This window comes from Vanellus vanellus (genome assembly GCF_965231255.1).
Source record: "Vanellus vanellus genome assembly, chromosome: 18".
NCBI classification, from domain to species: Eukaryota; Metazoa; Chordata; class Aves; order Charadriiformes; family Charadriidae; genus Vanellus; species Vanellus vanellus.
Window position 1 is genome coordinate 12,363,969 of NC_138923.1, and position 71,335 is coordinate 12,435,303.

General features: G+C 45.6%; 2 protein-coding genes across 3 annotated transcripts in view; one reads left to right on the forward strand and one right to left on the reverse strand.

Moving 5' to 3' along the window:
* The first annotated feature begins 504 nt into the window (after nucleotides 1–504).
* Nucleotides 505–30,480, forward strand: GAPVD1 (GTPase activating protein and VPS9 domains 1). The gene is made up of 26 exons (XM_082492741.1): nucleotides 505–515; nucleotides 7,322–7,537; nucleotides 7,948–8,791; nucleotides 10,056–10,142; nucleotides 11,139–11,273; nucleotides 11,387–11,576; nucleotides 13,439–13,599; nucleotides 14,502–14,568; nucleotides 15,506–15,631; nucleotides 16,490–16,663; nucleotides 16,971–17,111; nucleotides 17,715–17,849; nucleotides 18,452–18,571; nucleotides 19,042–19,119; nucleotides 19,245–19,618; nucleotides 20,154–20,241; nucleotides 21,345–21,425; nucleotides 22,075–22,197; nucleotides 22,702–22,831; nucleotides 23,210–23,319; nucleotides 23,975–24,134; nucleotides 24,614–24,801; nucleotides 26,180–26,393; nucleotides 26,984–27,056; nucleotides 27,910–28,107; nucleotides 28,831–30,480. Exons 2-26 carry the CDS (start codon nucleotides 7,353–7,355, stop codon nucleotides 28,969–28,971), a joined length of 4,323 nt encoding a protein of 1,440 aa, XP_082348867.1. The 5' UTR covers nucleotides 505–515; nucleotides 7,322–7,352; the 3' UTR covers nucleotides 28,972–30,480.
* Nucleotides 30,481–51,811: 21,331 nt separating this feature from the next.
* Nucleotides 51,812–71,335, reverse strand: part of MAPKAP1 (MAPK associated protein 1) — a 107,607-nt gene continuing 88,083 nt past the window's right edge. For both annotated transcript variants that reach the window (XM_082492784.1, XM_082492783.1), the window contains 3 exons: nucleotides 66,703–66,840; nucleotides 54,918–55,015; nucleotides 51,812–52,784 (listed from right to left, as the gene is read on the reverse strand). In XM_082492784.1, the coding sequence (XP_082348910.1) occupies nucleotides 52,659–52,784; nucleotides 54,918–55,015; nucleotides 66,703–66,840 (362 nt within the window). In that variant the 3' untranslated portion in view covers nucleotides 51,812–52,658. The remainder of the gene's footprint in view (nucleotides 52,785–54,917; nucleotides 55,016–66,702; nucleotides 66,841–71,335) is intronic.

Genomic DNA, 71,335 nt, shown 5'->3' on the forward strand with positions numbered 1-71,335 from the left:
TGAAGCAATTGCCGTTTTCTAGGCTAGATTGCTTCACACGGAGCCGTGCTTTCGCACTTGCCATACCTGCTTTCACCATGCTTTTTGGCCTGCTGTAATGGCCGACACTCATAGATCCTACGTGTCCGTCTGCAGGTGAAACGCACCGTATAGAGGTGTCCTATAGATAAGTGCCGGCTATCTAAACTGCCACACGACCAAGAGCTTGCCCAATGCCCAATTATCCCCCTCACAAAACACTAAACCAACATCAAAACCCCCTCAGTATGGCTCTTCCCTCAGGGCGGGAATGGGGGGTGCTCTTGAGGGGAGGTCCCGGCCCCGGCCAAAGGACTCCCTATCCCCGGTTAAGGGACTCCCATGTCCCCGACCGAGGGACTCCATGTCGCCGGTCGAGGGACTACATGTCCCAGGAGCGCGGCCGCCGTCGCCGCCCGCCCGCCTGCGCAGTGCCGCGCCGCGCCTGGCTCGGGGCCGCAGCGGGAGCCGGGCGGTGGAGCCGGGGCTCTGGGCGGGTAAGGCGGGCGTTCGTTCACCCCCTCAGCTCCGCGGTAACGTTTGGCTTCCTCTCCCCTTCTCCCCGCCTTGCTCTGAGGAGGAGGAGGAGGAGGAGGAGGAGGAGGAGGAGGAGGAGGAGGAGGAGGGTGAGCGGGCGGCGGGGAGGGGGAGGAAGGCGAGGCCGCAGCCATCCCGCCGGCCCCGGGGCCTGACAAAACCCTTCGGTTTTTCAGAGAAGCGAGGGGGAAAGCGGGCGGCGTCTTCTCGGGGGGACCCAGCCGCGGGTAGGTAGGCTGTATTTATGTATATTTAACTGTGGGGAGGGGGGTTTGTCCATAGCCATGTGCGGGGGGGGGGGGGGAGGGGAAGGAAGGCTGGTGCCCTGGGAGCAGTGGGGGGGACGGAGCGAAGTTGGCAGTAAGATTTCCTCGAGCGTGTTTATCTGTGCCTTTTTTCTCTGTCAGCCGCCTCCGGCCGGAGCCAGCCCTACCTGCCATGTTAGTATCCGAGAACTGGTAGTTCTTGAGGTTTGTGGAGGTATTCAAAAAATTGAAGCACTTGGCGGTTGGGGCCCTCTCAGGTCTCGCCACTGTGGGATTGGGCAACGAGTTGCTATGGCGTGAACGTCGCTGCCGTCTCTCCTTTATGGCTTTCCTGTTATGCAGGTTTAAAACTTGTAACTTGACAAGTATGGTGACTTCCCTTTTTTTGTTGCTGATAGACCCTTAGTGCTGAAGAGCTTGATCAAGTGAGTGGCTGTCTTTTTTCTTGCAAAGTCATGATACTGTGCTCTGAAGGAAGAGAGCTGTTACGATTAAGCTCTCAAACCAAGCATGTGACACTACACTTACTGATAGATAGAGTGCTATTTTTTGTGGACAATGCACTTGCTTTGCAAGTAGAAGCTGCAATTTGAAGATGATGGAGAGGAGAATAGCATGGATAGCACGTGAAATCTGAAATACTGCGCTTCTGTAAAAGCAGCAGGATGGTGGTTTTGGGAAATGGACTTCTAAACTGCTGCTGCTCTGGAGAGTTCCAAAATATGTAAGATACTGCATGTGAGGGTTTTGATGTGAGGTTTGTCAGGTCCTGGAGAATATATTCTGTCCTTAATAGCAGTTACCCTTCATGGTGGACTGCGAATAGGATGTTTCACAATGAGGAAGGGAGCTAGTCTCGAGAGAAGGGGCCAAGAACGGGATGTTTTTGTCAGTTTGAGCAGCTTCAGGTTCTGCACTTCTTCTGACTTAAAGTTTATTAGTCAACTCCTTATATAAAGGGAACTCCTCTTTCTAGCATCATGAGCAACTGGAGTAGATTTTAGCATGGTTGTATGCTTTTGTTGATTTTACGCAACACAGTAATACCCTAATAGATAATTTAGTAGCTAACTGATCCTGTGCATTACTGATAAGTTTTGTTAAGGGGCATGAGATGCGAGGTGCTCCTTGCACATAAACCTTACTGAATAGGCAGTATGTTCAATGCTAGCTACAGAGCAGCCACTAGGCAGAAAGAAACTTGAGGTAAGCATTTCTTATTAATGTTGATTAGAGAGTTGAATTGTAGCAAATTGAGATACATTTTGGGCGTTGTACACGTTTTGAGATTGTGGGTATTGTAACATAGAGAGTTCATCAGAGAACTCCTCAGTCACAGTGAACTATCCTACCGGAAAATGGATTTTTTAACTCAACTTTGGGAGATAGGCTGTTAGCTTATATAAAGAAATAAGGGTTGTTAGTTATTACTATAAATATTAATGAAGAAAGAGGTACTTCATCTAGGGTGGATTAGTATGGAAGCTATTCAAGCTTGCTCAGGAATTATTTTTCAGTAAGACAGAGTGATTTCAGTTTTGCCTTGCCCTGCCCTGCCTACGTTAGATCTGCCCAAACTTGCTTTGGAAGTTGTCTTGTGTAGTGAGACTCAGGAGGAGCAAATAACCCTGAGCAGGAAATACTGGAGCAGAAGGAGGAAGAAGAATCTGGTGCACTAGCAGTATTTACTACTTTGCTTAATTTCTTTTCTGTCAACTCAACTGCAGAAATATTCAATAGAGGTGTTGCTTGTTCCTGTACACCACAGTACAAAGCCATGTAATTTGTAAATAGGAGTTCAGTACCTAAAGATTAAATGGAGTGTTTTCCAGGACTTTTAAATGTAGGAAGTAGTCCATGCGCTGCGTTCATCAAAGGCATAGATATTCATGGGTTCTGAACAAACATGTCATGCTGATAGCAGAGCAAAACATCTTAGATGCTGTCGGATCATGCAATCTTTGTTGTTGATATGGTGGAGCATTATGAAGTGAAATTGTTTGAATTGTGCTGAGCTTCTCTTACCCTGTCAGAGTGTTTGGTAGGTTACTAAGCAGTCTTGAAATAACTGACAAAAAATTGAAATGTTTTCCTATCAAACTGAAATTGCCAGGATTGAAAAATAATTTGCACATAGCAGGAGCTTTTTAGTATCTATTGTTTCTTCAGCCACAGCGGACTGTTGGATACCTAAATTTCCTAAACTGTCTCCTCTATACAATTATGTACAGACATCTATTATTTCAAGTATGGGGCATGGTAGTCATAAACCAGGTAATTGGATAATTATGGGTACCTTTTTGTTTGTGAGAAACTGATAAGGTAATCTGACAAACAACTTTCTGGAATTAGTACCAGCTGAAGCTGCCGCCACTCGCTCTGCTCTAATATCTGCCTTCTGCAGTGTGTTACCAAATATGTAACTGTGGCTAATTGCTTCTACGGCTCTTGTCCCGAATGCTGGCATGGAGTGAATGTTGTGTAGCCTGGGAAGGTCAGAGATTGCAACTGTTGTCTTTTCATACTGATCATAAAGGAAAGAGGTTTTTGGAGGGGAGCAGTATGTGTCATGTAGGTGTTAGTGGTACAATAGTTTCTTCTTTCAAGACAGGCTGTGTTAATAGTATCAATATCTGAACAGACTAATAGCATGTGCATCTTGCTCAACTAGGTTTTTTGGGTTTTCTTTACTATGCTGCAAGCTTTCTTTAGTGCATCTGAAGCCTGCTGAAGTACTGTGTGTATTAAACTAACTGCTTTATATCTCTAGTGTTCTCAAATGTCTGCCAGAAACTTAAGGTGAAGACAAAGTTGTTTGCATTGTTGCTTGCTGTACTTGTGTGACTTCAGAATAATTTGTTTTTAAAAACTGCTAAATGGGAGAGAATGAAGCATTCCTCTTCCTAGAGGCGTATTTCAGTAGCAGTCACTAAGCAGTCAAATTAGTTTAATTTTTATGGAGGATTATAAAGACAGGAGGCTGCCGATTCCTTTTTCTTGTACATAAGGTAAAAACTGCTGTGATGCAGTTGACTTCCTGTGGATTCACAGGAAAATCCTCTGGATTTTCATAGTTCTTGATAAAGCAGTGGTACTTACTAACGTGCTGCGGTTCAGTTCCAAATCAGTTCCCCTCTTGCTTTTGTTATTTCTGGTGTTCTACAGTAGAGACAGATAAGATAGATGTACGGGTAGTGGCCAATTGATAGGATATTATCAAGTAGTCATGGGATGAGTATATTTAGAAGTGCAGATGCAGGTAATGGTAGTCTTCAGAGCCTTGTTTTGTTTTGGGCCTGAAGTTCATGGTGGCAATTAGTTTATGAAAAATTAAAATGCACAGCAGTGTGCAACTTCTCACAGTAACACAGTGCTTTGGTGTCTCTGTTGTATTGCTGTGATGCTCTGTTGTGAGGAGATGCCCAAATCATTTGTATGTTAGGTGATAACTTCACTTTCTGAGTACGTGCAAGGCCCATACTGCCCTTTTTTTTTTTTTTATTTTGTGTGGCATCACAAATGGTACATTATTGTTTTCCAGTAGTCTAACCTTTTCTTCTATTTTGTTGCTCTTTTTGGTTGCTGGACAGGTGGATTATATGTATGCGTATTAGGACTGTGGACTGTGGGAGTCTTACTTGCTTTCTGCGTATTAACTGAGTTGTTAGGTGTGGGGTTTTTTATTGTCTATAGCTCCAGAAAAGGTTACCAGCAATTTAACTGCTATTTTAATAAGCATAACTTACCAGAAAAAGTACATTGTTTCTAGGCCAACTTTGTCTCTTCTGCTGACTGGGCTTTTGGAGTTTGCTCCCACCTGTGGGCCAGGAGAGACAAGAACAGTCTCTCCTCAGAGGCTGAAAGCTGTCAGAGCGCTTAGCCCATCCCTGATCCTGAAAATGTCTTCTCTAGTGAAAAAAATAAGATGCTGAGTGAAAGTGAGAGAAATAACTTTACTTGTAAGTACATGAGACACCTCAGAAGAATAGGCTTGTCTACAGTTAAATGTGTTTATAATGAGTGACACAAAAATAGAAACATGTTTTGAAATTTGGCAAGGCAAAGGCATAGGAACACAGGTGAAGCCAACAGGCTGTTCATAGGGGGTACCACATATGGGTCCCCTGTTCCTTCCCAAAACTTGCTCACAAGCAGGAGAACCACTTGGGCTAACTTTCTGTCCAGAAAAGTTGAGCCTGTGGGTGGACACCTGAAAGTGGAAAGTGTCAACCAAAACTGTTAAAGTTTGATAAACTATGAGCAACTCTTAAATACAGCCTTACAGTAGAAAGCATCTGAAAAGATAGAAGGTAGTTCTGCAGATCTTGTGTATGTATATTTTTATGGATGCAACTTCTTTTTCCTGGCTGATATCAATAGCTCATAGCCTAATAACTAGTTATTACTGTGTTTGCAGGCAGAATCAAATTTAATGCTAATTTTTTTGCAAGCCCTAAAATTCTGTGACTAAAAATAAATTTGTTGCAAGAAGTTATTATTTTTTTCTCAAAGAACTTTGGCATTAATGTCAGCATTTCTTTTTCTAATAATTTCTTTGAGACTGTCCCAGTTAAAAACATCTAAATTATTGCGTCCTTCAAGTTACTTGCTTAATCTCATCTTTGGAGGCATGAGCTGTAACCACTGATTAGGGTTGCTGGTTTTTTTGTTTGGGTTTTTGAGGCGTTTTTGAGTGTGGGTTTTTTGTTGTTTTTTGGTGGGTTTTTTTGAAAGCTTTATATACATTGTTGCCTGTATTTCCTAGGAATGACTTTTAAACCATCAGGTGTAGTAAGATTGCAAATTTTTATGCATAAAGGCTTGTGACAGCATCTCTTTTTGTCTCTGCTAGGGTTTTGGTTGTGAGGTTATAACTATAGACGGAAGAACTTAATTACACATGCAAGGAGCAGTGATGGTTGTCAGCGCGCCTGGTTATCAGGCTTTCTCCACACACTGAAAAAAAGCCCAACAAATGTAAAACCTGTGCCTAATTAGGGAACTAATCTGTATTCTTCAGAGAGGATCATCTCCTGCTATGCTGGGCATCGAACCACAGATCTTTAAAACACTGAAAGGAGAGAGCATTAGGCCAGTGCATGGAACGTTATTTGTAGTTTTTTGACCATGGACTAAATGGGCTTGTGAAGCAAGGCTCCTCTAGGGTCACTATGGGTTGTGAGAAGTTAGTTTTGCATTTAACTGTGGCATGGCTTTGAAGGGTTCATCATCAGATCCCTTGAAAGCTCTAACATACATCCATTTCAATATATCTGACAGATAGCTGTTACAGATTATATCTGGATCAAACCCATTTTCTTCCCAAATTAGCTAGTATGGCTGTTAGTTCTGGTGGGGAAGAAGACATAAAGCAGTTAATCATTAATTCCATGGAAACATAATCTGATCTGCGTGATTCTACCCCTTCTCTTGTCAGCATTAATGCAATTGACTTTTTTTTTTTCTTCCACAGGGTTAATTTTTAAATGGTTTAGTTCCTTGAACTTGCTTTGGATGGTGTGGTACTCTTTGTCTAACTGCTAGCTGGTAACTAGGATGTTTTCTAATTAGAAAGTTAGAACTGATGTTACATTGAGACATAACAGTAGTTTGTGTAGATTTTTGTCCTTGGTGTGCTATGAAAGCCTACAGTTGTTTCAGTTTTTCTCTCTTTAAAACAGCATTTTTGGGTTGTGGCCCAAAGAAATAGTCTTCTGAATTTAAATATTTGAGGATTTTTTTCTGAATGAATTCTACTGTTGAGCAGAGTCTGCAGACTTATTTCCAACTTCTGCCTTATCTGGGTATTAAGCCTCCTTGATTTTTATTTATTTTTGGTTTTATTAGTAATATTACTTTTATTTACAAATTTTTAGCAGAGAAGACTAATATTGGGAGCTTGGTGCTTCTTATGCATAGGTGAGAGAGAGCATTTGTTTTAAGGGGCCAGAGATAACCACTCAGGTACTTGGATAGTGCTGCGTTATGTGGGCATGCTTTAGGACAAAGTAGTAAACGCAGAAATCTTTTTGCCTATTCACCAGTGAGTCGGAATGGGACTCCTGTTCCTCTCCCTGGGCTTGTGTCACCTAAACTGTAGTGAGATCAACATCTCCCCAAGTAATGGCCAGTTTCTTGTCTTCTGTATTGGAGGTGTGGTGCGGGAGTTTTGTAGTGCTGCACTGTATTACTATTTCAGTTCATGAGTGTGAGTTGAAAGTATCATTTGCTACTATGCAGGTGTCCCTGATGTGCTGACATAACAAGGGGTTAATGAAATTGGCAATTAGGAAACCTTGCATTAAGAAAGAGTGACTCAGTCAGTAAGTGGTGGGCTGTGGATTTGAGAGAACATTATTAATGTGCTAACATGGAAGGGGCACAGCAGTATTTACTGCTAAGTGTAAGTTTATGACCTGCCTATCACTTGATTGGGGCTGACAGAACTTGTTCCCTAACTGGTTGGAATTCACCTGCTTCATTTTCTCCCTTTCTTTCAGTGAGTACTTTGTAGCCCGCTCTCTGCCCAAGATGGTGAAGCTGGATATACACACGCTGGCTCATCACCTCAAGCAGGAACGGCTGTATGTAAACTCAGAAAAGCAACTTATTCAGAGGCTCAATGCAGATGTATTGAAGACAGCTGAAAAGCTGTATCGCACAGCATGGATTTCCAAGCAGCAAAGGATTAACTTGGACAGACTGATCATAACAAGGTGACTTGGAGGGGTGGGAATCATCCTGGGGACAACAAGCTCCTAAACTTCTGTGAATCGCACCAAATCCATCCAATTTTTCACACTTAGTATCTGAAGTTCTTTTCTGTTCTAATCATAAAAATAATAAATTTTTAAAGCAAATCTCAGCTAGGGAATCTGACTCACCTGAAACTTACTTGTTGGTTGTTTAAGCTACCTTTTTTAACGTATGTGTTTGTTTTGCTTCTGTTCATAGTTTATGGGAACAAAGTCTCCTTATTCCTGAATTTGCAAATCGATTGTATTAACTATATAGAAAGACTTTTTTCGTTGGTGGTAGTGTTGTTAATAGATTGACCACGTGGAATCTTTTATGAAGTTTGTTTGCTTAAGAGTTACTTAACCTGTTTCAATGTTTTTCTTTAAAGTGCTGAAGCTTCTCCTGCTGAATGTTGCCAGCATGCTAAAATCTTGGAGGACACGCAGTTTGTGGATGGTTATAAGCAATTGGGATTTCAGGAGACTGCATACGGAGAATTCCTACACAGGTTGAGAGAGAACCCTAGGCTTATTGCATCCTGTCTGGTTGCCGGAGAGAAGCTCAACCAGGACAACACTCAGAGTGTCATTCACACAGTCTTTACCTCCATTTATGGCAATTGCATCATGCAGGAGGATGAGAGCTACCTCCTCCAGGTCCTCCGTTACTTGATAGAATTTGAACTTAAGGAAAGCGACAACCCTAGGCGGCTGTTGAGACGAGGCACCTGTGCATTCAGCATCTTATTCAAACTTTTCTCTGAAGGACTCTTTTCTGCAAAACTTTTTCTTACTGCAACTTTACATGAGCCAATCATGCAGCTTCTGGTTGAAGATGAAGACCACCTGGAAACTGATCCAAACAAGTTAACTGAGAGATTCTCTCCAGTACAACAGGAAAAGTTATTCGGAGAGAAAGGCACAGAAAAGTTCAAGCAAAGAGTCCAAGAGATGGTTGACTCCAATGAGGCCAAGCTGGTGACCTTGGTGAACAAATTCATTGGCTATCTCAAACAAAACACTTACTGTTTTCCTCACAGCTTGAGATGGATTGTGTCACAAATGTACAAAACACTGTCGTGTGTAGACAGGCTGGAGGTTGGGGAGGTCAGAGCAATGTGCACAGATCTTCTTCTAGCATGTTTCATCTGTCCTGCAATTGTTAACCCAGAACAGTATGGGATAATTTCTGATGCTCCTATAAATGAGGTGGCAAGATTTAATCTGATGCAGGTATGATTGTCTTCAAAGTAGTCTTTAAACAAACAAAAAAAAAAAAGTATGAGAAATGTTCTTGGCCCTTTTTTTCCACTAGAACTGATGTTACTACAGTAAAGGTAAAGGTACTGTCCCTCCTACCTCTAAGACAAATGCTAACAAAATAATTGTGTTGACTGTTGCTGAAAAGGCATGCTCTAAAGTTTATCTGTTTGCTTAAAATATTGACTTAAAAAAATTGATTCCTTTATCTCTTAGAAGAGTTTCAAATGTACTTTAGAAAAACTATTATAAGGGATGGAAGCTAAAGTGTAAAAGTGACTATAAGATGAATTCTGGAATATTCGTAAATGAATGTTGTGCCATTCTTGCTAATGTTAAATATTATGCCAGGTATTGCAGAAAATGGGATATTTTGCTGAAAGAAACTTCTTGTCTGGCAGTAATGACCAGTGTTTCTGGTGGGTAGCTATCCACTGTATCTTTAGACCTTAGAATATTCCCCAGCCCTTGTGACAAATTTTTGTCTTTGTGCAAATACTTGGGCAATTTACTGACAGTATGTAGAGGTGTAGTCTGAAGGTATTAAGCAACAATCTCTGAGGATGTTCCCTACACAAGTAACAAAACCTACTTTTTTAAAGTTGTCTATAAACTGGACAGAGAGTGATTCTCACAGTGTAACTGCTCTGGGTAGTTTTACCTAGACTGTTACTGACAGGGCCTTGCCAGTGTTTTTCTAAAATACATTAGCAATCCTCTCTTGTGTCACTGCTTGTGTTATAGCAGAGCTTGCAGTTGGCAGCTCTTTAACATTGAGAGCTGTTTTGCAGTTGGAGATTAATAAGGAATATGTGCTCTGAAACAAGAGTTAGCCCTCTTGCCTTTTTTTTTCCCTCCAACGTATTCTTAGTAAGATATATACAGCTGTTTAAAATCTCTAGGTTTAAGATGACCTAGATTCAACTCTCAATTCTGACGTGTTGTGAAAACAAAATGTGCTTTGTTCTTGGGAAGGGGGGAAGTATGGGTGCTTATAGCATACTGTGTGTGCAGATTTTCTTGTTGAATGCAGTGACTGCTTTTTTCTAAAGCTTCTTGCGTTTTTTCTGCCCTGAAAGCAAGCACAAGAGACTATCCACTCAATCAGAAGTATTTCTGAGAGTATTAAATGAAAAAAAGTTATAATGGAGGAGTTGTCTTAACTAATTTTTTATAATTGGATCCATCATGATGTTGTTTTGAAATGCTTATTCTTGATACTTGTCTTTCATTTCAGGTTGGGAGACTTCTGCAGCAATTAGCAATGACAGGTTCTGAAGAGGGGGATCCACGTATGAAGAGCAACCTTGCTAAATTTGACAAAGTAAGAATCCAGACTAAAAAAAGCTGGGACTTGTGTGCATGCTTCATCCTTCTGCAGTCTCTTTTTTTCAGACATTGCGAAGGACTTACTAAGCATTTAATTTCCAAGTTACATGTACTGTAAATCAGATTAAATCCTGCACAAAGCTGGAAACAAAATCTTGAGTACTCTATTTAAAGGTAGGGGATTCGTGCTTCTACTCTGACACAATACTTAAAAGAAAATACAAAAAAGAAATAAAAGCGAGTTACCTTTTAAACTGAAATGCTGATTTACCATCCGTGTTTTTTCTGCTGAATCTAAAGAAAACATTTTGATCTGAAGACAACTTTTGTATGAAGTCTGGTTTAAAACCAAGTAATTTGTTAGTGCAAGGAACTTCTGTTCCTTTTTTTCGTAGTTTTGCTTTTTTTGTTCAGCTTTTCCTTCGTTAGTATGAATCATCCATAGCAATACTGAAATTAGTTTCATGAGAGGAACAGCGAAACTAATGATCTTCGATGTATTGTCATATGTTTAAAAAATCCTGTTGATTTGTTTGTGTAACTTCCATGTTTGTGCTAATTATAATTGTTAGACAGTCATCATACAAAGTTACACATTTATTATACAAGTAACATTCAGTCAGATTAGAAAGTGATATTGTGTGTTGCTTCCTTGTTTCACTTTTAGTCTGTGCTCAGCAGATTCTTCAGGAAGGGGCAGTTTAATTGCCATAAAACAATTTAATTTTTTTTAAATTGTAAGAAGACACTTAAGTAACACTTTTGAATGCAGAAAGGGAATAAAGACATGATAAAACTAATAGCATGCTTTCCTTGCTTGCTCTTCAATGATTTTAATGATACATGGTATTTTATCTTAAGATTTTCAAAGTAGGAAGCAAAACTTACATCATTATGTAAACTACTTAACTCTTGTTGTAACTTATGTTTTTTAAGAGTTTATTCTCTAGTAAATGGTCTCTCATTTAAAAACTATTTCTTCTCTTTGCAGAGCTGTGTGGCTGCTTTCTTGGATGTAGTTATTGATGGGCGTGCAGTTGAAACTCCTCCAATGTCTTCTGTTAACCTTCTGGAGGGGTTGAGTAGAACGGTGGTTTACATGACATACAGCCAGCTAACTACTCTGGTAATACCTTAAGTTCTTAAAAAGAAGTAGTATAAACTTGTCATGGTGTGTTTACAGACAGTATAAACAAGGCTGATAATTATGTCTTACCAACACTAATTCTAAATTTTTAGGTTAGTTTTATGCGGAATGTAATGTCAAGTGATCAACTTAAGGAAGATCGGATGGCTTTGGAAAACTTGCTGGCAAACTTACCCCAGAACAAACCAGGGAAAAGCAGCAGCCTTGAAATGACTCCATATAATACCCCACAACTTTCACCTGCAACTACTCCGGCTAACAAAAAAAATCGATTACCAATAGGTAAGGAGAGCGAGCAGACTTCTTCCATGATTTCTGATACTCTGTTCCATTTTCTGTGCCATTTTTTCAGTTGTCTCTTGGGGTTACTCTTCGACTACACCTTCAATTCCTACTTTTTCTGTGTAGATGGTGAAGAATTTTCTTTTGCATAGAAAGCCAGGTAACTTCCTTACTTTCTGATGCAAGTATAGTGAGCTTCATCACTCTGGATTGAACTTGAGAAAAATGCTGCAGTGGTTGGTAGTCACACTAGTGCAATGATAATAAAGGGAAAGTTTGAAGATGGGAAGCAGATCTAGAGGGAAGATTGCTTAGGGAAGTGGTAAGATGGAAGCGATGGCATTTAATTAGTCGGACAGGGTACGTTTAAAATTTTTATGTCTCAGAACGCAAATGTGGAGGAGCAAGAGCAGAACTTTTAGAGAAAGCTTTCTTCTTTCTCCATTATTTGCCTGGTCTAATTCCATTTGTTAGTATGTTGCAATGCAATTTTATGTTTGTTGGGTTTTTTGTGTTCTTTTTCAATAGGATTTCTGAATCTTGAACTTTTCCATTTCAATAATATTTTCTCTTAAAATAGGAAGTGTGTTACTCTTTTTCAGTGTATATTTACGTGAATATGAACACATGGGATATTTCTTTTTGTTTGAGAGATTTGGTTTTACTGTGTAACAGGATGAAGATATGTAGAGTCCGATAAGGGGCAAAGAAACCCACAAAACCAACCCCAAACCAAACCTATCCCATGTTGTTTTAACTCTGCTTTTGAATGGTTCTGGTCTTAGGTCTATAAAGTAGTGGCACAACAGCATTTATTTCATCGTATAAAATAGTTTTTGCTCAAAGTTTTTATTTCTTTTGTTTCATTTTAATGCTTTCGAAATCCAGGACAGCAATTGGCAGCCATTACTGCCTGGGATACTTCTGCTACCAATCTTTCAGCTCATATAACTCTAGTAACCCCTTTTGGTGGGTAACCCCCTCTTTGCATTCTTTGTGAATCTTTTACTTATAAAACATGACTTAAGCATGCCTTTGGTTTACTTTGGCAATCAGTTGCTCTGTCAGATTTCTTCATTGATTTCTGTATGACACTCATTTTGTATGTACATGTAGTTTTTAAAAACACTTTACGTGCTTTTGTGTGATAATCAAAATTTGGCTGTGACTTCTGCACACTTGCTTTGTTTTGCCTGGATCAAATAAAGAAATAACTGGTGTCATGCTGCCATACTTAGAAATCCTAATCCCATGTGGGCGTTTTTCCTTCCATGGTGCCAAATGTGAGAATATGAGGGTACTTGAAAAGACTAATAGAGAGTCATGAAATAATCAAAGTAAAGCACCCAGTGTTGAATCGTTTGTCTGGGTTTGAGGCACCTGTTAGAATACGATTTCCCTGCTTTTTAGGAGAAAAAACTTCTAACTATAATTAAACAGAGTTATGAACCTAGACCTTTTTTTGTTGGTAACAGACTTCTTCATTGATGGTTGGACTTGATGGTCTTAAAGGTCCCTTCCAACCTAGACAGTTCTATGAACTCTATGATTCATTTTCTCAATTTATTAAGGGTCTTTCTGTGATTGGAATATACTGAATTTGTGTAGGCAAATGGGACATAGTAGAGCTTGTTTCTCTAAACTTCTATGTTGAAAGTTTGCTTTTTCACACTTCGGTACTCAAATTTAAACACTAGTTCCATCTTTCAAAGTCTAATATGACTTTTCATTTTGTAAGTTTATTTAGTATGTGTATTATTAATTCAAAACGTTGCCATTCTGTATTTCCATGGTATTGTCTTTTTTTCCTCTTTAAACAAGGAAAAGCTTTCTAATGTTGGTGTTTCAAAATATTCTCTTAGCAACTCGTAGCAGAAGCAGATCAAATATTCTAATGGATCAGCATGGAGATCATGAAGGATCCTCCCAGGAGACTATCCCAGAAGTTCAGCCGGAAGAAGTGCTGGTTATTTCTTTGGGGACAGGTCCACAGATTACTCCAGGAATGATGTCAGAAAATGAGGTATGCCAAAACTATCGTGTCTTGGACTTTGTGAAAAGTACAGCCTCTGTGTTCTGTAAAGCAGAGCAATGAATTTGTGAAACTTAAGTTCGGGTAATAAATCCAGAATGGGAATTAAAATCGTTAGTTTATTTTACTGAACTTGGGGGTTGTACCTCTCAAATTTTCCTTTGTTAGTTTTTTTTTTTTTCCTTACTTAGTATATCTGCAAGGAGTGAAAAGCAGTGTATTAACACAGGAAAAATGAACCTGGCAGATTTATGAAGAGGCTTTGTCATCTAACATGCTTAAGAGCAAACTTGGCTATTTTTTCTGAGCCTGAAGAAACTGTTTCAGTTATCTCTCTGCATGCTCTGTCCTTTGGATCAAGTGGCACAGGTGAATGACAGAACTGGAGCACTGATCCCAACATTTTTGGCAGCTCAGACTTGAAATGCACAGGCCCAGCTTCTTGTGAGGATGGAGCTGTGGTCATATTGCCATGAATGCCTTCGGAATATGTTGCTTAGGATAAGTCTGGTTTTACAGCCTTTTCTTTCACCAGCTGTTGCACAGCTTCTGCTTTCATCTTTGCTGCATTGCCTGATAGTTCAGATTATCTCCTTTTGCAGCCTCGTAATGATCAGTTTCCATATTATATTATCCTGCTGGGGTAATGAGGGAGCTGGTGGTTCCATTATTATCAGGACTTGCCTTATGTTCATGTCTTCGTTACCTTACGTTCTCTCCAGGCTCTGACTTTGGAGATAGCTGTCTTTTTTCAAACGGAATGTTAGAAATTTGTGCCTTTAACATGCAGGGGAAAAAAATGCAAAAAATGCGTGCAATGTTTTGTTTGCTGTTTAATTTTCTGAAAAATAGATTATTTTAAGGAAGTCTTGTTTCTTTCCTCGGCTCTGCAGGTCTTAAATATGCAGCTTGCAGATGGCGGACAAGGAGATGTCCCCGTTGATGAAAACAAACTCCATGGTAAACCTGATAAAACCTTGCGCTTTTCCCTCTGCAGTGATAATCTGGAAGGAATATCTGAAGGTGAAGGGCTACTTAAGTCTTGAAGAAGTTCTGTCCCTTTTTTTTTTTTCCTTTACTATAAAAGGAACGTCTGTTAAATACAGCATGTCATCTTTGCCATTTTGGAGACTGTGCTATTTTGCCCTGAGAGCCGTTCAAAGAAAAAAAGGTCTGGAGGAGCTAAATTTTAACTTGCAAAGGCATAACTGAGTCTGAGAATTAGGAAGAAAAAACTAAGTGTTTTTAGAAAGAGAAAACAGAGGAATTTTTTTTTTTAAACTTAAATGCAGTACTAAAGATAATCTAACTTAGCTCTAAACTTAGGCTTCTCAGACATTTTTCATCATGTTTTAGTAAGCTTTTACATATCTCAGAACAGTTTCTGAACTCTGGACAACTCCTTTGTATGAACCTGAGACACAGCAAAGCATAGGTTTATTTGTGGTATGGAAGAGGTTTGTACAGGTCACTCAGCACGCATTATTTTGTGTAATGTCCATAGTTTAGTTTTTGCTCTCTCTCTTCTCAAAATAATGAAAAAAAATTAGTGGACAAGTAAGCAAATTAATGGCAAAGACTTTATTGACTTGTTAGTTATGGTTAAGTATGTTAGTGGTGAGATTCCAGCCATTTCTGGTAATGCATTTGTAGACTGTTATAATTAGTATGGTACTATAAACATCAGAAGTACAAATCACAGTGCAAGTTAAGTACCCTTAGGATAGGGATCAAGAGTAGAGCAAATAAACATTTAGTTTATCAGTTCAGTATTTTATATTGGAACTGCTACTTTATTTCTTTTCATCTTTCTAGTTAATTGTGTTCTGGATTGTTAATGCTGTATATTTAGGAACTGTTATTCAAAGTAGATTTACAGTAAAATCTTTTTTCACAGGTCCTTCAAATCGCTCCAACTCTGTGTCATCTTTGGATTTAGAAGGGGAGTCTGTGTCAGAGCTTGGCGCAGGCCCCTCTGGGAGCAATGGTGTTGAAGCTCTGCAGCTGTTAGAGCACGAACAAGGCAGGTGCAAATTCTCTAATACAAGTGCCAGAGGTGCTGTAGATGGTAAAGGCAAAGTTCTGAGAAAAAAAAGATGAAAATTGACTAGTTCGGGAAAAAATAAGTTAGTTTTCCTTGTGCAACCACTCTTGCATTTACTTATGGTTTGGTTTTGTTGTTTGTTTTGTGTGTTTTTTTTTCTAGAAATATTTCTTGTGGTCCACTGTTAGGAAGAGGAAATCACATGGAATTTTGAGGCTTAAGTCCTTTATAGGAAACTGCTTGTAATGTCTTGCTCGATATCAAGTTTTTCCCTTCAGGGAATAGGGTGATCTGGATTGGAGTAGTCTAAAGCATCTGAATAGCTTCCTGTTTAATATATATTTGTCAAACACTGGAACGGGTTGCCCAAAGGGGTTGTGGTGTCCCCAGCCTTGGAGATGTTCAAACAACGACTGGACATGACCATGAGCAACCTGCTGTAATTGACTGTTTTGAGCAGGTGGTTTGGACTTGAATGATTTCTGGAGGCCTCAGCTTTTCTGTGATCAGTTCTTCCTGCGGGAATTGTATCAGTTTCTTGATAGTGCACTAAATTTTGTCTGTCATTTTGTCTGTCAATTTGGTTGATAGGTCACTGCATGTAGTTAAAGATTTTTCTTTTTAGGTTTCAAATGTGCTTAAAAACTGTTTTCAGGCAGCATCTCTTGAATAATGCTTTATAGGCCTTACTTTAAAACACTGTCTTACCTGACAGAATTAGAGGGTTGTTTTATTTGTTGTTTCTTTTTTTTTTTCTATAATTACTCTTCCAGATTTTCAATCAGAAGTAATTGGATAAGCCTTTCAAAAAATTGAGAATTTTTTATTTTTACATAGCCACAACTCAGGATAATCTTGATGACAAGCTCCGTAAATTTGAAATCCGTGATATGATGGGGTTGACTGATGACAGAGATATATCAGAAACTGTGAGCGAAACTTGGAGTACAGATGTCTTGGGAAGTGACTTCGATCCAAATATTGATGAAGATCGTTTGCAAGAAATAGCAGGTAACTTGGTGGTTACATCTGGTATGTTAAAATGCTTCCTGCTCGCTCTAAAATAGTGAAGCTGCAGAGCTGCCCTCCTCTCTTTCTAAATAGGTGTGTTTTCATTGATTAAACTGGAGCTTTTCTGCAGGAGGATTTTGTGCGCATGACCTGTATTGTATTTGGTTGCTCATTTCTATCTTTTCAACACTGTCTCTCATGATTACTTTATTAAGGACACTCAAAGTGTGTTCTTATTTTTCTGTCTTATTAGAGCTGTCTTCAGGAAGCCTATATCTAGCTATACGCTTTGGCTTTACTTTTGCAGGTGCAGCTGCAGAGAACATGCTAGGCAGCTTGCTGTGTTTACCAGGTTCAGGATCCGTGTTGCTTGATCCCTGCACAGGTTCAACCATATCAGAAACCACAAGCGAGGCGTGGAGCGTGGAAGTATTGCCAAGTGATTCAGGTCAGAATCGTACAGGTTTTTCTTATTTCTTTAGCAAGAACCAAGACTCTTCCAGAGGCATATAATGCAAAACAACAGCCACTTCCTCTGTCTTCAAGAAATTATTATCCTAAGGTTAAGTTAGTGTTTGTGAATATTTTGAGTATTAAAAGGACAAACTGTTCCTAGGCAGAGAGAAGATGGAAAGCATTGTGAGAGACTTACTGTTACTTAAGAAATTCTTAAGGGCCAAAAATGGAGAAAATGGATTGCAAAGCAAACTTCTGTTTGCTTTCCTTCCCTAAGATGTTAAGTAGGGCTATCAAGGACCATGGTTTACCTTGGTTAGTGAAGATTTGACTGTATACTGTTGCCTCTAAGAAATACAATACTTAAAACGGTAAAAACTTTGTAGAGTGCCTGTGCATATAGGGCACTGCTCCCTCTGCAGGGTCCTGCCTTCTGTATAGGGAGAAAGCTCTTGCTGAAGTGGTTGAGTTAGCTTAGAACTTAATATACTAAATCAACACATACCTCCCTTCCCTCTGAATGTGAATATTAAGGGAGCATGGCATTGAGTAATGATACTTTTTCTCTCTGATGTCCACTCTCTCCCTTTTGTAGAGGCCCCAGACTTAAAACAGGAGGAAAGACTACAAGAACTGGAAAGCTGTTCTGGGCTGGGTAGCACATCTGATGACACAGATGTAAGGGAAGTCAGTTCTCGACCCAGTACACCAGGCCTCAGCGTTGTATCAGGTGTGTTTAATTGTCTCTGAAAACATGCTGCTCTATTTTAACATGATCAGCATCTGCTTTGCTGCACTTGCTTTAGTTACACATCATTTCACTCAAAATAATTTTTTGTACTCATTCTGGAATTTTCAAAGCAGTAATTCTTTGTTTATCTTACAGAAGAGACAAAAAAAAGGCAGCAGAGCATCAAATGCTCTGTGCTACAATAGTATGCTTGGCAGTGGAGGATGGATTTGGAAGAAGCTCCTAACTTCCTTGCATTCAGTTTTACTACTGTAAAACACACAACACAACTGTTTCACAACTGTTCTTTATTTAAGTAAATCAGCATTTATCTACTTCAGTTCTTCATTTTCTACAAAGTATTTAACAGAGTGAAATGTCTTTCTTGTGCCCATTGTGAAAGTATTCATGGCTATGTTAAAACAGTTGAAGATGTAGAGCAGAAATAGAATGTTATTTTAGGAGTATAGAAATTCATAACGTCTCTATTGTGAGTTAAGACTTGATTGTTGCAGTGTTCACCAAACATTTTAACAGCTTCAGGATTTTGCTTCCCTTTTCTCTGAAAGACTATTACAGATGCTTCTTTTGTTATGTGTAAGGTATTAGTGCAACATCTGAAGATATTCCTAATAAAATTGAGGATCTCAGGTCTGAATGTAGCTCTGACTTTGGGGGAAAAGATTCTGTGACAAGTCCTGACATGGATGAAACGGCCCACGGTAAGTAAGTTACTAACCTGTAAATGAGAGTTAGAATCTCTGATAACTGAAGTCTCACAAATGACATTTGTAGAATCCTTACATTTCTCCCAGTTTCGAAGCTCTGGTGGCTAAGCTTAACATTTTCCTTATTTGCTAGCACTTTATTTGCTTGACAAAGAGACTCCAGCATTTTATAGGACTAGATCTAAGATCATCTTTTCCTAATTCAGTTTGATTACATTGTATGTCCCCTTGTGTTTTGGAATTGGTCTGCTCCTCAATATTTCCCCACTTTTTGTGATGTAATTCTTTGATCATTTCAGTATACTACAGAGATCTTTCCATATAAGAATATCTTTAAAAATATTTTGCAATATAAATTTTGTAAACTCTTGTTACTGAGGGCTGTTTTTTAAATGTCCCTTATGTTGTAGGTAGTTCTTGGTACAGCACTAACTTTTTTTTTTTTAATTTATTCTGTGTTTCAGGAGCCAGTCAGTTGACATCTCCTCCTTCTCAGACAGATTCTTTGCTTGCATTGTTTGACCCTCTGTCATCAAATGAGGGTGAGTTGTAAAGAATAAGATTTTTTTAGAAAACAGGCACTTTCAATGCTTCTATGTTAGCACCAGCTAATTTGGAAGAATCTTAAAAGAAATCTGTGTGGCTTCTTTTATGCTTATGACTGCAGGTGTGTCAGCTGTAGTAAGGCCCAAAGTACACTATGCAAGACCCTCCCATCCGCCACCTGATCCACCGATCTTGGAAGGAGCTATGGGAGGTAATGAGGCCCGGTTACCAAACTTTGGGTCTCACACTTTAATTCCAACTGATTTAGAAGCATTCAAGCAGAGGCATTCTTATCCAGAAAGGCTAGTCCGCAGTAGGAGTTCAGATATAGTATCATCAGTTCGGAGACCTATGAGTGATCCTGGGTGGAACAGACGTCCTGGCAATGAGGAGAGGGAACTTCCTATGCCGACCACCAACACTGGAGCAGCCATTCTGGTGGCTGCATCTCAGTCGTCATCTTCATCTCCCAGTAAAGACTCCTCTAGGGGAGAGGTAAGGCTTCTATTTTTTTTAAATGTTTTTCCTAGCATGCCCACTTTAATTATGCATCTGATGCTAGAAAGCTGGTATTAAATGTGTTTAGCCAAGGAATTACAATGCACTTTTGTTACCTTTTAAATGTTGGCCAATAAGGTTTTACAAGCTAAAGCTACAGGTGTTCAGAGTGGCTTAAATGTATCTAGCTTCTCTTAAATTTACTGGATGAGCTTTACTTGATTTGGTGGGACTTCAGAAATAGATTTGTTGTAGTGTTTAAATTTAAAATGCTGCAGCGTCCTGGACAGTAATTTTCTTTATTTCTTTAAAAAAGAAATAAGTGAAATCATAGTTTCTTCATGTCTTTGTTTTTGCCTTCATAGGCTGCCCTCTTCAGGAGGGATATTTCTTATATAATCAGCTATGGCTTTCTGTGCTCTGCTGCAGTTCCATTTTTACAATCAATGTAGCATTACTTGACATCAAGGAGAAATTTTGTCTTGACACTTGATGTGGTAAATGCTCAAATGTAGACTCTGCCCTTCTACAGATGGAAGAACGAAAAGACAGTGATGATGAGAAGTCTGACAGAAACAAGCCCTGGTGGAGGAAACGTTTTGTGTCTGCTATGCCCAAAGGTAGGATCATGTCTGTCTGGTTTTGGTACTTCAGTAAGAGTGCATGCTGCCTTTATTATATCTTTAGTCGCTTTTATGGAAAGTTTATACAGTTTCACTTGGAAAAGCTGACTAGACTGATGTAGATTTGTTATGTAGAAGTAGCAGTCCTATTTAATTTTGAGAAATAAAGCATTCTTACTTATAAAATCGCAAGTGTTGCAGTAAAGAGAGAATTATTGAAATATAAAGTATGCAGTAACTATAAAGAGGTGTGTAAGCGGAAAGGAATTTGGTTGGGCATTGTGTTATTTGAATCATTTGGTAACCTTGGAATCCTTATGTAGGGCCAGTCATTTCATAGTTGTATGGTATTAACTTCATTACAGCTTCACTGAGAACTAGTCTTAATTCTCTACAGACTGTAGCATGCTAGTTGAAGGATATTGATAACTTAGGCAATCTTGTCACACGGCATGAGTGGAAATTAGGCTTTGGCGATGTACAAAGTAAAGCTTGTTCAAGATAATATTTGGCTTTCATGCTGCTCCATCCAACTGGGGATGGAACAATGTGTGCAATATTAGATATTCTTGCCTTTTTTAAAAACAGACTTTCTGTTAGAAAAGAACCAATGTAATCCTTGCAGTCTTTGTGTGACTTTAGATAACATTATAGTGTTTTAATAGCATTTTGTTTGCTTTTCTATTTCATAATGTGCTCTTTTTGCATCTTCTCCCTAAACTTATTGGTGGGAACAAGTTGCCAGAAAAGATTTTTGTCATTATGACAAATATTTGAGTGAGGACTATTGGCTACACTAAAGTATAAATAAAGATGTAAAAAAAAAATGGGAAGCTACCTGACTCCCTTGGCTAGTAATTGCCTAGAACACATTATACCTGAAGGCAAAACTGTGCTGCCTGGCTCATGGTAGCATGTCTGTTAAAGGTAGAGCTTACTACATATGATGACAGTACAGTTTTGCTCCACCCTATAGGTAGGCTTATGCTTTTATTGAAGTTGATTTGAAAGCAGACTTTTGCATTAGCTACTTTCTTAAAGTTTCTTCGATCTGGCCATTATCTCAGAATAGTCTTTGATAAGGTACCTTGCATTTTCAGCACCGATTCCATTTAGAAAGAAAGAAAAACAAGAAAAAGACAAAGATGACATGGTGCCTGACAGATACGCAACACTTCAAGGTATGTGAATAATATCATCATAGTAATTTTCTCTGATAACATGCCCTTTAGAGTTCCAGAGTGCCCACCAGGTATCTCTTCACAGAAAGGTTTACGCTGTTGTAGTTTAATGTTCACAACTGCCTTTCTGAATAAGGAAGCGGATAAAGACTTCTTGCCTTGAAGACTGTTTTTAAATTGTCATGCTTCTGTGATATGTATAGTACTGGATTCTTGACTCAAGTCTTCACTTTTTTTTTTCTCATTATAAAGCCCATTTCATATCATAGCTGAGCTGCAAGGATAGCTGCAGACACATTCCTGTAATAATTACTTAAGTGCTAAATTAAACATGATTTGAACCTGGGTGTTTAGTTTTCTGTTTCCCTGATCTTTTCTAGAAGTCTTCAAATATACAAAAACCTTTTGTGTATACAGTATAAATATGTGAAGGATCTGGCTTTATTTGTTCGCTTTCATTGTACTTTTTTTTTCTACTTTTGCTTCAGACTTTAGAAATATATTTGAATTGTGGCTACATGGAACACAAGCAGCTATTTGTTTGATGTGTCTAAAAACAGAGTCCAAAAGTGTAGGTCTAAATTTTTGTATTTGCTTTCAGTTGGCATAATTCAAGGTTAACTCCTGTTTTTTTTAATGGTCTTTTCAGATGATCCCAGCCCAAGGCTCAGCGCACAGGCACAAGCTGCAGAGGACATTCTGGACAAATACAGGAATGCAATTAAGCGAACCAGTCCTAGTGAAGGAGCCATAGTAAACTATGACGGTGCAGGTAAGAACCTGGCTTTTATAATCATCACCAACATATTTTCTCCTCCTTAAAGATTAAAACACTTCAGTATTCTAGACAAATGTTAATATTAGCAGCTGAACAATGTGAGCTCTAAGCCAGGAACATTTTGTCAAATAATCTGGGAGACAGTCCCTCAGAGACTGGGAGTTAAATCAGTATTCCCAAGGACAGCTCTTTGATATTGCCATTGAGGTGGGTGGATGTTAATAGTGCATCTCTTACCAGTTTTTTGTTTTGTTTTGTTCTTTAATGGATACTGAAGAGGTATATTGCCTTCCAAAACTGATGCAATTTCTTGTTAGTGATTTGTAGACTGTATTTTTAATATACTGTTTTCACTTATTCAGAACAGGTTGTTTTATTTGCTGCCTCCGTTCCCCCCCAGACCCTAGAATAACAAGAAGAAATTAGAGAATATTACTCTAGTTTCTTCTTCTGACTCCTCTCTTTAAGAGTAATGCTTTTTTTCTTTCATTTCCATAGAGGCTATTGGGGATGGTGAGAGTATGCATGACTCGCCACGTGATGAGACTTTGCAAAACATGTCTGCAGATGATCTCCCAGACTCTGCAAGTCAAGTAGCACAGCCACAAAGTTCGGCTTTCTCCTATAGGTAAATAAATTTGCAGGTTTAATCTTACCCACAAAGAAGAATTAAAAGCTGAAGCTATGTGATTGGTTCCCACAAAAATCTTAGTATGGATCAATTGTAAACTTTTACATGCTTTTAATTTTAAGCATCTCAAACTGTCATATTTCCACTGGTGAAGGGGGATATTGTAACCTGAGAGGACAGAGCAGTTCAGTGTTTAGGAAAATTCCTTTGAAACTGGTCTATCAAAAGAACCAATATTCTAAAGTCTTGACAATATTGGTGTATTAAAATTATGTTAAATAACTTTCAGGCAGTATTTAAAAAAAAAAAAAGACTACTTATTGAACAAGCAGACCTTGTAGCAACTTTGTTAAGAAAATATTTTTCTTTATTAAGGGATGCAAAGAAGAAATTGAGGTTGGCTCTTTGTTCAGCAGATTCTGTTGCCTTCCCAGTGTTGACACATTCAACAAGGAATGGTCTACCAGATCACACAGACCCTGAAGGTAAATGTTCTTTTTACATACAGATATTTTGTACTGTATGAGTTGCTCCTTTTCCCCCATTTAATGGCACTTGTACTGCACCATTTATGGTAACTTCTGTTTGGCATAGATATAGAAGGCATAGGCCACCTTTTGCCCCCCAAAATGTTTTCTTTCCTACTCCATAAACAAGTCTGCCAACTAAATCTGGTCTATTTTTTTTGTAATGAAGTATCTCAGATAAAGTGCAGGCAGAACCTGAAGCTGTAGAATAGGCTCCCAAAATACGTGTACTGTTGGGAATTGTACTACAGTACTAATAGAGTAACTTGAATGATTAACTGAGTCTTTACATTGACTTGGTATGTATGTCTTGTGTTTGCATCCCTCCATCCATTCTAGGTTTATTTGTAGACTGGTGAATTTGTCACCTTCTCCGGTCCTCTTTGTGTTTCAGAATGGTTCTAAATACTAAATCAGATAGTGATATGAGAACTTACCCCTTGATATCTGGAAAATTAAAAAAGACTTATTAAATTGTTCTTAAAATAACATTTATTGCCTAATGTACAGAAGTTCTATTTTAAACTGTTACGTTTCCTGTATTCAAAACCAGTTTTATTTTCATCATGCCTACGCTTCTTTTCCCTAATAATTTTTCTGTTTTCTTTATTAGATAATGAAATTGTGTGCTTCTTGAAAGTTCAGCTAGCTGAAGCTATTAACCTCCAAGACAAGAACTTGATGGCCCAGCTGCAAGAGACAATGCGGTGCGTAAGCCGCTTTGATAACCGGACCTGTCGAAAGCTGCTGGCATCTATTGCGGAGGACTATAGGTAGTTTGTTCAGTATCTTATTATTAATGGATTTCCAAATGCTTATATTTATTCACTAGCAGATTGGGAAGATCACTTTTGGCTTAAATTGTACTATGCCAAATCAGGTTATTACATCTCTGCTTCCCCACAAAATGATGAAATTGTCTCGCCTGTCTGCGAATGGCTTAGAAAAGCTTGGACCTTAAGTCAGTCCAGACAGTAATAAACTAAGGTTAATCAATTTGTGGCTAATGTTCAGCACTAACACACAAGAGATGCTGTTTCGAATTTGCTTTAGTCTTGCATTCTGGAGTGCTGCAAGGGCAGTGAATTCAGTCAGAGAAATCTGTATAAGATGGAACTTCCTAATTCAGGTGTTATCTTCACCTTTTGTTTTTTTAAACAAAGATGGCTCTTGTGGTACAACCGAACACTTTATAAAGCTATTAGCCTCTATCTTTTATTTTGAGTCTAATGTAGAGCACTCTTTATTTTAGGAAAAGAGCTCCATATATCGCTTATTTAACTCGATGTCGCCAAGGCCTGCAAACGACACAAGCGCACTTGGAAAGGCTGCTGCAAAGAGTTCTGCGAGATAAAGAAGTGGCCAACAGATACTTCACTACCGTATGTGTGAGGTTACTGCTAGAGAGCAAAGAAAAGAAAATAAGAGAGTTTATTCAAGGTAAGATTAATGCAGACTGTGCAATGTTTATATTCCTTTACTCCATATTTAGATGCTGGCTCAGGTTAATGTTTTAAAATACAACTTCTGATCTGAGGAGCAGATTCCTAAAACGGTTTTCATTTCAGCTGGTGAATTAATGGCTCAGATAGATAGATTACTGTGACTTAACAGTATGTTGTGGCAGCTAAGCCATGGTAACTGTCTGCATTTTTCATAGGCTAATAGAATGAAGGTAATTTGAGCTCACTTGGCCTAAAAAGTTATGCTAAATCATATTATGTAGCATCTGCCCCATGGAAGAAGCATGCATACTATTAATTATTTTAGATCTACTGATAAATGATAAATTAAGGTGCAGCATTCAGTCCTCAGTACAGAACCTGTGGTTGTACCTTGGAAGATATGGGGAATAGTAGTAGTATGAATCAAAGATTCAAAAAATATGGTAGTATAAGGGATATTGGCACCAGGAAGACAACTGCCTCAAAACAGAGTCACTTAAGACCAACTATTTCTGTGTTCTCTATGCATATGCCTGACTTAATGAAGTACATAAGAAATTTGGACTCAGTTCTTGCTCCTGGAACATATAGTGCTGCGTATTAAATGTGCCTGAATAGACTGGAATTACTGAACTTACATCTGCTGGGATTAAAGTTCTGGTAGTAAGATTTAGTGACCGAGGAAGGAGTTAAAGCTCATTCATTGGACAGAAAGGAGACAGCTATTTCTGGATGATCTAAAAGAGAAATTGGCAACTGTGGCGTTTAGGCTGCTGGCAGATGTGAGTGGCAGTTGTCTTCTGGTGCAGAGTGCTATAAATATGAAGCTGATGAATAGCCAGTGATTTGGTCATGCTGTATTAACTTGGCTGCATCACTCATTCTGTATTTTGTAGGTAAATATGAATGTTACAACTATGCATACTTAATAAAGGTAGGGGTAGGAAATGGTACACATGGGTTTTCTTGATATTTTCCACTGCCCCCTGCTTTTCAGCATCTAACAACTTTGTGTGCACTGGTTCCTACCAGTGACTGTTCTAGTGATTGTTCTGGGTGTTATCTCTGTGGGTGGCTGGAAAGAAGGCGTAAGAACTGGTACTGCAGAGGAAGTCATTAACACAGTATGAAGGAGAGTATTTTGACCATATGCTTTGCTAAATGTGTTCTTTATGCTTTTCCTTTAATTCCTCTATTTATTTCAAGTGTTCCTGCTTGTATTTCCCTCACTAGGTGTGGGCAAAACAGAGCCTCAGTGCTGCTTGGCAAGAAGTCTGAAGCATATTCTGGGCTCTTCTTTCCAGAAAAAAAGCTATCAGAAATAAGTTTTTTTTACTTAACTGAATGTTCTCTCTCTTTTTACTCTTTATCAGATTTCCAGAAACTCACAGCAGCAGATGATAAAACAGCCCAAGTTGAGGATTTTCTTCAGTTCTTATATGGGGCTATGGCTCAGGATGCCATATGGCAGAATGCCAGTGAAGAACAGCTTCAGGATGCACAATTAGCTATAGAACGCAGCGTGATGAATCGTATTTTCAAACTTGCATTCTACCCCAATCAGGATGGAGATATTTTGCGTGACCAGTAAGTTAATGTAATTTGAAGTACCTGGTTTCTCTTTTGCAGTTGGTGCAGATGGAAGCTGTTCAGCCTTCACGTGACAGACTTGACTAAGTCAGACATGCTATACAAACTCACGTCTCCTTTCAGAACGTTTTGTAAAAGAACAAGGAAGTGCTTTAGCATCATTTGCAAAAGTTTGTGTTCGCAACAAACTCCTGGAACAGAATAAAATTGTAAATGCAATGAGTTGGGATGCAAACTTTAGATCTGCAAGCGTGTATTCTGAGAGAATGATCAAAATCTGCTTCAGGACTCACTACTTCCATTTTCTGTTTTGGTACAGTTTTTTCCATGCATTTGGGGTTTTTGGTTTTGTATTTTAGAACATACACTGTTTGACTGCTCTACTGACTGTGTGGTTGTACTCCATTGTATGGCAAAATCCTCTGCATCTCTTATCGACCTAGCGTCCATGAGCTGTGGGACTATCATGATTATATGCACTCCTGAAGATCTGTCTTGTAGTATCAAAACCATTGGGAAACTCCAGGGCACTACTGGCTGGCTGCTGCTTACTTTTCACTCTTTTTTTTTTTTGTGTTTGTTTTCAGGGTCCTTCATGAGCACATACAGAGGTTATCTAAAGTAGTGACTGCAAACCACAAAGCACTTCAGATACCTGAGGTAACAATCTCTCCTTTCCTTCACTTCTGTATGTGTGTCAGGATGCTTGGTTTTGATTGTGTTAGGTATGGGGAGAGTGTTGTTTTGTTTTGCACTTAGAAGCATTGCTTTTCTATCTGTGACAACTGAAATATCCTGCAAGAAAAACATGTTGTACCCATGCTTTGGTATCTTCGCTGACTGATCTTTCCAAGTAATTTTTTTTCTGATTTTGATACCTCTCTCTGGATAGTAAGATTTAAGAACTAATATTGCTCTGCAGTGAGATGCAGTAACTTCCTGATAATTTGCTTCAAAAGTCAAGGTTTGAATCCTTTATGCTTCTAACGTGATTTCTGTGCTATGGCTGTGGTTTCCAGCTATGAAGTTAACCTTCAGAACTAGCCAGAATTAATGGAACCTTTACTGATCTCTGAATTTGCCCAGTGCTTTCACTTTTCTCATTGTTAACAGGATAACTAAAAGCTGGTTGGTAGGCTGTCAGAGGATGGATGCTTGCAGCCTTTCAAGTTCTCAATTCAGTATTTGAACTGTATTACTCAAAATGGTGAGTGTTCATAAAGCTGCTGATATGGAAGAGGGAGACATACAGCTCTGCCTTCATTTGGAACAGTCAGGAAGAAGCACAGGCTAATTATGTTTGTTGCACACTGGTGCTGGCTCCTTGTAGTTTTTTGTTATAATACAGCAGGAAGCCACCTTCATTGTGAGCATAATGTAACCATCTTGACTTAAAACTTCCCATTTCTCCAGGGTCTCCTGCCTGCAAGCCTCTGGTACTTCAGATCCTCTGTGGTGCACAGTAGTAGCTTGGACAAACAAGAACTGGCAGCATTGTGGGTTTTTTTCCTAGGTATATCTCCGGGAGGCACCATGGCCATCTGCACAGTCTGAAATCCGCACAATAAGCGCTTATAAAACCCCCCGAGACAAAGTACAGTGTATCCTGCGAATGTGTTCAACCATCATGAACCTGCTTAGCCTGGCAAATGAAGATTCAGTACCTGGGGCAGATGATTTTGTTCCTGTTCTGGTCTTTGTCCTCATAAAGGTGAGTTCTTTTGCAATGATCTCAAACCACAGCTAATTTTTGTAATACACAAGCGAATTTTAGGAAGAAAAATAATGCATTTGGATAACTGGGAGCATGCTAAACTCAAAACCAGATCTAATTCAGCAAGTTTAAATAGAAATATCAGAAATGTGGTCACAGTTATGGTTTTTGAATCCAAGCAAAGTTTGCATTTGGAACCAAGGAAATAGGGGTGCAGGCATTGTGTGTGGAGCGGGGTCTTTTTGAGATATGTCCACCAGCATCTGTCATCTGTGCCTACATAGTGATGTCCTCTTTCAAGGCCAAGATCTATATTAAGACTGACTTGCATTGTGTTGCTGACCTTTCTTGACATATGAGTGTTGTGAAAATGGTCTGTCATGTATAAGATGCTAAAACAACAGGCTTTTCTACGTGTTGAAGCCCTTGATGACTTTTATAGATTCTGCCAGCGTTAGCCTTCTTTCTCTTGGCCTGCTAGTCATTTTTCCTTTTTTGGAAAAATGCTCCTTTCATCAAGTCTGATGCCTTCTGAGTGTGTGAAATGGGGGTGGTCTGGATACACAGTCACTACCCTACAGATGCTTGATGTAATCATGTATTACTAATGTGTGAGGATCCCTGCACGAATAGAATTGTAATTCTACTCTGTATCTTGTAATGTTTTCTGTTTAGCTTTGCAAACAAGCTGTGAGTATCTCTTTCTTCTTTAACCCTCAGGCAAATCCACCTTGCTTGCTGTCCACTGTTCAGTACATTAGTAGTTTCTATGCCAACTGTTTATCGGGAGAAGAATCGTACTGGTGGATGCAGTTCACAGCAGCAGTTGAATTCATTAAAACTATTGATGATCGCAAGTAACTTAAACAGCACATGTATGGGCAGACTGTTAGCAGAAGAAGAGTGTATAAGAATGTACAACAGCTGCAAAAGCTGAAGAAGAGACTTTCCTTGTATAATACTGTACAGAATTGAAGCATTTTAAAACACACCTTTACTAATCAAATTAATTTAACAGATTTGCCTCTTCTCTTTTGGTTGCGTTTTTCTCCCCTATAGATACTGGCACTGCAAAAGGGACCACAGTTTTCAGGTATTTTGGAATCTCAAAACATTCAGAAAATTCTTCATGCTTTTCCCACCACCCCTCTTCCTGAATTCTTACTCACATTAATTATTCACTGCATTTAATTTCTAATAGGAAACTGAAACAAGAATAATCAGGGCAACCACTTAATATACTTTCTAGCTTAATACACCTTTTATTAATAAAACACCAGCCACACTGAAAGTTTGTAGTAGCTGACATTAGTTATCAATTATATTTCACCTAAATTTAAAATCTGAGAGGACAGTGTAAATACTATATAACTATATTTAATGCATTGCAGTTATCTTTGGACTCGTTATCCTTTGAATAAACAAGCAAAAGCCTCTCTGACCTCTAACAGGTTGTGATATACTGTGTTTTGGTAATGAAAGGACTTCCTCAAAAGGCTAAGATTAAAAAAGGGCAAACTGAACTATTTATTAAAATGTAATTAAGATTACTGAAATTTCTAAAACTGGAATTTATAATAGGGCTTATTAGATAGCTAAACACTTTTTGGCTAGGGCATTATAGGGTGTTATAAAGGTTTGGATATATAGAGGAGACGGACTGTAAATTACAATAGATAAGTCTAATATAAAAAAGGAGAAATGAAATACCTTACTGTAATATTTTTTCTGAAATATTGTGTATACTGTACAAACCCCAAACAGAGATCCTTAACAGAACCTTGGACTGTAATATATATTTTGATTAGTGACATTAAATACATATGCCAGGGGTTTCAGTGAATGTTTTTACTAAATGTTCTTCGTGTTGTCTGCTATGCAGCAGTGCAAGTTTTACTGTTCATATAAAATATTTTAAAATATAACACTGTTCTTTATGAAACATATCATGACATCAGTTCAGGGTGTTTTATAGATTTCTCACCCCACTTTCCCCTTAAACTGACAATTATCAATTTAAAGACGTTTTTATGCACAACACCACATGGATGTTTCATGAGTGAAATGGTCTGAGTGATGGCCGGTGGTTGTTATCTGTATGTAAGCACTTGCTGTTCTGTTTTAGCTGGCATTACAGTGAAAAAGGACAGCGAGCATTTAACTTTTTCATGTCAGTATTATTTCTTACTCTTCCCAGAGTGGTCATTGCACTTCTGACAGAGGGATGTGTTAAGACTTGGTGTCTATGAGTAGTAAAGAAAACAAATTCTTTCTTGCATTCTTTTCAAAATACGATTGGTTTGGTTCTGGTTTGTTTTTTTTTTTTCGTGTCTGTGTGCATTTTGATGATTAAAACCTGTAAGCAACTAGTACTTGGGAAAATCATTTGGTTAACAGAAATTAGAACAATTTATGTGAAGTTATCAAGTGCTTGATTTGGCTGTGCTACTTTTCAAGGCATAATTAAAGAAACTTACTTTCTAGGACTCTAATATGTAATTCAGTATAGCATTTTTGCCAAACAAATCACAGGTGAGAGGGTGGGATGGTAACTTTTTTCTTGTATTTATAGTCTTTCTCCTCTATTAGAGACTTGATTGATGTGGAGGAGCAATACACAGTAGAAACAAAGTTCTGATCTGCCTTACTGTGGTAACTCACTCTGTGTAGCATTGCAATATTCTAGTTATTTAGCCTTGATGGGTTTTTGGTGCTGAACACGTAACTTAATATTGCAAGCACAGCCCTGACCAATAACACTCAGCAGCGAAGCACAAATATGCCCTTGAAGATATGGCCAGATCATATCTAAAAGCAATATAAATTTATTTATATTAAAGTGTCCTGTAATGTTTTAATTATTACTTGAATATCTGAGATGTTAAGACCGATGTGTGAAAGTTCTTTTAGTCCTGCAGTTTGGGTTTTAGTTGAGGGGAGTGTTTGTACAATCCTTAAAGAAGGCACAAAGACACTTAAGTTGTCAATTACCGTGCGTGTTGCTTCTGTTTGCAAACTTGGCAAGCAGGATTTGATCAGCACCGTCAGGTCTTTCAGATTTGCTCTCCTTCATGGAAGGGGCAAGAACCATTTCCTTCACAATCTTTATCATTTTGTTTTTCTGCATAGCAAAATACTTAAAAGAACTGGAGTCTTTTTTTCTTTAATTGTTATTTAGTTATTTTAAAACCAGTGTTTCAATGAGCCCCAGATCAGCTGAGAGTCTTCATAGCAAGATGGTCCTTTGCTTCTTTTTTTCAACCTACTCTGAAAGTCCTTTATATAGTCTCGATAGGTGTAGTTAGAGAATTAGACTTTCCAAAGAACTAAAAACCTCCCTGCAATGTCCTCTTACTATTTTCCCCTGGTGTCCTGTAACGTTTTGTTTTAAAATGGTAAGTTACATGTGTAGGAAGTGATGTTGTTAGGTTTTGGTGTGCAATAGTAAAGGTGAAAAGACAGTACATAAAGGACCAAAAGTAACAGAACTGTTGCCAAAAGGTGCCAGCCAACCACGTACCTGTTGCTGTAAACTTGGTGCTTTCTGTTAATTAAATTACTTACACCACTGAAGGATGAATGAAGCATTTGGGGGGAATGGGAGGGAGTAGAGGTCATTAGTAGCAGATTGCAGTCATGGACTTAAGGCTCAGTCGTTGACTTCAGCGCTGGTTGTTGGCTGTCTGGAGGAACTGCCAAATTAAATGACGGCATGGCCTGTTGATATTACAGAGGTGGTATTTTCCTCTTTTGGGTTGAGGAGTGAAAGGAAAGGGCTGTTTTTTTTCATCCCTGGGAGATGCCTTTTTGCTCCTAACTCTAAATGAGATTTCTCTTTAAAGCTTTTTAAAATCCTCTTCAAGGAGAATTGGGACGCGTATGGCCTATTAAGTATTTGAGTTTAAAAGTTTTTGTTTTGAAGACCTTATACTACCAAATGCTGAATGTAACTGCCATAAATTTCAGGAAAAAAAGCCACGAACATGATCCTGTTTCCTGTAGGTGGGTTTCTGGTGAGCACAGTGTTGGTTTGTATCACTTGAAACCGTTCATGTTCTGTTAAGCCAAATTCTCGCAGAAATTTGAGAACTCACTGCCATGTTAATGCTGAGTAGTATGTGGAGGGAGGGGGGTTAGGTGGAACAGGAGCAGCAGGAGGAGGCGGACCTGTTCAGCAGCAAAGCTTCAGGCAAGTGAAGTGTGTGTTTGGCACGAGTGTCACTTGTGTGGCCAAGCTGCGGTACAGGCTGCGCAGCCTTCGGCTGGCAGCGTGACGGGAGAGCTGGAGCAGCAGGAAAGCAGTGGACAAGGAGGGGGAAGAATACTCGTATTTGGGTAACAGCTGGTGACTTGGTTGAGCCTGTACTACTTGAGAATTAATCTCTGCTGAGTTAGTAGTGTGTGTTCTGTACCTTTTAATTGTGCTTTACCTCTATTTAAAAGCTTTGTACTGCCTCTCCTCTTTGAAACTGGTAAAGCCTTTATAAATCTAAATTAATGAGCTTGCACAATCTTGTATACAGGAAACCCATCTTGTCTCTAACGTGATTATTAATGTATTATTCTGTAAAAACTGATTAAAAGGAGAGCAGTTTAACCGCCTGGGTTTCATGTTTCTGCCTTGTTCCAATGTGATCAGCAGTTGTGCTGGAGATGGCATTGCGAGCGTGAACAGCTTACCACTAACTGCATGGTTTCCCTTTAGCATCCCTGCTGCGTTGTATCCTCAGGCCTTTTTTCACGTGTGCACCGACAGCTCGTGGGGAGTGGACAGTGGCAAAAAAGAAACAAGATCCAGTTCAGGGGAGAGGGTGCACTGCTGAGTTGGCTGCTTAACACAGAGCTTTTCAGTTACTTTTTTTAACCATGCAGTTTGGCTGGTGTAGTAGCTTGAGAGAAGACAATAGCTACCTGCTGTCGAGGCACTGTCAGGCTGCTCACCTGGGGACAGCCGCCCGGCCGGTGTCCGCTCCTCCGCTGTGCTGTTTGATGTCTTGACTGGAGTGCTCAAGTCCAAAAATACTTTGGTTCAGTCATCTTATTTCTTAAAAAACGTTCACATCAGCTACATGACAGTAGGACGTCAACAGCCACCATGCATCCACCCTGGTCCCGCCCATGTGGGGCAGGTGGGCGAAGCAGCAGGACTGGGGTGGATGCACAGTGGCGGTGCGGTGCTGCCGTGAGCTCGGTCCCCGCAGTGTTATTGACCTTGATTCTCTCTCATTTGCATCCAGCATTTTTCATCCTCTGGAATATGGTGTTTGGGGACCTTTCCATCATTAAGTGGATTTACAGCAATTTCCTTATGTGTTTTCTCCAAGGGATTCTGTTATGAGAGGCACATTAAATCTCCATTAATACCTCATTATCCGACTGATAAGATTACCATGATAATGAGGCAGAAATTCTAATTGTTTCACTTCTTATTGTGCCTTTCATTAAATCATATACCTGGAAGTTGTTGTCGGAAGGGGAGCCCCAACCTGCAGACCTCGGGAGGTGAGCCTGTCCCCATGCACCCTACTCCTGTCCCCTGATGCTGGAGGGCTGCCAGGGTGTGCTGCCCTTTCCTCCTGGGCTCCTACGCCTCCTGCCACAGCCTCTCCTCCATGGGCATTCTACCAGGAGGGCTTCCAAGGGCCCCAGGGCCTTTGGTAACCTGTGCTGGGGAGCATGTTTTTGGGGAGAGAATGTTTTACGTGGCACCATGCCCATGCTGTGGTTTTACACAGCCATTGGCTCCTGCGGGCGTTTAAGCGCAGGGGTGTGCAGCCTCCTTCGGAGCTGTTACAGCCCATCAGGTCAATGATCCATGAACTAAAAAGTCTCTAAGCAGGAGCAATTATTGTCTATCATGTGTCAAAGGCACCCGTATTGACCCCGATAGATGGAGCCATTATGGCCTGTTGAGTCAACGATCCATGAACAGGGAGTCCCTGGGAGCAGAGGTCTCGACATGCCATGCAGCACCGCCACTTCCCTCCTGTCCCTCACCCAGGGGCTGAGAGATGCACAGGGTGCTGGGCAGGGATGGATGTAGGGACTGAGGGCAGCGTCCTGCCCTCATCACCCTGCAGGGTGCCATGGGCAGCCCAGAGCCAGAGCCCAGAGGTTCCACAGGAGATGATCTGCATCCACACTGCTCTTCCTGGCTGCTGGTCTCCCAGCCCGACCTGGGCTTGGGCTCTGGGAGGGGACTCAACTTTGTAGGGTCATGTCAGTCGCATGCTGCTGGTGAGAGCCTCTGCCTTGTCCTGGCTGGGAGCCCGTGGCCGACCTCATTGGGGAATGCCACAGTGGCCCTGCTTGGCACCAGATCCAGCTCCAGATTCACCAGCTCCTTATCGGTGGCCTGCGCCGTCCCTGCGAGCAGCTCTGTCCCTCGGGCTCAGCCTATGGCCAGTAGCAGATCCTGCGCTGGATGGCACCTCTCGCCCCGTGGGGTGGGGGCTCACCAGGACGAGGACTGCAGGAGCTGCTGCTTTTGGCACAGCGGTGGTGCTGGGCGCAGCGCCCAGAGCAGCACTGTGCCGCCCTGAGGGGAGACGGACAGAGACAGAGCCAGGGCCCAGGCTCCACACATCCAGATCTGCAGCAGAGAATAACGTTATGCTGCACAAGTGGACTTGGTTAGGCTCCTCCCATGCTAACGAGGCGATGTCTCCATAGTAACTGGCACATTTGGAGGGCAGGAGGCACAGGGGGACGGGAGACAAAGCCTGTGTGGGAGCGGCGGGCAGACCTGGCAGCACAGCCCACAGTGACCCCGCCGGCACATGGTGCTGCTTGGCCAGGAGCGTGGCGATGCTGCCTCAGCCCTGCGGTAGCCGTGCAGTGCCCGCTCTCTCTGCTGCTCCATGATGAGCCAGATATGGCCCACCATGGCAGTGACCCCAGCGCTCGCCCAGCCAGGGGTGGCCGTGGGTCTGGGCCGCAGCGGCCGCGTGGTTTGGCAGCGCTGCAGCACCTGAGCTGGGCAGGTGCGTCGCGGGCAGTGGGTGCCCTGCCTTGCCCGGCCCTGCCCTGCCCGGCCCTGCCCGCCGCTGCCCACCACTGCCAGTCCCACCGGCAGCACCGCCACTTAACCACATCGCCAGCAGAGTCGTTGGGCTGGGGTTAATCAACATTCATTCATGTTTCCAAGTGTAAATTGAGCATTTGTTTAATTATGTGTAAGTAGCAATACATTCTGGCCATTATCTAAATCACTATTTTATTTCCTGGATGTGGTTTCATAATGCTGGGTTTGTGCTCCAGCCTCTGCATCATTAACAGAGAAGAGTTAATGAATATAAAAGCGTAAAGGCTAATTACACTTTAATTTACAATCATGGTCTCATTTTGGGACCACATGAAATCTGTTTTGAAAACAATTAAAAAAAAAAAAAAAGCCCTTTGAAGGTCTGGTGAGTAGAAGGGTTTTGGCATGAAGTGAATGGTGCTGGTGGCCGCCAGGCCCGTCGCAGCGTGGCCACTCAGCGCTGGCAGGGCTGGGGCTGCCCGCAGCTCCCCGGAGGCCAGCGGGTCCCTTGCTCTACCTGCGGCTGCGGCCCCGCGGGGCAACGGGGTTGGCAGCAGGACCTCACTGGGGCTGGCACTGCTGTGGTGATGGTGCTGAGGGATGTAAATTGGAGCCCGAGCGGAGAGCACAGTTCACCTGAAGGAGACAAAGATTTATTGGGCTGCAGATGTTGAAAGCAAAATTCAGCAAGACTGCTGACTCGAGCACTTTGCAATATTTACAATTACTGGGGATCTAATGGCATGCTTTCCAGCAAGCGGGGCTGGGTGGGAGCAGGTACTGGTGCCCGGTCGTTATGGGGGGACAGTATCTGAAATCAAAGCTTGTGACAGGAGAGGTGATGGTGAGCAGTTTAAGATTCCATTTCTGCCGAGCCATCTGCATGGGCATCGCTCCAAGCGGCAGAGATTTGATAACCTCAGGTGCCATGTTTGGTGTTGTGGCAGCCCCCTGCGGGCTGCGGTGGGGCAGAGCCCCGGCATCTGTCTCCCAGCGCTGGCAGTCGCCCATGGCAGAGATGGCGGCTTCGTCCAAGGACCTCTGTGAGGCTCTGGGGACTTGTCCAGTGCACAGCCTCTGCGGGTGCTGGGCACTGACAGCAGGAGTGACAGCATCCACCGCAGGGTGCTGAGCCTGGCGGGGTGGAGGAGATGCTGGCCATGCCGTCCTCTGTCTGCCGGCTGCTGGTGTGTGCCGCTCCAGGGCGAAGCCAAACGCTTGCTGAGGTGCTGCTCAGCTTTCCTGCCCAGGGGCAGCAAATACAGCAACAGCTGCTTCTGCTTTAGCTGCAATGGTGTTCTCTGTGAGTGCCTCTGTCACGGTTGTTTCTGCCGTCCTCTGTACCCGCTGCCTGTCCCCTCCCTGGCCAGGTTTTGGGGCAGAGACCCGCCCAGCCAGCGTCCTGCTGCGGCACTGCATGCACTGGCACTGACACGGTGGGCAGGCGGTGGGATGGGTGCCAGCACTGCCCCGGCTGTCACAGCTGGTGCCAGGTCTGGGCTGTGGAATCACCTTCCCGGCTCCAACTGCAGGTTACGGGTGGGATTTTGGTGCTGTGTCGGCTGTGCACCACCGGTGCGGTGGGGGAGCAGGGCTGGAGCACGTGGCTCGTGTGCTGGTGTGCATGTGTGTGCACACGCATGTGTGCTCCTGGGCTTGCGATGGGCAAATCTCTGTTTGTATTTCCTTTATTGTTCTGATTCCCTCAAAAATGAAATAAAAGCCAAGCGCTGACTGCAGGAGGGAGCAGTGGCCTCGGAGCGAGAGGCTCATTCTCTCCGCCGGGCTGACTGCCTGCAGGCGGCAGAGCAAATAAATCTCCCTGAGAAAACCACTTTGCTCACACAATTTCAATCCAGCAGGGCATAGTGGCATCACTCACTTCTTGTTTTATTTAGCTGATAATCTTTTATTGGGCCAGTCAAGCCCTATGGAAGCGCAATGCCTTTACCGGGCTGCCATGGGCACTCGGAGCCAGGAGCTCGCCAAGCCTCACTGGGTCCTGCAGGCAGCTGGGAGGGCAGAGATGCCCGGCGGTGAATCCTCCGCTCAGGCAGTGCCACAGCCTTTCCGGGACGTGTCCCCTGGGCAGGTGGATCCCCCGCCCTGCAGAGGCACCGAAGGCCCCCATGGTTTTGCTCCCCCTGCCCAGGGTTGAGGACAGGATGTGTCCTTCTGCTTGCCAGGTGTCTCTGAAAGTGGCTCAGGGCCATCTGCTCAGCAGGATTTAGAGGACTCAGCACTCGTGGTGGCCCCAGGAGCTCTGCAACTGCCTCTCCCAGTGATGGATGTTCTGAGCCTGGGACAGGGGAGGCTCCACCAGCACGCACCATCATGGGCACCTGATTGCCCTTGCCAGGGATGTGGGTGCTGGTCCTCTGCTGCCCCGCCGGGCCCCCGCAGAGTCCACATGTCCAGTGGTGTGAACACATCCCTGCTCCACTTGCAGGCGCCTTGGGGGCACCTCACCTTCCCGCTCCCCTTCCTGTGCTAATGCAAGCACTGTGACACAGCCGAAACCTTGTGCGTCCCTCAGACAGGTTTGTCATCCAGCTTGTCACAGAGCGGCAAGGCCATGTCACTAATGAACACATCCAGCAGGCTCAGTGCCTGCAGTCGCTAATTGAAAGTGTTCACAATTGGGAATTAATGTGGGTTAGGCACACTCCCTGCACTGGTAAAGATTTGCCTTTCAAAAATCTGTGTCTGCTAAAGGCAGCAGAGGAAGGACAGCCATGGTGCCCTGTCCCATGCCGGGGAGTGGCTGATGGCACCAGGGCCGCACAGGTCCCTGCAGCATCACTGCTCCCCAGCCATCGCTCTGTCCCCGGAGCCACAGACCGAGCAGTTTAGGGTGACTGTGTCCTCGCGGCTCCTCCCGTAGCAGCAGCCCGGACAGCTTGGGCCATGTCAGTGTGGCACACACCCATGAGGCACTGCACCGGCACGTGCTGTCCTCTCCATCTCCCTGAAAGCTCAGTTACGTCCTGTTTCCATGTATTCAGATGATGTGCAGAAACGGTGCGCAAGAGGGGTCCTGAGCAACACTGGGCTGTGCCACGCCTGTCCCGTGGGTGTCGGTGTGGCTCTCACCAGCAGAGCAGCTGCCGGTGCCCACAGGCTGCCCGCACACCGGTGTGCCGCGAGCCCTCCTGCCCACAGCTCCAGCAGAGGTGGCTGCTGCTCTTCCCAGCGCAGCGCTGATGCAAAGTGGAGCTGCGGGTTAGCTGCAGATTTTCCTTCTCATGCATCACCCTAAGAAATACGGCACCTGAACTGGCAGCTGAGGCGGTGGCTGGGGCTGCTGGGAGCTGGAGGCTGCTGTGGGCTGGTGGGGGCTTTGGCTGTTTTGGGAGGTGTCAGGTGTGATGGGTTGTGCCTTGTGCACAAGCCTTTGCAGCAGCACCAGTAAGCCCTGACTGTCCATTGCCACCGTTGCATCCCCATGGGACCACAGGGACCCACTGTGGCACAAGCAGCTGAGGTTTGGCTGAGGCTGATGTGCAGGCGTTCGCAGTGCCCTGGGGCAGCCGTGGGTCAGCCCACGTGGTCAGCTCCCCGTGGCAGCGTGGTTGGGAGGCCGTTTGTGCAGGGGCATTGTCTCAGCCTACCACAGCCCCCACAGCTCCCCCGTGTCAGTGTTCCCACCTCCCTGCTAATCCTTGTCATCCCAAATCTTATCAGCACTGATTTCATATTTACTTCGAGATCATGGATGAAAATGTTGAACATCATCATTCAATGATGATTCCCCATTGACAACTACTTTTTGAGACCTGTCAGTCAGCCAATTCTTAATCCTTTTAATGTGTGCTCTATTGATATTATATGAGCTAATTTTTTAATCAAAACGTCATGTACTATTAAATCAAATGCCTAACAGAAGCCTAAGTATACCACAGCTTCTCAGTTACTTTTATTAGTTAAACTTTTAAATTAAAAGAATGAATCCAAATTTTTTGACAATCCCTATTTTCCATAAAACTGTGCTACCCGGCACTAATTACAGCCCCACTCGCTATCGACTGCTGCCATTTCAGCTCCTCCGCCGTTGCCTCGGGATGGACGCTGGCTGGAGGGGTGAGCCATGGCCGGCAGGTGCTAGCGCAGGGCTGGACGCGCCGGGGAATGACTGGGGTGCTGGGGCAGCCACGGTACAGAGCTGCTGCCAGGGATGGAGGAGCCAAGTCTGGGCCACTTCACAGTTAAAGTCTTGGTGGGAAAATGGGAATTTTCCTCCTGTGCTGGATGCAGCCTCTGACCTGAAAACCATCGCCCCAGCCTGCCTGGATGCAGAGCAAGAGCAGGCGTGCAAATGTGATATGACAGCCCAAGACACACCAATATGGTTACCAGCTGTCCGGCCGCCACTGGGCTGTACTGGTTGGGAAGGCGATGCCCCAGTCACAGATGCATTTCGGGGGAGGAGGGAGGGCTTGGGCAGGGCCAGGCGCAGGCACCTACGTGCAGGCAGGCACACGCTGCCCAGCGCCGTGTCACTGGGGCCTGCCCCACCACTCATCAGATGGGGACAAGCCGGCTGGGGTCCCGCCAGCATCACCCTGCCCCATGCCACCACAGGCGGGCTTTGAGGAGCCCTGCCCAGAGCCAGGTGAGCCGAGGCTGCAGCAACCCTGGCAAGCCCCCTGCCCAGGGAGCCCCTCTGGCTGCCGCCCTGGCGGGGTCCTGCACAGGTCCCTCCTGCGGGAGGTGGCTCCGACGGCTCTCCCTCCAGATCAAACAACTCTTTGTAAATCTAAATTAATAAGGTTGCACAGCTATAGACACAGGAACACGTGCTGTATCTTGTCTTTGTCGATCAATGCATTATATCATCCCATAAAACTGATTAAAAAGCAGAGCAGTTCATCTCACCAGGTTCCATGTCTCAACATTATAAATTTCATATTATGGTTAATGATTGTCAGTGCAGACGGAGAACACGCAAGCTGATCAGTATTGTAGTTTATAATTAATTATTGGAGCATTGCTGCAGAGGACACTGAGGAGGGGGTGGCTGCTGATTAGCAATTTATTATCTCTAAAACACCAAAGAGTAACACGGAAGGGGAGTTTGTGTCTGGCACTGCCCATGCCTGAGCAGCACTGCCAGCAGAGGGGTCCCAGCTCAGCCGTGGAGCACCAGCGGGACCTGTCACCACCACCAGCTCCATGCACATGTCCGCACTGTGCCTGCATGGGCATGGGAGGGTCTGCCATGCACCTGCCCACAGCCCTTGGGCCTTGGCTGGCAGCTGAGCACCCATGCGGAGGGCTGGGGCCGTGGCCATCGCACGGGCACAGGGGACCATCTCCCGGCACAGCCAGAGGCAGTTGCATGGCATCAGCACCAGTGGGGAGGTGGGAGCCAGCACATCTCTGCAGCAGCGAGCACACTACCTGCTCCTCCTGCCAAACCTTGCCCATGCCACACGCTGCTGCCAGAAATGGATGCTCGCCCTGCCTGCTCCCGTCCCCACTGCGAGGGCAGCCATCCAGCCAGGTGAGCTGGGCGCGTGTCGTGGTTTAACCCCAGGCAGCAACAAGGACCATGCAGCCGCTTGCTCACTCCCCCAGCTGGGATGGGGCAGAGAATCAGAAAAGTGAGAAAACTTGTGGGTTGAGATAAAGACAGTTTAATAAGTAAAGTAAAAGCTGTGCATGCAAGCAAAGCAAGACAAGGAACTAATTCACTGCTTGCCATCGGCAGGCGGGTGTTCAGCCATCTCCAGGAAAGCGGGGCTCTGTCACGCCTAACAGTGACTTGGGAAGACAAATGCCATAACTCCGAATGTTCCCCCCTTCCTTCTTCTTCCCCCAGATTTTATATACTGAGCATGACATCTCATGGCATGGAATGTCCCTTTGGTCAGTCAGGGTCAGCTGTCCTGGCTGTGTCTTCTCCCAAATTTTGCACACCCCAGCCCTGGTGGGGCAGTGTGAGGAGCAGAAAAGGCCTTGAGAGCTTAGCAACAGCCAAAACACCAGTGTGCTATCAACATCACCCTCATCCCAAACCCAAAACACAGCACCGTACCACCTGCTAGTAAGAAAGTCAACTCTATCCCAGCTGAAACCATGACAGTGGGATGGCACACACCATCACACCAGCAGTTAGCACTGAGTGGGACTTTGTGTACAGAGCACATGAGCAAATAAAAATAATAATAACTAGTACTTCATTTAAGCCCTGACAGCGAGAGTGGGCGCAGACCCCAGCTGGGTGGGTGATGCCATAATCGTGCTGCCGGCAGCTGCCTGTACCAGCATTGCTCCCGCTCCCCAAGGCCTGGGAGCTCCTGCTCCCCCTATTTCGGCTGTATCCCCCTGCTGCCCCGGGCACTTTCGGCGCCCTTGTTGTCCGTAGGGAAGCTGCAATGAACAGATGTCTCTGCCCCAGCTCTGGACATGGGGCTGTCGGTCCCTCAGGCTAGACGGTGACCTGGTTGCTGATGCCAGCTGCTTGGAGAGCCCATGGCTGGATGATGCTCTGCTGCAAGACCCCTGCCTGGCAGCCCTGCCTGCAGCCGCTGAGGGGCTGAGACCCCCCGGCTGGGACAAATGCCCTTGGTGGCTGTGGGCAGGGCTGCAGTGGCTAGTCCTCCACTCAGTCCTGGCCACGGTGCTTGCTCCTCCGGTGGCTGGCACAGTTTTATCACCCGGAGCAGAGGAAAGGCAGAAAATTCTTCAGGAGAATTAAAAAAAAAAAAAACAACACCCAACAAACCAACCAACCCACAACCCCAAAGTCCCATTAAAAAAAAAAAAAAGCAAACATTGGCAAGTAATTGGATCGGGGCTTTATCAGATCTCAGTCAATGAGTCTGCACCTCCATGGGGGGTGCCTCTTATCTCGGGGATTTTACTTTTATTGACTAATAATGATGTTTTGCTAAGAAAGAAGCGGGGGTGGTGGGGGAGGGTGGTGGGGGGGGTGGGGGGCTGGGGGGAGGTGGTGGTGGGGGGTGGGTCCTGCACCAAGGGGAAGTGTCACAGCCTCGGGAAGCAACCACATCCTTTTGTTTGTTTATTTTCCATTGCAGGGTTTAGTGCGGGTATGAGTTTGATCCCCCCCAGCAACAAAGCGATGAGAGGCACCAAACTGGGATGCAAATGGCCCCATTCCCTGAGAAGAGGGTTTCTTTTTTTTCCAAATGGCACACAGGCACACAGGGCTGGAGAAGAGATGACTTTAAGGGATGTCATCTGTAAAGGGACCTGTGAAGCCTTTTTTTACCTAATCCACCAGAAATCATGGAGTCAACACTAGGGGGAGGGATTATTATTAACTCCAACCGCTCAGAACTGTCATGCCATGAGCATGCAGGTCCCTGATGGTGTGGGCACGGCGAGGGAACAAGGCAGGACAGACCCATGTGGTCCCCACACACCCAGCTGGCTGCACAGGCCGGGCCAGGCACGGTCCCCCTGTCCCTGGACCCCCCCAGCTGCCGGCGGCTACTGGCCCCTGGCTGCCATCCCCCACAGCTCCCCTCCTGCTCCCCCTGAGAGACCTTTTGATCCACCACACACCGATTAACCTCTTAAAATAGTCCAGCACTTGAGCAGGCTGAAATGTGACTCTCTGTTAAAAGGACATGAAATTCTCAAACGAAATTAACGTGGAAACAGACATTACCCTGGTTTAGCTCTCAGGGTCTTATATTTTGCAATATGGGCAAATTTTACCGTTTGAAAAAAAAATAGCATTGAAATGTTTCTTGCTTGTTCCTGTGGTGTTCATGCCTGCCCTGGCCAGCCTGGTGCATGTCCCCGTGGGCATCCAAACACGGTGGTGGCCAAACCCTCCATGCCGCACAGCACAGGGCAGAGAATGCCAGCAGAGCCCAACAGCCACTGCCTGGACCAACACAGGGGCTTTGGGGACTTCCTTCTCCAGAAGTGAGAAACTTCACCCCAAAGGAGTATCCTGACCTGTTCTTCTGGGACAAAACCCCGTGACAAGACTAACTCCCGTACCGTGGCTGATCCCGACAGGTCTCCATGGGCAGAGGGGGTCTGGACCCACTGTGCTGCATCCACCTGCCCTTCCCCAGGCCAAGTGGCAGTTGGGGCCTGCAGAGGACGTGGCAGGTGGTGGCCTTGCTCACGCACTGGTCAAGGGTCTCCCAGCAGCGTCAGCCAGGGCTGTGGGCACCGTGACTCTGGGGCAGGACGGGGACCCGCTGGCTGGGCAGGGGCTAGCGTGGCCATCCCCCGCCGCGGTGCTGCAGCGTGGGGGAATCGCTGTGGCCCGAATGGCTCCTGAGTTGCTGGGACAGAGCACAGCCAGCCCTGTGATGGGGCAGCCTGCGGGGTGGCCTGAGTGGGTCCCCAGCCGAGGGGATACGGGCAGGGACAGGGGCAGGGACAGGCCGTGGCGGGCGCTCAGGCTGTGTGGCGCCGGGGGGCCGCTATCGACGGCCTCAAGATGGCGCCCCAAGAGTGGGAACGAGGCCGTAGAACAAAGGCGGCTCAGCCCCGGCCTGTGCCCCGGCCCGCGGCCCCTGAGCCCCCCCGGGGGCTGCCGCGCTCCCTGTCCCCACCGCCACAGCCCGGCAGGGGCCTGCCCGCGTCTGCCGTGCCCCGCAGGCCGGCCCGCGGCGGGGGGACAGGGGGGAACGGGGGGACGGCGGGACGGGGCGGGGGTCCCCCCACACCAGCTTGTTGTGGCATCGATCACCCAACAAGGCGAGTGTCCCAGTGACAATAGGTCACAGAGGAGCCGTGGCACAATGGGCACCCCGCAGGTGAGGGACCCGGCCACCCGCTGCTGGCATGTCCTGCGGCACTGAGGCATCGCCACACCTCATGTGGTGCTTCCCCGCTGCCACCACCGCGGTCCCCACTGCAAACCCGGTGCGTGCACACACCGCGTCCAGCGTGCGGGTGCTCGATCAGCATGCACGTTGAAGGCCAGCTATTACTGCCATGCACGCATCCTTATTTAGCTACTCTGCAAGAGGCCCCATACGCAGGCACGGCGCACCCCGGCACAGCAGCAGCCCCATGGCATCAGGGACACCGCGTTTTGCCTGTCCTGTCCCAGTTGTCTCTGGAGGCAGCTGGAAACGATGGCCCGACTGCGCCGTGCTGCTGCCCACATCACTTCCCCTCTCCCCACCGCCCAGGGTATGAGCTGCTCTTTCCCTCTTCACGATGGCACTGGCAAAATCACAGCATTAATTAGATGGAATGGAGTGGCGGGGGTGGCGGGGTGGGGGTCGCAGGGCACCTGCAGCCCCCTGGCTGGCACGGGGCAGCAGGACCCTGCTGTGAACACCGGGGTGCGAGGCTCTCCCCACGCTGTGCTCTGTGTCACTGGGGGCTGTGTCACGCCGGCACGCATCAGTCACAGCTCGGGAGGTGACAAGGCTGATGTTAAGTGTCATAACACCACATGTCTACAGGGACTTTGTGGGGTTTCTTTTTATGTTTCAGTGCATCTCTCCCCACAGTGTTCTGGGCACAGGATGGGATGCCGCAGTGGCGCAGGGCTGATGCTTACAGGAGGTGGTGGCACGGACCTGCCAAGACCTTCGGTGCCAGGTATGATGCCAGAGGGGTCTTGGCTCCCCCTCGCTTGAGGGGTGCTGCACTTGAAACGCAGACCAAACTCTTTGCTGGGGTGGGGGGCTCCAGCGGCAGTGGCTGGTCCCCCTGGCCAGGCTGCCGGCACTCATCCTCCTGCCGGGCTCCTCTCTACCACATGCCTCCCCGCCGCTGCGCCAGAGAGCCTGCGCCGTCGCTCCCAGGGGAGCAGGGCCAGGGCCGCGGGAGGTGCCCGTCCTGCTAATTAGAGTGTGCTGAGGAGGAACTCGCTCAGCTCTGTCTGGCTTGACATTAAGACCTAAATTTGCTGTAAAACCAAATGGATACGCACACCCACATCTATAAGGCTTTTAGTTCAGCAACAAGTGAATCCATCAAAGCCCAGCACCTAATTTAATAGCAATAATGAAAGGTGTGCGTCACTATTAATTTAAACACTCCAACATTAGCCTTGCACTTAGAAACCAGCAAGGCAAAGCTATTTACAAATGAATGTACCAGGGCAATAAATTGAAAGTACTGTTTTGACCTGTGGTGGCTGCTTTCTTCATTTATACATAGATATATTTCTATAGATGCATTTATTCCCATCTCTTTAGCAAGGCCTCCCTAATTAAGTTGAAGTGGCAGTGAAAGTGTGGCAGTAAGTGTGGAAAGAAGCTGCTAAAAATGTATTTAATTCATTATAAATAATCTTTGATACTCTAAGGTTGGATAAAGGTTTGCAGTATCAGAGCAGGCTGCCGAGGAAGGCCAAGGAGATCGGCTGCAAGCAGCGAGAGCATTTGCATTGCATGGTGGGGAAGGAAAAGTGCGGCTGGTGTGGGAGCCCCTGCTTGCATGGGGGACCCTGGCATGCTGACGCCAGCACCAGCACTGACACCAGCACCAGCACCAGTGCCGGCTCCAGGAGCACTGGGGAGCAGGGCAGGGTGAGGGTCTGTGGGCACCAGGGTGCCGGCTCCATGTCGCTGTGTGCCGCGTGTGCCCCCAGGATGATAATGTATGTTAAGAGGAAGGTGTATGTCACCCACATTAAAGGAGTTTAATGTGCTCGGAGTCACATTATTGTACCCTTGTAGAATACATTATCTGTCATGCTGCCTTTACAGGCTGTCACCTCGCAGAAAGGCTACAGTGTTCCTGGAAACCATTATCAGCCTCTAATGATATTATCAAAATTGGAGCGTGCGGTGTGGTGGGGGATGGGAGGAGGCACTGCCACGGCTGCCGCTTGCCTTGCCCTGAGGTGCCCCCCCTGCACAGCCTGCCAGCGGGACAGGGGCTGCAGCTCTACAAGACCCTCCTTTGGAGCAGCAGTACAGTGTGTGCGTATACTGAAGGAGCAGAGGCCCCGGGCATCCCTGCGTGGCCCAGGGAGCCATTGTTGGGGCCGGCATTGGCAACTTGCGGTCTGGCCCTGCCCACACAGGATGTCTCCTCACCTGTTGGAGGGATCCAACCCACGGACACTGTGTCCTGCTCTGGGCTGCCCTTCCCGCAGTGCCATCCTGTGGGTGCAGCCATGCTGGTGGAGCACGAGGGGTGTCCGGCTCGGCCTTGGCTGGGTACATGGCAGCACCACTGGAAGCTGTGCTGCTGGAAACAGCTCCCACACGGCCAGACTAATGGCCCGGCAGTCGATGGCTGTGGAGCCAGCTGCAGTTGCCCCAGGACTTGCAGATGGGGAATGTGCTGAGCTCAGAGCGGCACCGCTGCAGCCCCTGCCGTGCCAGCTCCCACATGGAAACGCTGCTGTGGGGCTGCCATGGAAGTGGCCAGGGGATGCGGAGGTGCAGCCAGCACATGGGAGCATCTGTGCGATGGGGATGGGGACAGGGAGAGGTGAGAGCTTGTGCTGGGGCAGGAGAGGGGTGCTGGGAGGGTGTTCGGGAAGGGGCTGCTCAGCCCTTGCACTGTCACCCCGGTGTGGGCTGGCTGAGATGCTGCAGGACACTGTCGCTGTGGTGGCCCTTGCTGCGAGGCAGGGCAGTGTCTGGCCACACTTCTGGGGCAAAATTCAGCAGCTGAAGCTGGGGCTGGGGGCACTGGGGGCTGCCTGCCCTGCAGCCGCGCCCCCGTGCTGGGGCTATCGGGGCCGCTCTCGCTGCCATGCCGGCACCTGCGAGGAGGCTGCAAGCGGCTCAGCCCGGCATGGCACGGGCCAGTAACCCAGCAGGAGCCAGCAAACGTGTCAGCCTCTGAATATTGCTCTTCCCTCTCCCTGTCAGGTGAAATTAAAAAAAAAAGGGAGCCTTCTTTTTTGGAGTGTAATCTTCCGCCTGCGACAAGAAGCCACGTAAACTGATAAATTGCAGATTAAACGAGTGCCACACTCCACTTCAGTCCCTGGCTGTTAATTCCCCTGTTGTGCAATTCCCCGCTCTCAGGGCCTGTCAATTCCAGCTAATCGCAGGAGGCACTAAAACACTCTGCCCTGACAGCCCCAGATCAAGAAACCCCTGACTCCTAGCTCAGGTGGATTGCATGCATCACTTATGCACAAATCAGCAATATGCCAGCAGGGAGGAATTATGTCCGATGACAGCCCAGACATGAGGTACATATTGCAGAGCCGGCGAGCCCCAGCCGCCGTGACAGATTGCAGTGCGGGGCTGCGCGCTGGTGCGGGAGCGGCTCCCGGCTGCACCGTCCCCGAACACACCCGGCACTTATGCCGTGGAGCCACCGGCATCTCGCCTGTGCCGCTGCAGGATAGGGCAGCACCCCAACCCTGTCCCCATCCCTGTCCCTGTCCCCATCCCTGTCACCGTCCCCTGCAGAGCCACCGCCGGGGCAAAGGGTTCTCCATGCTGGTGCGGTTGCGGGGCAGGGCGACAGAGGTGGGCGGGGAGGGCACGGGGCTGGGAAGGGCACTGCGGGCGCGCAGGATGTTTCACCTGGGGAGGGGTGGGCGAGACATCCCTGCTCTGCCCACCCCGCAGTGGGGGAATAGCCCCACTCAGCCCCGCTCAGCCCAGCCCCGGCTCTGTTTTAACATTTAACTTGCCTTAGTCTATGATCCTGAAAAGCTTAAATTAATGACAGCCTGGCAGTTGCTCATTAATAATTGCTTCATTACTGTATGCGATTGCATTCTCCTGACAATAATGGTGTTTGCCGGTGTATTTCTTATTATCTGGCATTTCAGCTCCCTAATAGAGCCCCAGCAGTCCCCAACGTGAAGCCCTCCTCTTCAGCGGGGAGCGCAGCGCAGCCCGCCGGCAGCCGCGATGCCTCCCGCAGTACACGTGCTTCTTCCTTGGCAGTTCCTGAGAAGAGATATGAACTGCACCGGTGAAGTCCCACACAGGACTCAGGGGCAGCACACCGGCTGGCTGCCGAGACCCGCCACACTGGGGCTGAGCTCAGCCGCTTCCCCCCATCGCACGCCTGATGCTCGTGTGAAAGTCAGTTTGAGAGCAACGATGCAGAGCGAGCTGGAAGGGAGCTCTGGTGAGCAGGACAGGTTCCGTGCCTGTGGCAGAAGGTGCTCACCGTGGCCACGCCGTGGCGGCCCCCATGGCCGTGGCAGCCCCAGCACTGTCTCACGGGTGCATTTCGGTCCAGGTGAGCAGAGCTGAGCGGGAGGTGCTGGAAACCTTGGCAGGTCCCAGAAACCTCGGCAGGTGCCCACGGCCGGCAGCTTTTCGCTCAGGGCTGCCTTGGGCTGGGCCACGCTGCTGCTGGCGGCGGCTGCGCTCGCGGCAGGAATGCAAGTGCCGTTTGGCAGCTCCTCGGAGAAATCCATCATGCAGCGGCGGTGGCAGCAGCGGGGGAATCGTGGCACCGTCCCTGCGCTCGCAGTGCGGAAATGACCACTTGTGCCCCAGTTTAGCCCCCGCCGCCGGCTCGGAGCCCATTACGGCGTGGCGTGTGCTGCCCCTGCGCTCCTCACCTGGGGAGGGGGCTCATTTGTAGTTAAAAATCTATTGTGACTTGTCAGAAAAATGAATAAATGAGCACATTATTTTTTCATTTTGGAGCTCAGCATCTGTTTGTCTAATCAAGAAAGAGAACTGGGAAAGTCAACCAGGGCTGACGCACACATTTTATTTAACTTTTCCTCTGTCAAAGGAGTTTAAATGTGTAATGAACAGGCCATGGTGATTTGAAATATAATCCCATTACTCTGATGAGATTACCAAGGCTGTGAGAGTTCACAAATCATGCTTAGGGTTTTTAGAGCGAACAACACCCTGTTGAGATTTTTTTTTTCTTTTTTTTTGCATTTAAGCAGAGGTGTGTGGGGAGAATAAAACATGACAGTGCTTAACCCTTTGTGCAGCAGCAGCACGGGGCTGTGCATGGGGACAGCCCCCCCCCCTCCATGCCTCGTCTGCTCGCGGTGGCCCCGGGCCCGGCCGCAGGCGCTGCGGCAGTGCTGGGGACCAGCACCCAGCAGGGCATGGGGCACCCTCCTGCGGGCCCTGCCTGGCTTTTGTGCCCGCGCATTTCCATCCTTGTCTCTGTTCTCGTCCCAGTGTCATACCGGGAAGGCTGCACTGGGATGTGATTTAAGGGGCATTAATTTTAGCAGCAGCGGCAGCACCCAATACCACACGCCGCCACAGCAGCGCATTTCCATGAAATTCATGGGCCCATTACAAACATGTCTCTATAAATAACTCCCCCCATTAATCTCAGGGCTGCACCCAGGGCTCTACGATGGTTTTTGCCTGCTTGTCCCACTGCAGAGTGGGTGCAACCCGCGCTCCCGGCCGGGTTCCAGCCCTGCCACGGCTGCAGAAGCCCCCGGGATGCACCAGGCTCCCGCCAGCCTGAACCCAAAGGAGCCTCTGGCTCGAACTGCTCCTCCCGGGAGCCACAGCAAACCCCTGCGGGGCCCTGGCAGAGCTCGGGTCAGTGCTCGCACCTTGGGTGAAGCAGAGTCTGGGTGCCCTGCGTGTCCTCTGCTGAAAGGTTGCTCTTTTGTATCCCAGTACTCTGATAACACCAAGGAGGTGGCGAGGGCTCCTCTCTGCACCCCGAGCTTGCTGTGGCTGCGGCAGCTTTGGCCATCCCCACCTGACCACCCACTCCTGAGCAGGCAAAGCCGCTCATCGGCTATTTTATTCTTTCCCAAAGCTCAGCCACCCTCAGCGCACAATGAGTGACCTCAGAGTCTCACCACAAAGGTCACCCATCTCCCCTGGTGGATTTGGGAGCATTGGACTCTGAGTAGCATTGTTTTTGTGCAAAGCCAAGCAAGATGGGCAGCGAGCGGCCGGCCCTAAACAGCACCGGCTGCTGCGGGCATCTGGGCTCAGACCAGCCCACAGGTACGGGCCCCCCGGGGCTCCTGGTACTGAGGGGAAACGTCGCTAGTTGTTTGCGCTTGCTCTGTGCGTGCGCTTCCCGACTCGCACTGGGTCTGTGCTCGTGATTTTTTGCAAGCATACGCTCTGCTCCATGAAGAGCAATATCGACCGTAAAACTTCAGGTGCACGTGCAAACCGGTCCCCCTCCAACAGCACAAGAGAAAAATTCAGAAAACTTCTGATACCTCCAACAGCTACCGATGCATGTCAGTGAGAAGTCATCCTCGTTACGTGAGCCGGCAGCCACCCTCTTCTCCCGAAGCCCAGTAACAATGCACGGAGGGAACAGCTTGCTTTTCTGACCCAGTTGAATGCCCATCTGAATCAATTAAATCTACAACTACCGGGGAAAGACCAGCCCGTGATGGATTTGTGTTCAGCTGCACACAGATTGCAACCATGAGCTCTGATTTAACTCTTTCAGAAAACACTAAATAGTAGAAATGTCTGTTCCAAGGGAGAGGCTGTTCAGCTCTTGAAAAGCTGGGGACATTTCCAGAATTTAAGGAAGGTTTCCTCTGCACTGTGTATTCAACTGGATCTGATTTTGCAAAGTAAATTCACTTCTTAACTGTGAACAGCTCTTTCGGAGCAAAGAAACTCATTCCGGGCTCCCCACCTTGCCTGCTCCCCATCAAGCCCTCGGAGCATCCTCCAGCAGCAGCGTCCCGTCCCTGCAGCCCTGGCACTGCTCCCTGGGGACGCGCTGTGCTGCGTGTCCCCGCTCCGCGGCAGGACGGCACTAAAAATAAAGCCAGTGGAAGGTGATTTACGAGATGGTGTAAACACACGTGGTCCAGCAAGTGACTATGCGCCCACAAATGTTACCACAGTTGAGACAGCAAAGATTTCTTTATTATGTGAATCTTTAGGCTTTACTGAAAGCGAAATACTGCATGTATTGAATACCTACTTATATAATGTAATAAAATGTAAGTGGGTGGCAACAGCATTATGGCCATGGAAACAAGTAGGAGACTTCTGTCGCTTCTGATATCAAAGTAGGCAATCTTTTAGTTTAAAAGAATTGAAACTAGGTGGCAAAAGAACATTCATGTAACAACTTTAATGTTAAATAGTTCACAGAGTTGGTTAAAGGAGTCATTTACATTGCATTATTTGTAGGGTCTTTCCCCATTGCATCTATGCTGCATTTACTCATATAAAATATTAAAAAATTTAATATCATACTATAAAATATTGTTTCTCTTGCTTTGCAGATATCATGGAAGACTGTACAGTGCAGACTGGCCTCTGCGGTGCAGGCAGGGCTCCCCTCCGAGGCAGCACCGACGCCGGCTCCGGGAGCGCTAAACCTTTAAAAACCGAGAACTTAAACGCAACAGTTAAGTAAGTGACACAGACCTCTCTGCTGTAGTGTTTATTCCTAAACTACGTGTTAAGGCTCAGAAAGCTTTCTCTACACAAAAGCAAGGTGGGACACTGTAAGCGGTCCCGCTGTGGCAGGCGAGGCTGGGCGGCCTCGGGACCCCCAGCGCTGCACCCCCCGCTGTGGTTAAACACCTCTCGGAACTGGGGGCGTTTTCTTGATACAAAGCCCACAGCAGCAGCGCAGAGAGCTGCAGCTTCAACGACTTGGGGAGATTTATGAAAGACACCTCTGGTGAACTGAACCAAAAATGCAGCTCTGGTTCCCAGTAATCCCACTCACGTGTTCCCTGATGTATTAAGGATGGACAAGGCCAAAATAGTTACAAATCCCAGTAGAAAGTAGGTCTTAATTTTTATTTTTAAGGAATAACATTAAGAAAAGGTGAAGGCGTTTCTCAGTCCTCAGGTGTGAGCTGCCTCAGGGAGGAAGAGCGGACGCCCGGGCGGCCGTGGGCAGCTCCCGCAGGCAGGAGGACGGATGCTCTCCTTTCAGCCACCGAGATGCTGCCTTGGTTTCAACACATGGTGCTGACTAGAGCAAGTAACTTCCAATAAAACGTATGCAAAGCTGAAAAGCACAGTTAAATAAAAATATTTTTGAACAAAACAAACCACAACAGACTCGACTGTCTCAACGTTTCTTCACAAATCGGCTCCCCTGCGATGGCTGCTGTTCCCTGGCTCACGGTTGCCTCCTGCACTTCAGCAACAGAAGTGAAACCATCTGGGACTACAGCCTCCCCCCAAAAGAACTGTGCATCATATGGACCTTGAAAAAGATTACATCTGTTTATTAATAGTAAAAATGGATACATTTGTCCTACATTTTGTTTTTAGAAATTTGATCATGTCACAAGCAATACCTGTGTGTATGTGGGTGTATTACAGATGTATATAATTTATTTTAACCAGGCTGTGAAATAATATGTAATCACATCTCTTCTTGTGATTGTACATAATACAGTAATTAAATGATGCCAGTCTACGTCATTCTCTTATTTCTAATCAAAGGAACCTGATGCGTAACAGTCTTCTTTCCGGCTGATATGGCTCTTTATTTTTGTCACAGGGGAGACTTTCCCATCACCAACGAGGGATAATCTTCCAACCGTGAGAGACGGGATAATTCAGATTTCTTCCCCGGCTGCTCCTGCCTGTTGGCAGCAGGAGCACCGCAGTCCTGGCTCCCACCTGTCTCGGGCGGTGGGGAGCGTCTCCTCCTCCGGCTTCGGCAGACAGGCTCTCGTCGAGGCTAGGCGTTACTGCTGTCCCGATTTCTTCTCCTTCTGGAAGCTAAAGCTTGTTCTCCTGCTCAGTTTTCTTTGTTTCTGAGCAAAATAATCTGCTCTGGCTGTGCTCGCTCGCGACTCCAGAATATAGTTAACCTGCAAGACATGAAACGGTATTTAATTTCGTCGGTGCTTCAGTGGGACGGCCGGGGGAGAGCAGGGACCCTCACACTGCAACGGGACGAGGCTTTAGCGACACCGGCCCCAGCGAGCCGCCCACAGGAGGAGGGCAGAGAGAGCCCAGCGCTCCGGAGAGCCCCACTCTACACGGGCCGCCCTCCCTCGGCTCGGCGCAGGGCGGCCATGGCGGCCGCAGGCTCTCAGCATCCCGCTCCCCTCCTCCCACCCAAACCTCGGGCGAAGGCAGCAAGTCGGGAAGACCCACAGTGATGGTCTAATACAGTACTGGGCTTCAATAAAAGACTTTATCAGCCTCAATAAAAATAATTCTTTCGTTACGATGTTTGCATACTCAGCTAATCTCACAGTTTCCCTGTGTTTTGGCACATTTTACTTGATGAAAGCATTTTTAAATGATATTTAACAAGCCTGCTATTCCCTAAATTTATTATCTCCAGTGCTTTGTGATAATCACATAGATAATTTTAATGGAAGGTTAATGCAAGAATCAAAAAGATAAAAATGCCCTTTGGTCTGCCATTAGCTGGTTAATACGCTGTGGCTTAAAACTTGCACAATTTTATGCACTGTAGAGTGTTTCACTTTCATTGCATATTACAGCTTAAGGCATAAAAATATAGGGAATTTTCATGGTCAATAAAGCCTCAGTCTTTCTCACTTGATCATGTAAAAAGCTTAATTTGAAAAGTCAGATTTCTCTGCATCTCCTCATGCTGACAGAATTGAAAACAAACTGGGAACTTACACATGAAACCAAACAATGTTCTATACAAACAATATAAACAAACTTAAGAAAAAAAGTACTGTTCACGAATATTTCTGTCCTGAATATTCATGTTATTCACAGCAAACCTTTTCTTTTAACCTTCTTTTATGACCAGTCTCAGATGTGTCAAGTGTTCTGTATTACAATAACTTATTTAAGGTAAAGTGGAAACAAAAGAGTTGGCCCAACAGTTCATGAAGTAAGTAGAACCCCCCCAAAAAACATTCACCTTCTATGTTATTAATAAAAATAATTTTATCATATGTCAGTTATAAAGCAATCCTCTAAATTCCACATAGAAAATAAAAGCAAACATAACAGATGGCTTGCCAAAATTACTGCTTTTTAAATTTTGGCTTGCTATAAAATATTAGCTTGTGGAAAATCAAGTTTAATCTTCCAAGAGTGTTACAAAAATTTGTTTCAGAAAGTCAATATGTGTATGCACTGAGACACAAGAAAAGCAAACAATTCTGACAAAGTATCAGCGTGGGGAAAATAGCCTTTTGCTCTGCACAGGCACCTGCGTCTGGAGATGACGAGGGCGAGGCAGGAGCCGAGCGCTGTCCCAGCAACGCCACTGCCTCTGCCTGGGCCGGTGCTGGCGCCGTCAACCCGGCGCCAACCTGTGGCCTTGAACGCGATGCCAGCGCGTGATTTTACCGGAGCCCTCCTGGAACCCCTGACCAACATTCACTCCGGCTCCGGACGCCCCCGTGGTGCCGGGACCTTTGCTCAGCCGCCCGCCCCGCTGCCGAGCTCCGCCAGCTCCTCCGGCTCCATGCACACAGGGCGGCTGCTCCCTCTCCGCCGCGCCATCCCGGTTCGGTGCTGACACCAGCCGGGTGCCCTGCGTGGGCCTCTGAGGCTGGGCCCCGTGCCGGCAGCCGCACGGCAGCGCTGGCAGCACCGCAGCGCTTTGCCCGACACAGGTCCTGGGGCAGCGCACCAACCCCACACCGCACCTGCACCTCCGCCACGACACGGGGCTTGCCAACCATCTCTCGTGTCTGGAGGTGTAAACTGTCTGGACACAATAAATTTCGGTAGTTTCCTATAAAATTCCATGGAAAACTGGTGTCTCTATTAACTAGAAACAAGTATAAAAGGGAATAACACACAAATAAGCAGTCTGCCGTATGGCTGTTTGGAAAATGAATAAAATAATAGGCACCAAGCAACTAGCCCGGTAAGTTAAACACACCTTAGTGGTCCTCAGGAACTGCACCGCTCATGTATTTCCAGGGCCTCTTGAATACTTTCATGTCTGACAAGTGGTAAAACACCCAGGATTTTGGGTCACGTTAAAATTTAATACTCACCTTCAGTACAATTTCATTGACAGTAGCAGCATCTGATTCAAAGTAAAGGTGTTTGTAGTCATGATTGCTTAGATATGTAAGTTTAAATATTGCATGACCTGCAAAGATAAGAAAAAAACTGTTCAGAATATTCCCGTAAAGTTTCAGCAGAGCTCGTGTGCCTGACAGAAGAAAAACACAGATGGTGATCTTAGCATACCATCAGCACAACAGAAGGAAGTAATGAAACGCTGACAGGCTTCTCATGTCATTTCAATTTAAGGCAAGTGGTGGCTTACAGGAGCAGCTGAACTCTCTTCAGTAAAGTTCGTTTTCCCATCGCATCCCCACTGCAGGAAACGCAAAATCTATCAAATGGCTGGTTAGCTCCCGCTCAGCCCAAGACTGTATTTCAGTTGAACTACCACATTAGGACTACTTTATGTAACTATTCACTGTATAATCATCACACGCAGAAGATAAGTGCTATATTTAAAATAAAAGGCCAATTAACCCCAGAATCATCGCTCCAACTACCTCTCCCCAACACCACCCAAACCTACCCAATTGCTTATGGCAAAGGGAAACGTCACCGCTGTAAAACACAACAGGATGCAGCAACGATGCTACGAAACAGACACCCCAAACCAGGAATCTCACTTCCTACAAGCAGGACAATCCAAACTAAAGTGTAGCTGTAATGTCTATCTGCGTGGCCCTTTGCCGGCAGGCCTCACCGCTGCTCAGCCCCAAACGGAGGTTTTAAGCGATTACGTGGACGGAGGCGCTGACAGCCCGGCCGGGCTCCCCGGCACGGGAACCACTGCAGGCGGGACGGGAGGGACGGCTCTAACATAAAGGTCTATACACAGAACATGGAATAAGGCAAAATATCCTTCACTCGGATGTTCATGGCTTCAAAATTAAAATTAAGCATATTCCATACATTATACTTTTCCACCAGTTTTCTTATAACTTATTCAGTTCAAAGTTAGTAATCTGTGAAGTAACAGCCACATTACTGTAAATTTCAGGTCTTTGCTGGAGGAAAACTAATTTGAAATCTTATTTACATTATCTAATTCTCCAGATTTTCAAAAAGTGACTGATATATGCTCAGAGATGTGGCCAGAAAATTTGAGATGCGAGTATTTTATTGTGGCATGTTAATTAAACACCATTATGATGCACTAATCTGGAATATAAATTCTATATTAAAAAACTGGCTAATAATAATAATAAAAAAAAACTTTAAATCATTTGACAAATGATGCCTCAGTGGTACTAAAAATGCGGGAATTCCTAGCCGCGAGCTCATCAGTATGTTAATGCATGCACGCCCGGCTCTGCTTGGGACTGAATTCAGCACCTTTACGATTCCAAAAATGCCTGTGCACCGTTCCTGGGGACAGGACACAGCACTGCGCCCCATCCGCTACCACAGTTCTCCTTGGACATTTAATACTACACACAGTTACAGAAACTGATTACTAAAAATAAAAATGGCACAAAATATGGTCTGCAGGATTAGAATCACAGAACGGGTAGAGTTGGAAGGGACCTCAAAGCTCATCCAGTGCCACCCCCCTGCCCTGGGCAGGGCCACCTCCCCCCAGCCCAGGGTGCTCCCAGCCCCGTCCAACCCGGCCTTGAACACCTCCAGGGATGGGGGAGCCACAGCTCCTCGGGGCAATTTGTTCCTCTGGCCCCTCTCCAACAGCTCCGTGTCCTTCTGCTGTGGGGACCCCCCAAGCTGGAGGCAGCACTGCGGGGGGGTCTCCCCAGAGCAGAGCGCAGCAGAGGGGCACAGTCCCCCCCTTGCCTGCTGGCCACGCTGTGGGGGATGCAGCCCGGGATGCCGGGGGCTTTCTGGGCTGCGATCGCACATTGCCGGTTCATGTTGAGCTTCTCATCCACCACCACCCCAAGTCCTTCTCCTCAGGGCTGCTCTCCAGCCATTCTCTGCGCAAGGAGATTCTTTGTTTTAGGTCTTGTTTAGCCTGGAGAAGAGAAGGCTCTGGGGAGATCTTACTGCGGCCTTCCAGTACCTAAAGGGGCCTACAGGAGAGCTGGGGAGGGACTCTTTACTCAGGCATGTTGCGATAGGACAAGGGGGAATGGCTTTAAACTGGAAGAGGGCAGGTTCAGATTGACCATTAGGAAGAAGTTTTTCACTGTGAGGGTGGCGAGGCACTGGAACAGGTTGCCCAGAGAGGCCCCATCCCTGGAGGTGTTCAAGGCCAGGCTGGACGTGGCCTTGGGCAACCTGGGCTGGTGGGAGGTGTCCCTGCCCATGGCAGGGGGGTTGGAACTCGATGATCTTCAAGGTCCTTTCCAACCTAAACCATTCTATGATTTTATGATTCTATGATTCACGGGGTGGTCCTTGGTGTGGACCAAGATTCCCGTCACCTGGTTTAGATGTTTTGCTCCATGTTTTCTTCCACCTGAGAAGCCTGCTCTCCCCACGCTGACCTCTGCTCGCTGGCTGCTCTGGAAGCTGCTGCCCCCAGCACAGCTCGGCCAGTGGGAAAGGCCGGGGGGGCTCGGAAAGTACTAGAAGCTGATGAAGCACCTCCCAACTCATGGCTCCTCTCTCCCGGCCTCTGCCTGCTCGCTGTCTGTCCTTCCCTGGGACAGGGCGGCAGTGGTAGGGCAGACACACCACCTCGACCACAGCACCCAGAGCTCCTCCGCTCGCCTCCCCCGAACACGCACCCACCTGCTCTGTGAAGCCAATGGTGCGGACACAAAACCTCTTAACGTGTTCATCGCTTACAGGGTGCGGAGCAGACCGGGTGCGCGGCACAGTGGCCGCACTGGTGGGATCGGCACGGCCTGCCTCGGACACAGGGAGCAGAGACCCAGCGTGCCGCCGGCGTGCTCCTCCAGCGTGGTGCTGCCCCGCCATGCGCCACCCACCGCGGCAGGGCACAGAACCACCGACTGAGATATTAACATGAAAATTAAGTGAGATCACAGCCTCCATCATGCCTGACAAAGAAACCCTCTCCAGTACCCTCATCCTTCTTTTAAACCGGTGATTTACTCCTCATTTATTCCTCCTTTCCGGCAAAAGCATTTGTACAGCTGACAGAAGCAGAACGCAGAACTTTATTTCCAGCACTTATTTTAGGATTGTGAGGAGTCAGCTCTTTCGATGACAATTAGAGCCACAGCTGCCAATAACAATCCCGACGTGCCCAGGAGCAGGAGGCAGAGCTCACCCCGCTCCCCCGGGGAGCCCCGCACTGCCCGGTGCCACGCCAGCGCCGTGCATCCCCTCCGGCACAGCACGCCGGGCCGCGCGGCTGCCGCGGCACAGCTGAGGGCAGCGCTCGTGCTCCCAGTCCTGCCGGCACAGGGGCTGCTCCGGTCTCTGCCTCTCTGGCGAGGCGCTGGCTGAGCTGCGGACCCGCGCCCCGGCACGGGCTCTCGGGAGCCACAGGGGAAGCGACGCTGCCCCTGAATCCGATGCAAAGCTCGACCACGCAGCACGTGCTGCGGTTGTGCACAACCCACTGCGCAGGCTGCGTAACCCAGTCCCACGCCCTGACAGGTGATTTAGTGGAAAGAAGCTAAGACAACTTTTCTTGAGAAAGCCCCGTTACAGCATTATGTTTATGTGCTCCATGTCCACATTACACTATTTACAGCATGAAATATTAGTTCATTGAAATCATAACTGGCACTTTACTCTGCTACTACTCTAGCCAGATGGAATTTATGAATTGTGAGATTGATTTCCATTTCCAAGAGTGCTTAAATATGTGATGTACCTCTTTCCAATAGAGCACCACCCTTGACAATTCAGAGATCAATAGGAACTTCAATGGTTTTATGTTTCCATATAAGAGCATCTGGTAACCAACAGCAGCGGCTCAAGTGGCTTCTACCGCACATGATGGTAGAACTAAAACAAATGCAGATCTTGCACAAATGGCTTCATTACCACGACTCCTACATCAACAACGGTTTGCTGTCCTTTAGCTTGCAGGCCTGAAACACAAGCGTTGAACTCCAGCAGACGCTGGTGCTGTCCGTCACTGCCCCGCACCGAGACCAGGCACAAGTGTATTTAATGTCAGCCTCCGCAGCGGATGGCAAGGGTGAACTGAACAGGGGGAAACTTCAATATTTTGCAATCAGAATTAATCAGCTGTACGATGGAAAATGCACGTTTTTCCCAGCTATGTTTATCTGTTAAAACATTATGGAAGCTCATCCGTTATCACCCTCCTTTGTCGTGCTGCAGGTACACCCCACAAGGCGAGCTCAGCAAATCCGCGCAGGTTTCGAGCCGATGCCCCGCGCCAGCCCCGCTCCTGCCGTGCCCCCCCAGCCTGCGCCGGGCGAACCTCGCTGCGACAGCAGGGAAACGACATCCTACCGCAGGTGCCCTTTGGCCTCGGCGCTGAATGCTGATAAATCTTTTCTAACCCTGGCACACTAATAGGTTCCTGTGTGGTTACACCTGGAGAAACGCCTGCAGCAGCCTCGGGCGGAAGGGCAAGATGCTAATTCGCTGAGAATTCACGGAGGAGAGCTCATTTAGTCTTTCAGCACAATGTCTTAAATTCAATCACTTGGCATATCTCCTAATCTTTAACGTTAGTAGACTGCCAGTAAAGTGAAGGAAGAGGCTAGTTACGGCATAACCAAGCATCCTTCCAAGCCCAGCAGCACCGCCCCATGCCAACCCGCTGCTCACATTTCTCCTCTCCATCTTTCGCAGGTTTGGTGGAACTGTACTCGCGCAACCTCCGCCCTGCGCTTCATCCCCCAGCTCTCAGCGCTTCTGCGTTTACACGCAGCAGGTGAGAAATACTGCAGAATTACAGCTTCCAGAATCACTGACTAAAATGCGCTTATACAGTCATTGGTAAATATTTTGCTAATTTCTGTAAGTTACAGTCTTGGAAAAACACACAAAAACTTTGCAGTCCACTGTACCTCACTTGATACAGGGGAAAAAAAATTTCACTTTTTAATTTAAGTAATAAACTATTTTAATCAGTGTCTTAAAAAATACTCTTTTTGCCTGGAAAACACTGTAAGGACATGAATTTGCACAAGAAAAGAAAGATGATTTTTTTACCTGATCTGCCAAGACCAGAAACAGTTTTGCTTCTTCCTCACCCATCCCCCAATTGAGACTGTACCAAAACCTTCTCTTTTGCCAGTGCCAGTCTTTAAAACAGTATGCACTGAATTAAATCACTAATTAGATGGAGGATGAAAAGAATATTCATGAATTGGACAAAACAGAAAACAAACACTGGGAAATGCAAATTTATGTTAATTTTTCAATATACCTTGATGATTGCTTTGTCATTACAGGGCCATAAGGCAGAAGTCAACAATTAAGAGTTATTAGTGGAATAAATAGCTAGAGAAAGACCTCTCTGAAGAACAAAACACTTACGGGCATCATTTGACATCATCACAGATTTTTCACCATTTCAGAAACTGTGCCTACAACAGGATCAAACCTTGGGGTCTCTTCTCACAGACTCAGAAAGGGTTACAAAGAATTGTACTAGTAGAAAGGCAAGGAATGATGAAAATAAAATACACACCAGCAATGTTTCTGTACAAAGGCAAATTTACTTAAAACACTGCATGAAACGGGGTATCCTCTGCTCACCAACCACTGTTATATTTCATCTAAAAGCTCTGGGGAGGGACTCCGCTGTTTGAAATCCACATGTGCTACCTCAAAAATGATGCTGTCACCCTGGAGCGGGGCCTGAAGATCCTACAAAGACGCAAGTGCTGCATTCCCATCAAAACACCCATCCTGACAACCTCTAATAACAAGAAACCTCTGAAGTTTTCTTCTAGAGGGGTGTCCCGAGTTGCACCGCAGCCGGATTATCAGGGATACGGTACCGAGCTCGTTAGGGACACAGATTGACCAGGAATGTTGTCCTGAGTGTAAAAGTGGGGTTAAGCCCGTTTTATACAAGTGATATTTATCCGAGAGGTACATATTTTAGAGGCGATGTCTCCCTCAGATGTAGTGATGGCAGTCAAAGTTATGGATGAAAACCTGACCCCACCGATATCGGCGGAAGCACCGATGAGTTCAGGCTGCACATCACGTCCCTGTGATGGACCTCCTTCAGACCAAGGCATTACTGAAGTGGGAACAAATTATATGAATGTTAAGGAGAAAAAATAGTAGTTGTAGTCCTGCTGGCTTTCCCCATTCTCTCAGGGAGCAGCATATCTCACAATCACTTTTTCTACAGCTCACATCTTTATATTCTACTGTAGACTCATTATAAAACATTGCTATTAGTGGATGTCTTGTTTCCAGATGTCCTGAAAGCAGAGTTGCAATTAAAGTGCTGCGTACACCCACTTTTATGTCAAATTGTGGTAACTATTCGCACATCTGGATTTTTTTCCCCAAAGCCTTTTGTTTCTTCTTCAAATTATTATCAAAGGCAGAATACTAATAAAGATTTTTGCAAGAATGGTGAAAATTGAGGAGGAACTGGGGGTTGCCCAAAACCTCTTCACCAGCAACCTTGTTTGGGAAAAAAGATGATAAATAAATCAAAATGCACTAAGCAGTGTTTCCACATGGCAATCGCCTCCTTCATTGCGTCTGCACCTCATCAATCACGCCATTGTCTGCTTGAAAGGCGAGCCTTGTAAATGTCATATCCACTCAAGCCCAAGGAGAAGCGAATCAAAATGCAGCAAGGAGTTTTAATTGGATAGTGTAATTAAACTAAAAAACCCCAGCAGAATAGCTTTGACAGGATAGATGAAGACCCCTTTTAATAGGGCTACAAAACATATTTGTTAAAAGGATGAGGCAATGCACACTCCTGATTGTGCTCCAGAGTACTTTGATGAGGAGGCTGTTCGATAGGGATGGTTTAATAAGCCGCCGGCGGGGCAGCGAGCCCCGAGCCATGCCGGCCCCTTCGGCCGCGCACACGGGCAGGCGACGCCGCTGCCCTCCTGCCAGACCCCTCCGCGGGGCCAGCGCGGCCCACGGGCCAACGCCAAACCCGCGCGGCTGCTCCCCACGTCCCTGACACCCCCGGCCGTCGCGGGGACTCCGGCTGCCCCCCAGCCCGGCACGGTGCCGGCCCCGCCACAGACACCGGGAAACGCAGCAAACCCCAGCGCCATCTGCGCCTTCGCTGCCTTCCCTCGGAGGCATTCACCTGCTCCGCAAACAGCGTGTCCACGTGCAGTTGGACTCATCTCTTCCTGGTACACACTTGGAGATTTTTTCACTCCGAGCCTGAACTTTGGGAACATTTCCTCTGCTGAACCCATTTTTTACCTTTCGATCAGAATCTGTGATTAGTCTGCTATCAAGTACGAATTTTCTTCTACTATTTCACACACCACATTATTCACAGCAGGAGCTTGAATATCAGAAACCACCACGCCACATTTTGTGCCCCATTTGCAGAGCACACAGGTAATTGTTGCCTCTCTGCTCTGCCTCCACCGCAAGGCTCTGAGCAAACGCGCAACATCTCTATTTAAGCTCCCCAAGCAGCAGGAATCCATGCCTTCCCGATGCTTTCTGGATGTTTTTCATCCTTTCACAACCCAATAATGAATTCATTAAATTAGTATTACTCAATGTGCATAATCTGGAGGAACTGGATACTGAATTAAAACATCAAATACCTTTAGCTTTAAATGAAAACTACATAAAGGCATTTCAGGCATCACTTTGGCTATCACTTACAGCCAGTATGAATACTGCTAGAAAAGCTATTTTCGTGCAGATGTGGAATTCAATGGGAAAGACTGACTCGTGTAGCAACATCAATCAAAACGTCGGCTCCGCTGGCAGCTCTCGACAGTAAGGCAGGTTCAAAGGTCACAGGATAAAGAAAAAGCCAAGCTCTGGTTCAGCTCTAATATCTCCTCGCTAGAAGTCTTGCAAAGGTACCTACCCCCCTTCTGTACTAGGCGGCTTTCATTAATCTTCTTGCCATCTTTTTTAACTAGTCATGCAGAACCGCTCGATAGCGAGACATATAATGGGGAGGCCCTGTGCCTATTACCAGGTTAACACTCTGTTAAGCCCCAGTGCAACAATGGAATAAGAATTTAAAGGAAATCCTAAGCTGCAGGGTGCAAAGCAGGCAATTAAATTACAAACCGAAGTTACCAATGTACTCCGTGACCTACAGAACACCTTTGTTTAGACTACCTTAATATTAAGGATATTTTGACCAAGCAACTGAGATGTATCTGCTTCGCTGAAACAAGAAAGAGCAGAAAAAGGATCACAGAGCATGTTGCTTCAGTGTTTCCAGTAAATGATCAAATAAATCTGACTTCTGCAGCTATGGTAAAATACACATGAATGGAAGAACCCCACCTATTTCGAAGTCTGCCCCACTGATGAGCCCCAGTGCCGCTCAGGGACCTGCCCCGCGCTCTGCTCACCCCTCCACACACCGGCGCCGGCTCGGCGCTCCTGCGGCATGGATCCAAGGCAGCCCGGTAGCCCCAGCCCTCGGGAGGGACGGCCACGACACGTCCATCACAGCCGCACTTGGTGCACAGTGCACTTTGTAAAAAGGCAGCGGTCAGTGACACTGAAGTTTCTCTCTTGTCCGAGTAATGTAAGAGACATTAAGAGAATCAGATTTCCTTTAAATTACACTATTGCAAAGGGATATAATTGTATTAAATGTATTATGTTGCTTCCTTAAGACTTTATATTATGTACACTTAATTGAGATACAAAGCTCTTTTCAGCTATAAAAATGACAACTACTTTATTAAGGCTTAAATCTTATTTCTCAATGATAGGATGCTTCCTTTCAAGATTCAGAACATTCAGAATCTCTCGTGATAATCAGACGGAACCTGATTTAAACTAGCCGTTTATACACAGTGTTTTCAGGTTCTAATGGCATTTGATCGAGCCAGCAGGGCCATTACCTCTTCCCTCTGTCTAAATTCAGGGAGTCTGATTTAATTTACAAATAAAAATTCAAACGCTGACCCAGGCCTACTACAAGGGCAAACAAAAATCATCAGCCATTCCTGCCCACAATACCCACACTAATGGCAAATCAGACGCCAACGCTTTCTGTTTTCATTTTCTGTTTTCACTGAATGCGGCTCTAAGTTCTGTGGACTCACAGCACAGGAAAGCTTCAGCCCCGTCCAGAACGACTCCGAGTCTGTCCGTAAATATTCACAACATGTCATCTCTGAAGCTGTTGAGTCCTTTACCACTCGCACAAGTGCCACTAAAGCTTCGCTGCATGAACCTGTCTTTTCAGAGAAAACTAAAAGAAAATAAGCACGAGCTCTCCACTATATTGATTCTCAATTTCTATTTTTATGTTTCTGCAGAAAAGTACCTGTAAAAACTCTGAAATCTCTTTAATCTGCAGAAAGTAAGAGCTAACTGAATATTAAGCCATGTTAATTACCACATTCACAGGAACAATTGTTGCAGAAAGCTCCGGCTCTACTGACCACAGCGACCAAACCCCACTCCCAACACCCCTCGCCCTTACTAAAAAGTAAGGTCACATTCGGAGGCTCCTGCAAACCCTCCACCTCTCTGCAGAATTACAAGAAGTCAGTCTAGCGAAGCAGGACTCAACTTTATTATAAGCCCAACCGGCAGTGTCTAGGGAAGGCAGGCAGCTTCATAAAATACACACTGCTTTCACCCGGTGTAACTGTACGAGCACTGTTACATGTGCGGAACACTTCTGAAAGACGAGATGGAGCGTGTTTGTGTTACAAGAGATAAAAACATGAAAACAAAATATATTGCAGAACTCGAAGACCTTATCTTTACTCAGCCTCTCTTTCTTTGCAATAATTCATTCAAGGAAGATCCGGGAATAATTTTTGATGTAAACTCTGCTACAAACATATATCACCATGCTGATAAAAATCACAGACAAAACTTGTGAAATACAGTGAGTTTCATTCCTTTATGCTACTAAAATAACTTTTTTCCATTTAAAATTCAAGAGATACTGATCTGCTGTTAAGAGTTCCCCAAAATGTATCATTCTGAGATGTCACACTAAAAGTCTCTTCTACTGGCCTAAAATAATGACTTTTGGAACATCTTTAGCGAATCGGGAAGAGGTCAGCAGATTTCAGGAAGAATTATTTTCAGCTTTTGGAACTATGCTTATTTAATAGGAAAAGTTTATGATGGGCACGTGAAAATGAGTCAATAAAAAACCGCAATATCATAAAGGTTGCCTCTGCTGTAACCTGTCAGCATCCTCAACAAAGTGACCACTATTCTTCATTCAACAGTCTCCACGTGAAGGTACTGCCGAAGCTTCCGCCGCTGGGCTCTGTTTGGGGGCTGAAATTCTGTCCCTGACTTCTGCGTGGGTTGGCAGAATCTGGGTTCCTCCAGCAGCAGGTGCTGCCTCTGGGGCCGAAGAGCCCTGTCCTCTGCAGGACGCAGTTCTGGAGGTCCAGGGACAGCTTGAAGGTCTCAAGACTATTGTGTTGATGGAAGTGTGAGCTGGAAACCTCAGCTCTCAAGGCTGGCTTTTCAGATGCAGCCTCATTTTGTGGGCACAATTTTACCACCACAAGTGGTCGCATTTGAAATGAAACGTGGCTACAAACCCAGAGGTGTTAATATATTTACAAGCGCAAAACTGCGCCTTGAACTCTAAAGACAACCGTTACGCATTTTGGACTGCCTGGTCATTAGGGAAGCCTCTCCTTGGGATCATGCCTTCCCAAGGACCACGACATCTTGCTGGAGAGACAGAAAAGGAAGACAATGACAGGACTACGAACATGGAAGTAGGAAGGGGTAATGAAGGGGAGAAGGATATAGTTCAATAATTGCTGATAAAATCTGTGGCAGCCATAAATTTACTCTTCCAAGAGAATTCAACAGATCATTACCTCTGTAAATATGTATCACATAATTCTCCCTCTCTGTCACCTTGCAGATAAGTACTTAATACTCAGCATCCCTACCCTGCAAAAGCACAAGTGCAATAAAATCCATCTGAGCTTTTGAACCACAGTTACTTTTTGATAGTCGTTAGTTACATTTTGGCACCACCGGGAGACATTGCCCAATTCCCCCAGGGCCCATCTTGGGCTTTTTAAAACAAATTGTACAGATGTAGACTCTCATTATTCCACTGATACAAAAAGCAAAAGCACTTGGCTTTTGAAGTCGCACTCCGAACATGGCAAATTCTGACCTCCTGTTGATGATTGGTGAACTGGGATGTCCCGCCCGTCCTGCGCTAGCGTAGCTATCGCTGCTGGCCAGGCACGGTCACTGCTTTCCCCAAACTGAACTCTCAGAGCGGCACGTCGCAATCCCGGTGACCCCGCCGCCACGGCTGAAGCAAATTGAGACTGTGCTGATACTTACTTTATGTCCGAGATCCTCAATTGCACCTAAGAAGTTGTTTAAAACCAGCCTGGATGTTAAGAAGTTCAAAAAAATTGCAATTGTGTTGAAACATCTATTTGACTACGGTGGTATGGGGCTGGAGACCGGCCAGGCAAAGCCGGTGCTTCCTCGGTGTGACACTGTTAGCAGCTACTGACAGTGGGCAAGAAACACTCTTAACGATGCCATTAGCCGTAAGCAGCATTAAAAGGACACGCATCAAATGTGTATCTGTTTATGCTGTGTTCTCCATAACAGAATCAAGTCAGATTAAAAACATTCAATGGTGAATAAAATACACCTATAGAAAGAAAAGGACACGGTAGCAATAATTCTTTGGACATCTAGCACACACAGGGAGGGAGAGAAGAGAGAACATAAATAAAAAGGACTACTCACTTGGGCTTTTTTCTTCCGCAAGGTCACAGGCACAGAGGAGTTCAGAATCGATTGAAATGGGTTTCTGCTTAATCCAAAACTTAGTGCTGGCCTTCTGATTAGTAACAGGGTCTATCTCTACCTTGTCTCCAGAAATACCTGAGATGAGAAAGAATAGAGAGCCACAATAGTGATCTGTTTAAGCGATTTCATATCAGCTGTTTGACACACTTTATAAATCTTAAATGGGGTGAAAGTATATTGCCCTTTTGGGCTTTTTGAAAGCGCAGGAGCTTTTGAAACCAAACGCAAATGGTTATCAAACCGCATGGATAATCTGCATTTTATTCTCCCGCATGAGCATACCAACAAGAGAGAAATACCACAGAAAAAATTCTTCTCAACACATACAGAGCTCTTCTGGAAGCAGTAGCTGCATGAGCTGCAAGATTTATAAAAAGATACCGCTAGTTTTTCAATCACCACTATTCTATGTAATAGACGCTATCACACACCGTCCCCGTTCCATCTCCTATACAGCACATACACTACATCCTCTATATGAGCGGACAACACCCACTTGCAGCATCACAGAGACGCTCTTTGTGTTACCCAGATCCTCATAAACAAAGACATCCAGTCCCAGAGACCCTGTGCGGTTTTACACTGCTGGCATTTTAAAGCCAGCTCTAATTAGGCTGCTTTGAAAGCAAGCTGAGGATCTGTGTAGCTCCTGGCACGGGCGCCGGGCGCCGCTTCCCAGCACGGGCGTCCCCAGATGGCTGCCGCTTCGCTACTGCTGCGTGTAGGCTGACCTGGGGACGGCCGCGTCCTACAGCAGACCTTTCGTGAGCGAGAGCAGAAAATCCCTCTGCCATCCCTCCACGCGTCACCCCCGAAGTCGGGCAAGAAGCGCCCACCCAGCGGGAGGCTGCCGGGGCGGGCTGCGGGCTCGCGGCGGGCTGGGACCGGCCTGGGGCACGCGCTGTAATTTATAGCCATCTTTATCACAGTATTGGGAAGCAAAACCCCGGCTACGCCGCACTGGTGAACAGAAGCTCATTGTTCAGTAGCTGTTGACATGACTGAACAAACTTCCCAGTGTGCTTTTTACATCAAGACGTGTGGAGGCTTAAAAATAATTACATTTCTTCAGTCATGAGTTATAGGTGAAGCTCATGAGAAAGCGACAAAAGGAAGCGATACAGGGAAAAAGTATTTAAACATCATTTAACTCTCACATCTCTGGAAAAACAGCAGAGATAACCTTTTCCCTCTTGAGGGTTTTGGCTCCGATGCTTTCAGATGCACTACGCTTGGCTCGTCTGAAGCGCAAGAAAACCTAAAGGAGCTGATGATAGAACTTTTAAGAGATGTGACAAAATCAAAGTAAGATGCCACACACGTAACGGCTCTCCCAAGCCCTCCAAAATGAATGCAATATTTCTTACAGTGTGGCCATAGCTGCAGAATTTGCAAACCACCTTCGTTTGTATTTTACGCAACTCTAAAATCAAAGCATGAGGACCCCCAGGAGCGGACGCCTCCAGCGGCTTCTCGCTGCGGTCCCTGCCGCCACCGCAAGGTTACCTTCGTGTCAACCCTGGCTGTTACGATGGGTTATAATAACATCACCAACCCCCTCCCCCTTCTATTAATCCAAGAATGCGCTTTGTCATTAAACATACGTCACATCAGAGAGATCACATTTCAATTAAGCATTGTATCAAGAGCCCAATTAACACAAGGACTGCTAGAACTAGCTAATTTGAGCAGACTGATGCTGTATCTGGAGCCCATTTTGTTTTGTAATTTAATTTTGGACAGATTATTTAAAATCGGCGTTGCTATTTCACTGTAACGGTTAATTATTCAAAATGGCATTTTCTTTAGTTTAAGGAAAATATGCAAAGTTGATGGTACAAGTTGTTATTTTCTCACTGAAAAAAGTCAAGGCAAGGTCTAAAAATAAAGGTGCAAATTCTTTGTCTGTGAGGGTTGTTTCCCATCCCTTCCTCTAAAAACGCCACCCCTGAAAATATCCTTAAAAAAATTTCACTGCATGGTCCTGCAACTTCAGAATTCACAGTCAGTCAATATTGTTAATGCACCTTGTTAATTTGATAGGATTTGTCAGGTAACTCCACTGGAAAATTATATAAAACTGTTCCAGATGAACAGATGATAGTGACATGAATTAAAGTGATAGAACAATAGTGGAATATAAACCAGAAATGACACCCAAAGTGGCTGTTGATTTATTGCCATCCTGAGTTTGGTTCTGGGCTTCCATGTATATTAGTGCTACAAATCTGGGTCCATTTAGCAGAGAGATGCTCATACATACATCACCAGCTCCTGCTCCAAGCCAAGGTCACTCCCCATTGCATCAATCTTTTCAGCAGAGGCTACTTCACCAAGCATGGATTTTGTAACCATCTCAGATGTAACAGACTTCCTCCTCTTTCATCTTTTTTTTTATCATGTAAAATACACTTTAACTTCTATTATTTTTATCTGCAAATTGTTGCTGTATACTTCATCCATTATTTCTGTATCTCGACATCACTGGCTTAAGCTCACACACATCCAAAGAGCACATTGACAAAGAATGTTGTCTTTTTTGTGTTATTGTTCTCACAATCTGTATGTGTTGAAACCTAAAATCAAAACAGGATTATGTACGTGGCTTCTGCAGTCTCTGTATTGCAGCACAAATTAGTCTTGCTCAAAAAACAAGTAAAAATGCTTTCCCTATTATTTTTTTAATTCATTCATTTTATCAAAAGAAATGTCATAGATGTGCCAGTCCAGCAACACTGTTCTGTTCTTGCTTCCTTTGTTGGGGTCTGCAACTGCCCCCCCTTTTCTGAAATACTCGCCAGCAGTAATTTTCCAAGACAATATGTTTCTTTTAGTTTTGCTAATGTGATACACACGCAAATGTGTCTTATGTCTTCACACTGTGATAGAACCTTTGTAAGAATGTTGAGAGTACTACTGTATGTGCACTACGCTGTAATATGAGCTAAAACATAAAACTCCAGACCTTAAACTGCTGGGGCTAAAGCTTTCCACTGCAATAAAACCATCAGTCCAGAGGTGGTCGCTCCTCCCATGGTCATTTATGGATCGCTTCTTACTCTCTAGAACTATGGCTAACGTACAGAAGATCAAGCTTACTCCAAGATTGTCAGCAAACCTTGCCTCAGATTAAATGATCAGTCCTCAAAACAGCTCCAGCATTTCAGAAGGTACCAGTATGCAAACAGCAACCCACAAACACAGCTGGCACTACTGCTACCTGTTCCATGCAACTGCAACACAGTCCAGTACAGAATCTATCCCAATGCAATGGCGTCCAATGCAGTGGATGACTTACGATGCCGGAGCGAAGGGCAGGGAGCGGAGCTGTGCCGCGCTGAGCGTTTGCTCCACCACGTTGGGGTTCTCCCACACCTGAACACCCTTCTACGAGAAGCCTGGGAAATCGGCACTCGCCTCTGGAACCACACGGGTATTTTCAGTGCAGTGCGATTGGCCTGTACTGTATTTCAGCTGGCCTGGCCGCCGACACGCTCCGGCACTGCTACCGGCACCACCGGTACTGTCAATGAGGAGCAATGGAACGACTTCGGATTCTCGGTGTCCACTAAGAAAACTGTCGCTTTGCTACGGCTGTTACATTGAACTGATGACATGAAAATGCTACAGAGAAAAGTCTTTGCAACTGGCCGTCTTTAAAGTGACACGGACCGGCTCCCGAACCACCGTCACTGATGAGCGATGAAAAAAAACGAGACATCGTTTTTTACATTTCAGGTTGCATGGAGCAGTCTGTCACTCGCAGAAGATGAACGCAGTAACACTCAGTAGCACTAACCCAAATAGCACCTCAATGCTTATTTTACCAGCATCGCTCTTTTAATATCTTTTAAAAATTCATGAGAAAACCCAGCAACACACACTTACTTTCACTTTATTTAGAGTTTTTGATGCTGTATGTCTGCCCAGACTCTGAATATCTCACTGGGGTTTTCTTTGATTTTTAAAAAGTAATGACATTATAAAAATCGCATTGTCAGTGTACTGCCGTCAAAAACATACAAGTTCACATATTGTTATAAAAGGGAAATTTTATGGTCCTTACACTACTGGACAGGGTCAGCTCCTTCACTGCTGCACAAGTTAAGCCATTTGTTTCATTTAACAGCTATTCTCCCTTAACCATTTATCTTTAGTGATCTGTCATGACCTTTTCAAGCTCTCATTTCTGACACTTTCCAGATACAGTGAGTCAAACTTCACTGGAAGCAAACTATCACACCCAGATAGTTTGCTCAAAAGCAGAAATCGTGCCCAGCGCTGTCCTGCTTCAGCACCAGCATATAAATCCTTCCATAACAAGACAGTTAAAAATAAACTAGGGAAGCCTCTTCCATAAAATTTTAGAGACATATACTTTTATATGTGCTTAAGGATGGAAGAATGAAGAGACTGTAGTAACAAAAATACAGAAAATGCTATAGTGTAAATTTAACAATTCTACTGAATTCTTCAGAATAAACATATTTTGTAAACATTATGGCACTTAGTATTTTACTGCTGAATCATTTCTTTATGGAAGGTATTTGCAGGAATGTCACAGGTCATC

Excerpts from the sequence above, each read along its gene's own strand:
- GAPVD1 (XM_082492741.1), top strand. The coding sequence starts at position 7,353 with ATGGTGAAGCTGGATATACACACGCTGGCTCATCACCTCAAGCAGGAA. Across the intron at positions 17,850-18,451 it reads AGGCCTCAGCGTTGTATCAG|GTATTAGTGCAACATCTGAA; the intron begins GTGTGTTTAATT and ends GTTATGTGTAAG. Across the intron at positions 18,572-19,041 it reads CATGGATGAAACGGCCCACG|GAGCCAGTCAGTTGACATCT; the intron begins GTAAGTAAGTTA and ends TCTGTGTTTCAG.